The sequence below is a fragment of the Phoca vitulina genome, unplaced genomic scaffold (assembly GCF_004348235.1).
Source record: "Phoca vitulina isolate PV1807 unplaced genomic scaffold, GSC_HSeal_1.0 scaffold6, whole genome shotgun sequence".
Taxonomy (NCBI): Eukaryota; Metazoa; Chordata; class Mammalia; order Carnivora; family Phocidae; genus Phoca; species Phoca vitulina.
Genome location: NW_022589709.1, coordinates 67,081,592 through 67,153,680, shown reverse-complemented (window position 1 = coordinate 67,153,680; position 72,089 = coordinate 67,081,592). Strand labels below are relative to the sequence as shown.

At 37.3% G+C, this 72,089-nt stretch overlaps 1 protein-coding gene across 3 annotated transcripts; it reads right to left on the bottom strand.

The window, feature by feature from the left end:
* Positions 1-15,362: 15,362 nt before the first annotated feature.
* Positions 15,363-65,831, bottom strand: IL6ST (interleukin 6 signal transducer). 3 transcript variants are annotated; one of them, XM_032404402.1, is made up of 18 exons: positions 65,641-65,831; positions 59,569-59,655; positions 52,105-52,192; positions 46,947-47,026; positions 41,551-41,856; positions 40,533-40,653; positions 34,411-34,577; positions 33,716-33,870; positions 31,806-31,965; positions 29,823-29,905; positions 28,955-29,165; positions 28,283-28,465; positions 26,073-26,174; positions 25,751-25,897; positions 25,281-25,421; positions 21,681-21,777; positions 18,719-18,800; positions 15,363-17,952 (listed from the first exon to the last, which is right to left on the bottom strand). In XM_032404402.1, the coding sequence occupies exons 4-18, from the start codon at positions 47,008-47,010 to the stop codon at positions 17,215-17,217; spliced, it is 2,757 nt and encodes a 918-aa protein (XP_032260293.1). In that variant the 5' UTR covers positions 47,011-47,026; positions 52,105-52,192; positions 59,569-59,655; positions 65,641-65,831; the 3' UTR covers positions 15,363-17,214. The 3 variants fall into 3 exon arrangements, with proteins under 3 accessions (XP_032260293.1, XP_032260294.1, XP_032260295.1); XM_032404403.1 differs by lacking the exon at positions 59,569-59,655; XM_032404404.1 differs by lacking the exons at positions 29,823-29,905; positions 33,716-33,870; positions 34,411-34,577; ... (4 more) ...; positions 59,569-59,655; positions 65,641-65,831 and having other exon boundaries at positions 31,806-31,865.
* Between the last annotated feature and the right edge of the window lie 6,258 nt (positions 65,832-72,089).

Below are 72,089 nucleotides of genomic sequence, written 5' to 3'. Positions count from 1 at the left end.
TTGTCTTTTGGTTTTGTTGACTGTTTCTTTTGCTGTGCGAAAGCTTTTTATCTTGATGACGTCCCAATAGTTCATTTTTGCCCTTGCTTCCCTTGCCTTTGGCAATGTTTCTAGGAAGAAGTTGCTGCAGCTGAGGTCAAAGAGGTTGCTGCCTGTGTTTTCCTTTAGGATTTTGATGGACTCCTGTCTCACATTTAGGTCTTTCAACCATTTTGAGTCTATTTTTGTGTGTGGTGTAAGGAAATGGGCCAGTTTCATTCTTCTGCATGTGGCTGTCCAATTTTCCCAACACCATTTGTTGAAGAGACTGTCTTTTTTCCACTGGACATTGTTTCCTGCTTTATCGAAGATTAGTTGACCATAGAGTTGAGGGTCCGTTTCTGGGCTCTCTATTCTGTTCCATTGATCGATGTGTCTGTTTTTGTGCCAGTACCATACTGTCTTGATGATTTCAGCTTTGTAATAGAGTTTGAAGTCCAGAATTGTGATGCCGCCAGCTTTGCTTTTCTTTTTCAACATTCCTCTGGCTATTCAGGGTCTTTTCTGGTTCCATATAAATTTTAGGATTATTTGTTCCATTTCTTTGAGAAAAGTGGATGGTATTTTGATGGGGACAGCATTAAATGTGTAGATTGCTCTAGGTAGCATTGACATCTTCACAATATTTGTTCTTACAATCCATGAGCATGGAACGTTTTTCCATTTCTTTGTGTCTTCCTCAATTTCTTTCATGAGCATTCTATAGTTTTCTGAGTACCGATCCTTTGCCTCTTTGGTTAGATTTATTTCTACGTATCTTATGGTTTTGGGTGCAATTGTAAATGGGACCGACCCCTTAATTTCTCTTACTACTGTCTTGTCGTTGGTGTATAGGAATGCCACTGATTTCTGTACATTGATTTTATATCCTGCCACTTTACTGAATTCCTGTATGAGTTCTAGCAGTTTGGGGGTGGAGTCTTTTGGGTTTTCCACATAAAGTATCATATCATCTGCAAAGAGTGAGAGTTTGACTTCTTCTTTGCCGATTTGGATGCCTTTTCTTTTTGTTGTCTGATTGCTGTGGCTAGGACTTCTAATACTATGTTGAATAGCAGTGGTGATAGTGGATATCCCTGCCGCATTCCTGACCTTAGGGGGATAGCTCTCGGTTTTTCCCCATTGAGAATGATATTCGCTGTGGGTTTTTTCATAGATGGCTTTTATGATATTGAGGTATGTACCCTCTATCCCTATACTCTGAAGAGTTTTGATCAAGAAAGGATGCTGTGCTTTGTCAAATGCTTTTTCTGCATCTATTGAGAGGATCATATGGTTCTTGTTCTTTCTTTTATTAATGTAGTGTATCACATCGATTGATTTGCAGATGTTGAACCAACCTTGCAGCCCAGGGATAAATCCCACGTGGTCGTGGTGAATAATCCTTTTAAAGTACTGTTGGATCCTATTGGCTAGTATTTTGGTGAGAATTTTTGCATGCATGTTCATCAAGGTTATTCGTCTGTAATTCTCCTTTTTGATGGGGTCTTTGTCTGGTTTTGGGATCAAGGTAATGCTGGCCTCATAAAAATGAGTTTGGCAGTTTTCCTTCCATTTCTATTTTTTGGAACAGTTTCAGAAGAATAGGTAGTCATTCTTCTTTAAATGTTTGGTAGAATTCCCCTGGGAAGCCATCTGGCCCTGGGCTTTTGTTTTTTGGGAGATTTTTGATGACTGCTTCAATTTCCTTAAGGGTTATAGGTCTGTTCAGGTTTTCTATTTCTTCCTGGTTCAGTTTTGGTAGTTTATACATCTCTAGGAATGCATCCATTTCTTCCAGATTATCGAATTTGCTGGCATATAGTTGCTCATACTGTGTTCTTATAATTGTTTGTATTTCTTTGGTGTTGGTTGTGATCTCTCCTCTTTCATTCATGATTTTGTTGATTTGGGTCCTTTCTCTTTTCTTTTTGATAAGTCTGGCCAGGGGGTTTATCAATCTTATTAATTCTTTCAGAGAACCAGCTCCTAGTTTCGTTGATCTGTTCTACTGTTCTTTTGGTTTCTATTTCATTGATTTCTTCTCTGATCTTTATTATTTCTCTTCTCCTGCTGGGTTTAGGCTTTATTTGCTATTCTTTCTCCAGCTCCTTTAGGTGTAGGGTTAGGTTGTGTATTTGAGACCTCTCTTGTTTCTTGAGAAAGGCTTGTATTGCTATATACTTTCCTCTTAGGACTGCATTTGCTGCATCCCAAAGATTTTGAAGAGTTGTGTTTTCATTTTCATTTGTTTCCATGAATTTTTTTAATTCTTCTTTAATTTCCTGGTTGACCCATTCATTCTTTAGTAGGATGGTCTTTAGCCTCCATGTATTTGAGTTCTTTCCGACTCTCCTCTTGTGATTCAGTTCTAGTTTCAAAGCATTGTGGTCTGAAAATATGCAGGGAGTGATCCCAGTCTTTTGGTACTGGTTGAGACCTGATTTGTGACCTAGGATGTGATCTATTCTGAAGAATGTTCCATGGGCACTAGAGAAGAATGTGTATTCTGTTGCTTTGGGATGGAATGTTCTGAATATATCTGTGAAGTCCATTTGGTCCAGTGCGTCATTTGAAGTCTTTATTTCCTTGTTGATCTTTTGCTTAGATGATCTGTCCATTTCAGTGAGGGGGGGTGTTAAAGTCCCCCACTATTATTGTATTGTTGTTGATGTGTTTCCTTGCTTTTGTTATTAATTGCCTTATATAATTAGCTGCTCCCCTGTTAGGGGCATAGATATTTACAATTGTTAGATCTTCTAGTTGGATAGACCCTTTAAGTAGGATATAGTGTCCTTCCTCATCTCTTATTACAGTCTTTGGTTTAAAATCTAATTTGTCTGATATAAGGATTGCCACCCCAGCTTTCCTTTGGTGTCCATTTGCATGGTAAATGGTTTTTCACCCCCTCACTTTCAATCTCTTGCAGACAGCATATCGATGGGTCTTGTTTTTTAATCCAATCTGATAGCCTGTGTCTTTTGATTGGGACATTTAGCCCATTTACATTCAGGGTAACTATTGAAAGATATGAATTTAGAGCCATTGTATTGCCTGTAAGGTGACTGTTACTGTATATTGTCTGTGTTCCTTTCTGGTCTATGTTGCTTTTAGGCTCTCTCTTTGCTTAGAGGACCCCTTTCAATATTTCTCGTAGGGCTGGTTTCGTGTTTGCAGATTCCTTTAGTTTTTGTTTGTCCTGGAAGCTTTTTATCTCTCCTTCTATTTTCAATGACAGCCTAGCTGGATATAGTATTCTTGGCTGCATATTTTTCTCATTTAATGCTCTGAATATATCCTGCCAGTCCTTTCTGGCCTGCCAGGACTCTGTGGAGAGGCCTGTTGCCAATCTAAGGTTTCTAGCATTGTAGGTTACAGATGTCTTGTCCCGAGCTGCTTTCAGGACTTTCTCTTTGTCTCTGAGACTCGTAGGTTTAACTATTAGATGTCGGGGTGTTGACCTATTTTTATTGATTTTTGAGGGGGTTTCTCTGTACCTCCTTGATTTTGATGCCTGTTTCCTTTCCCAAATTAGGGAAGTTCTCTGCTATAATTGTTCCAATATACCTTCTGCCCCTCTCTCTTTCTTCTTCTTCTGGGATCCCAATTATTCTAATATTGTTTTGTCTTATGGTATCACTTATCTCTCAAATTCTGCCCTCGTGATCCAGTAGTTGTTTATCTCTCTTTTTCTCAGCTTCTTTATTTTCCATCATTTGGTCTTCTATCTCACTGATTCTTTCTTCTGCCTCATTTATCCTAGCAGTTAGAGCCTCCATTTTTGATTGCACCTCATTAATAGCCTTTTTGATTTTGACTTGGTTAGATTTTAGTTCCTTTATTTCTCCAGAAAGCGTTTCTCTAATATTTTCCATGCTTTTTTCAAGCCCAGCTAGTATCTTTAAAATCGTCATTCTGAACTCTAGTTCCAACATCTTACTAATGTCCATATTGATTAAGTCCCTGGGCAGTCGATACTGCCTCTTGTTGTTCTTTTTGAGGTGATTTTTTCGGTCTTGTCATTTTGTCCAGAGGAGAATAGATGAATGAGAGAACAAAATGCTAACAGGGTAACAATGTCCCCAGAAAAATAGACACTAAACAAATCAGAAGAGACCTTCCAGAAAGTGGTTGCTTTTCTGTTCAGAGTTGCTGCTATTCTTTTCTTTGATCTCCTGTTGAGTTCGTAGGTGTTCAGAATGGTTTGATCCCTATCTAGCTGAATTCCTGGGACCAGACGAAATTTAGGTCTCCTACTTCTCTGCCATCTTGCTCCTCCCCCCTCTCTCTTGCTGATTTTAAGATTCTCTCTCTCTTTTTTTTAATTTCTGCCATGTTCATTACTATGTGTCTTGGTGTGGCTCTCCTTGGGTATATTTTTGGGGGTTCTCAGTGCTTCTTGGATCTGGATATCTGTTTCCTTCCCTAGGTCAGAGAAGTTTTCAGCTATTATTTCTCCAAATAAGTTTTTTGCCCCTTAGTCTTTCTCTTCTCCTTCTGGGACCCCTATAATGTGAATGTTCACATGCTTGATATTGTCCCAGAGTTCCCTTACCCTCTCATCATTTTTTTAAAATTCTTTTTCTTTTTACCATTCAGCTTGGGTGCTTTCCACTACCTCCTATTACATAGCTGATCTGTTCTGCATCCTCTAATCTGCTGTTGATTCCCTTTGGTGTATTTTTCATTTTAGTTATTGTATTCTTTAACACTGGTTGTTTTTTATATTTTCTGTTTCTTTTTTGAAGTTCTCACTGAGTTCATCTACTCTTCTCTCACATTGAGTGAGCATCATTATGACCATACTTTGAACTCTGTATCAGGTAGATTGTTTATCTCCATTTTGTTTAGTTCTTTTTCTGAAGTTTTATGTTGTGTTTTTTGTGACCTAGTCCTCTGCCTTTTCATTTTATTTGACTTTGTTTGTTCCTATGAAATAGGTGAAAACTCTACCTCTCTGTCTTGAAGGAGTGGGCTTGTGTTGGAATTCCCTTGTGTAGACTGCATATGCCTGGCAGCTTTGGCTGATTGTTGCATCTGGGCGGGTGTAGGCCAGGGTCCTGGACCTTTCCATGCTGGGGCCACCCTGCTGGGATGACTAGAGCTTCAGCAAGCATGGGCCAGGGCATTCCTTACAGGGGGTGTCATGTTGGGATGGCTGGAACTGAAGTGGGTATGTCCTGGCAGACCCTCAGGTGCTCCATGCCAGGGCCACCCTGGCAGGATGGCTGGAGCCAGGGCAGACACTGGCCAGCACCCTTTTTGCCGGGACACCTGGTAGGATGGATGGAGTTGTAGTGGGCACAGGCTGAAGATTTCCCAGGGTATGCTGTACCACGGCAACCTTGGTGGGATGGCTGTAGCTCAGGTGGCATGGGTGGGGGTGATGCCTTGAGGTGATGGCTGGGGCTGCTGTGGGCCAGCTAGAGTGCTTGGACCCTGCTTCCATGTCCTTTGTCAAGGTGGAGGGGGAATGCAAACAGTAGCACTCAGCAGCACCGCCAACCCTGAGGAAAGTTGTAGCAGCTCTCCCACCATTTAGGGCATTGTCTAGGGTTAGTTAACAGCTTTCCTTCACTTACAGCTGGGTTTTTTGTTTTGTTTTGTTTTTTTGTGTTTTCTTTTTGCTGTGCTGCTGGTCAGGTGAATCTGTATGTGGGCCCCTCAGTGATATCCCTTCCTACTGAAATTTGTAGCACTGAGGCTGTGGTTTCTGTTATTATTGTGTCTCCATGTTTCCTGCTGTTCTCTTTGTGGTCCCTCCATCCTTTGTTGTGCAGAAGTTGTTCAGTCAGCCATGAGTTCTTCAGGAAGAGTTGCTCTAAATGTAGGTAGATTTGGTGAGTCCACTGGAGGAGGTCAGAATCTTGTTACATTGCCATCTTGGACCCCTCTTAGTATGGACTTTTAAGCAATATTCTTCCAATCCATGAGCACGGAATAGCTTTCCATTTATTTGTGTCTTCATTATCTTTCATGAGTGTCTTATAGTTTTCAGAACACAAGTCTTTCACCTCTTGGGTTAAATTTATTTATGGCACTTGTAAATGGGATTGTTTTCTTAATTTCTCTTCTAGGTTGTTACTAGTGTGTAGGAATGCAAGAGATTTTTTATATTGATTTTTGTATCCTTCAGCTTTACTAAATTTGTTTATTCTAACAGCTTTTTGATAGTCTTTTGGGTTTTTTATATATAGAACTATGTCATCTACAAATAGTGACAGTTCTTCTTCCTGTCTGATTTAGATGCCATTTATTTCTTTTTCTTGCTTAATTGTTCTGGCTAGGACTGCTAATACTTCATTGAATAAAATTGGCAAGTGTAGACATCCTTGTATTATTCCTGAAGAAGAAAAAAGAAGCTTTAAGATTTTCCCTGTGAGTAGGATATTAGCTGGGGGTTTGTCATATATGATCTTAATTATATTGAGGTATGTGTTCTCTGTTCCCACTTGGTTGGGAGTTTCTTATCAGAAGTGGATGTTGACTTCTGTCAAAATGTTGATCCTTTCTGGCATCTCTGTAATAAAGCCCATTCAATCACGGTGTATGATTTTTTAATGTATTGTTGAATTCAATTTGGTAATATTTGAGAATTTTTAAAAAGTTTTTATTTAAATTCCAATTACTTACCCTACAGTGTAATGTTAGTTTCAAGTGCATAATACAGAGATTCAATACTTCTCCTATCCAAGTGCTAACCAGGCCTGACCCTGCTCAGCTTCCAAGATAGACGAGATTGGGCAAGTTCAGGGTGGTATGGCTGTAGACTTATTGAGGATTTTTGCATCTATGTTCATCAGGGATACTGACCTGTAATTTTCTTGTAGTGTCATCATTTGATTTTGGGGTTTCAGGGTAATACTGGCCTAGTGAAATAAATTTGGAAGTGCTCCTTCCTCTTCTATTTTTTTTGGGAGAGTTTGGGAAGGATTGGTATGATTTCTTCTTCGAATGACTGGTAGAACTTACTAGGGAAGTCATTTGGTCCTGAACTTCTGTGTTTAAGGAGATTTTGGATTACTGATTCAATCTTCTTATTAGTAATCAATCTGTTAAGATTTTCTATGCATTATTCAGTCTTGGTAGTTGTGTGTTTCTAGGAATTTATCCGTGTCTTAGAGGCTGTCCAGTTGGTTGCTGTATGCTTCTTGTTGTTGTTATAGATAAGGCAAATGAGGGTCAGAGAAATGGTACCAAGTTAGTGTGCCTCCAAAGCCCGTGCTGATCCTAATGGGTAGTCTTGCATAGTTTGTTGATTTCTGTGTGGGTCTGTGTGGGTCTGTGTGTGTAACTAGGGACAGCTAAATTTGGATGGGTGTGAACCTGGCTGTTACTGAAAACCTGGGGAGCAGCTGGGGCAGGAGTCCCACAGTTTCCTACCCCCCCCCCACCCATCACTACTGTCCTTCTTGATGCTTTCCACAAACAGAACCCCGGGCGAGGCCTGTAGTGTCAGGGCAGTGTTCTCAGAGGCCAGGCAGTTGATGCTGGAACCTCGGAAGGATTGATAAAGGCAGATATTGACTGGGCAGAGGTATTGACTACAATTGTGTTAAAAAAGGAAACGAGCTCTTTCTCAGCTCTTTGCCATTAGTGGTTGCGTGGAGACACCTTTGTGAGATTCCCTATCTAGTCAACACCCAGGAAACCATTCCTTCCTGTTGGCTTCACCCTCCCCAACTGGTGGGCACAGCCAGAGACGTGGCATAGACATGAGCCCCTGAAATCAGTAAAATTGCTTCCCCAAGACAGAAACCTGCCAGTACTAAAGAAGGGACATAGGGCCTGGTCTCATAAGCCAGGGTCCTAGATCCTTAGGCTTCCCTCATTATCTGCAGGATGTCTCTCCTTGGACACATTAGCCACAGCATCAAAAAGCCTGTAATCTGGCTCATTTACCCAGATATACTTCCTTTCCCTCTCTCTTGATGGGCAGTGTGGCTTCTGGGATGTCTGGTGAGCTGTCTTAGCCTTCCTGTTTTCCTCCAGGACTAAGCTCGTATCAGTCTTCATCAGCATCAATGAAACTTTTTGTAACAGTTTGTCATTCCCTACCCCTCCCTCCCCACCCAGTTTACCCTCTTTTGTCCATTCCTCAGTCAAGTGCTAGAATAATCTTCTCATGGTTACCCCACTTGCCCAGTTGGGAGAACCAGGAATACTCCCTGTCTCATGTGATGACAGAAAGCCCAGAGCTCCACCATCTCCAAGCATGACAGGAACAAGGAAGGCACCTGCTTACCCCCAGAGCCATGCACGTGCACCAAGTGCTTCCCTTACTTATATATCCTGAGTGTCAGGATGGCCTCAGCTGCCAGCCTGTCACCAAGTTCCTGTCTGTCCTGCTCACTTTATTTCTGACTACCCCCTTTGTGCTATGGGAGGCCCTAGGGAGGCTGTCCAAAATCATCAAATCCTGACCCTTGGATTGTCATGGGATCAGGGGAGACTCTCACCTGCAGAATTATTTGCACAGAGCCTTGTTCCTTGGAAATGGGGCTGGTTTGCTTTCCATGATTCTTTTGGAGAAGAGAGAATTCTGTTCAAACGTTGACTCAAATTCAGTAAAAAGGTTGCAATTCGATATTTCTCTTAAGCCTTCCTCAATTGATTAGTAGGCCTTCCGATTTCTGTCCTGGGACTAGAAAAAGTGCAGGATAACCTCCCCCTGGCATATGACTGTGGATTGCGGATCAGTCTGATGGTGGCCGGCCTGAGAGTAATGGTGTTAGGACCCCAAGGGTCCTTGATTGCTTGAGAAAAATCACACTTTGGGCTGTGTGCTGGAAGTAGGGCAGGTAATATCTGGGTGTTTCTAAAAAGGACAACAAAATTCCTTTGAAATTTTGATCTCATCTTATGGTTTTGAAATTTAAATCTCCTACTATAAAGAGAATTATAGTTGAATCTGAACCAGAGAAGTGAGGCAGCTTTAACTTGAGAACAGTGTGCACATACTGGTCTCTCTCCTCTGACCCGTCCATGTCCATCACTTCAAAGTTTTATAGAAAGTTCTTTTTTTTTTTTCCAGGAAGGCATTCCTGATGAACAGATTTTTGCCTGAATATCAAATGAGTATTTTCCCTAAAATCATTTCCCAGAAAAGGAGTCCCTTAATAATAAATTCCTTGCAAAGTTTCTCTTACACGCTCTTTCTCAATTACTTTGAAAATGGGAGTGTTTGGGAAAGACCCATTCACAAAAATGACATCAATTAGGCTTAGTTTGGGAGTTGTAGTGGAGATCTCCAGAAGAATTGCCAGAAAAGGAGCCAAAGGCAAAACCCAAAGATTTAGTCATGACTCCCAGGATATGAGCTCACTATGAAATATACATGATTTCATTTTAAACAAGTTTTTTAAAGACCTTTTAAAAAGCAAAATGGGTAAGCAGTTACGTTATGGACATGATACATAGGCACTTCTGAGGTAGTTGATGAAACTGTTAATATTACACAAGTGGGTACTCAGGACTTGGGAGACTGTTTCCAGCGACAGCTTCATCACGCTGTGTCTCCAATAGCTGCATGGAGGCGACAGAGATGAGCTCTGGAAAACTGCTGATGATTCAAAAAGAGGAACTAGTGATGACACGGAAAAATGCGTTGTCCACAAGCACGCTAAGATCTGGATAGAATTATTTCATAAGTAGGAGTGAAAAATCAATATTTTATATTTGTGTATTGGATATGGTCTGATTTAAAATAGCAATGATAGGTAGACATGCAGCTGTTTAATCAACATTTATAAAATGTATACATTCATGTTCAAGAATTTTCTTTAGATCTCATCATTGGAAAATTGGGAGAGGACTGTATTTGGGGCTGCCTTATATTCAAGCCCTGAGATAACTAAGAACCTGATTTCCCTAGTCTGCACTTAATGTGCCTTTTCTGATGTGCTCTTTTTTAAGGCTGAGGCTAATTGTGTTTACTTCATCGTCCTCTCCAGAATATTCCTCAGAATGACATCTGAGGACAGGGCTGTTGTCTTTTTGCTGTAACCCCTCCCAAATGGAGTTTTCCCCTCCTGTGGTGTGGGAACGGTTGCTGGTCTTCTCATGGTCCTTGTCTGTGGGATGAGGAGATGGAATAAGATGATTTATAAGGATCCAGTCTGGCTTTAAAATTTGTTTTTTTTTTTTTTTTTTTTGAGTTTTTGTGTTTTGGCTTACTGAGTGTCTATGTTGCTTTAAAAAAACTTTTAAGCCCTTGGTGTGTAGGGGTGGGTATCAGGAGATGTTTTCATGTTGGAGGTGAAAAAGAGGCCAAATCCCTGACTGCCCATGGCTCTATGCGCCCTTGGGTAAAAAGAAACCTGAGACCAGTGCTAAAAAAAATTTCATTAACATACTTAGAAATCTGTTCTGTCTACTCATGCTTCCATTTCTTCCTCTAAACAAGATCTACCAAGCACCTATATCTACCTGGCATACTAGGTGCCAGGGACTCAGAGATGAAAAAAAACCCAGGAACCTTCCTCCAGGGGATGCGGCTCCTAGGTTAGAGGGAGTCAAACACTGGCCAGCAGTGTGGTCGCAAGACACAGAAGGCCCTTAAGTCTGGGGAGAAAATGAGAGGAGAAGAATGAAAAGTCTCATCCAGGAGGATCGTTTGAGTTTCTCCTTCATTAATAAGTAAGGATTTTCTAGCTAAGCAAGGGACTGGGTCGAGGACTAGGAGAACATATTAGAAGAACAAATCCGGTGCATAGGCTGGGAGGTAAGAGAAAACAGTATGTTCCAGCAACTAGAGATTGTATCTCTGGAAAGATGATGCAGCCAGAAACGCAAATGTTGGCCATGCGGTCAAAGTAGGGGGACAGCGGCAAGCCTTTCATGCTGCTGGTGCTGCCCCCTAGTGGATTGGCAGGAGATGGGCGGGAGCTGCTGGAAGCCACCCTGAAGGAGAGGCCCCAGAGGTGGACAAGCAGGGATGGATCTGTGCACAGGGCAGCAGACGTGGGCATCCTGTGGCAGAACAGCCGGGGACAGGATGTGTGGGATCTCAGTACTCAGGGAAGGTGTTCTGCCCCCAGGCCCTTTGGTCACGAGCTGCCGTGGGCCCGATTCCACCATTAGAGGACCTTTCCTTGGGACAAATGAGACTGTAGGAGTTGTGTTAAAATGCATTCTGAGGAAAGAGGGACACATTTACCTCCCTTTCCTCCCTCCCTCCCTCCCTGTTTTTTTTCTTTCCTTGTTTTTATTTAAATTCCAGTACATTTACCTCCCTTGTAGGTGTTGCTATATGTGCTTAGAGCAAATGCATGAGCTGAGGGGGAAGGCAGGCTTCTGAGCCAACTCAGATGAGGGCCTAAGGGGATCCTGATGAAGAAACACTGTTCTGGGCTCAGGGCTGGGGACGGGGAATCTTGGGGGCAGTAGCTGGTGAGGCGGAGGCTGCGGTGAGGAGGGGGAAACCCTGAAGAGTTAGCAAGGTCTAGGAAACAGAAGTGATTCACTGTGCACGCTGGCCGCAGATGTGCTGATGAGCAAGGTTTTCACTAAAAGCAGCTAGGGACAGATGGTGTACACAGCAAAGGATATGGGCTTTGGGGTCAGGTTAGAGTTGGAACCCCATTGCGCTGTCTAACATATGACCCCGAGCAAGTTGTTAAACCTGAGTCGGCCAATAATTCTTTTTTTTTTTTTTTTTTTTTTTAAAGATTTTATTTATTTATCTGAGAGAGAGAATGGGAGACAGAGAGCATGAGAGGGGAAGGGTCAGAGGGAGAAGCAGACCCCCCGCTGAGCAGGGAGCCCGATGTGGGACTCGATCCCGGGACTCCAGAATCATGACCTGAGCCGAAGGCAGTTGTTTAACCAACTGAGCCACCCAGGCGCCCCTCGGCCAATAATTCTGATGCTTACCTCAGAAGAGTTTTTAAGGATTTACTGACCCAACATGAGTGTTTCACAGATGGTACATACGTGTTCACCTTTAAACGCCCGCACCAGCCTGTGGCCCCCGGTAGGTAATGAGAACTGGCGGGCATGCAGCGAACATGCAGCCCAGCAATGAGCAGCCAACACTTGCCAGTCAAAATTCTGCATGTGGAGCTTCTACTTTCTCAGGGGTCCTTAGCTAGGCTCTAAGGCCGGTTAGGAGTCCAGGTGTTCGTAAGTCTCTATTGAACAAGGGGCCAAATCCACGCTGGCTTGGTCTGAGAGGGAAGAATGGCTGCCTTTCCATTCTTTGCGTGCTCCTGCAGCGTTAGGTTTTCTGTTGTCAGAATCTCAGTGCCTTTGAGTACCTTCTTCCTTAAATATTTTGTGGATTTGACTCACTGCATCTTTTAGATAAATTCACAATGTGAAGATGTGCAGATCTAATAGTTCAGGATTTTCTTCCAGGTGGAATTGTTGCCTTAGTTTCATAGACTAAGTAACCTCGGGGTAGCCGTGGGATGCTGTGTATCAGCGGGCTTCATGCCTCTCTGTTAAGGAGACTTTAGCATTGTGGCTACACACCGGCCACTAGATGGCGCACTACCTCTGTACTTGGCTGGTCTCTTGGCAGCCCAGTAGAAAAAAAAATCCACTGGGAGGTGGTACGGTGCTGGGATTCCAGAACTCATCTTGGCAAGTTCATTTACCAGTTTTCCAGATTTACAATCTCTTGGTCCATTCTATGTTATTAAGACCAAGATAATGTATCGATTTTCTTCTAAAACCTATTCCGTTGTGCTAAATGGACATTTAAAAAGCCACAGAACCCTCTAAAAGCATCTAGTTTACACTAAGACCCAACAGCAGGAGTGACAAATACTGTTAACTCAAGCATTACATGTAATGACATCATACTAGTGATCACACACAGAAAAAAATTTAAACAAGAATTTATTTCTTAAATTTACTTGAAATATTAGAGCTGATACATAAGAACGTTTACAATAATGTTTAGAGTTATGTTAACATAAGACCGATAGCTATGTTAACAATTAGCACATGCAATTCACTACAGAGGTAAAAATACAATAGTCTCTCTAGACAAGCCTTCTATATGAAGTAGACTGGGGGGGGTAAAATAGCAAGTGAACTTCAAAGGATTGCACTTACAAGTAAAAGGTACATAGCTAGGATATAAACAGGATACACACCTAATGCTAATCACTGTACTGTAGTACTAGCAAATTGCACACTTGTTTAGAGTATATTCAGTAACATATATTGAGACTAAAGAATTTTCAAATATCTGCTTTTAAAATATCCCTTTATTTGACATCACATTTTGGTATTCCTGTTACAGCATTTGAAACGTGTAGTTACCATTCAGACAAAGCTTGTCTTTAAGGGATAAAAGATCTAGAACATCTAGCTATCTCCATTGGTCTTCAATGCATTTTCATCATAATCAACAGTAAAGCACTGGGTAATGAAGTTAAATAATCCACTTGAAGGAGCTGCTGACTGCAAAAAGCTCTTAAAAATTTAGGAAAAAACGGACAACAGTAGAGCACACACCAAGTTGCCTTCTTTTTCTTTTGAATGCAATGTATACTAGAATATCACGCTAATGCATACTAGTAGCCCATACGACAAAAAAAAAAAAAAAAAGATTAATCGAAAGGATAGTACATTTGGCTCTGGAAAGTTTGTTTTGACTTATATCTGAATTGTTTGTAAGTATTCTGAAAAGGAACTGCTGACAAAAGACCATTTAAAAGAATTAGGCTGTAAGTTGCTAGTTTATACCATCTTTGAAATCCATGAGAATGACCAAATTTATTTTTATTTTTTAAAATTTATTTTTTTTAGTAGTATCTACACCCAAGGTGGGGCTTGAGCCCATGACCCTGAGAGCAATAGTCATATGCCCTTCCAACTGAGCCAGCCAGGCGCCCCAACAATCACCAATTTTACATTAAACATAAACAGCTTGCCATTTGATGGCTCCATATTCTCAATATATAGAAAAGTGCAATGAATTTTTAAAAGCAATCTTACTTAGGCAATAGAATTGAACATGACCTGCAACAGAAAGGTATCCCAGTAACTTTTAGCAATTGAATTTAAAAAATGTTATATAGCTTATTACATTGACATATTACCCATTTCAACAAAGTAACATTAAGTATATGGTTTAAAAATGTCTTCTTAAAACCAAACATAGGAAAATGATGTAGAATATAACAGAACAGAGGAAGAGCTCTCCTATTTGATTTATACTTGGTCAATACATGCCAATTAACAAATTTTAGAGAATTGTCTGATATGATTATCCTACTTCTACATTATTTGTCATGATTTTAAATAGTTAACCCTGTGGATAGAAAAAAGACATTAAAAATTTTTTTTTGATTTCTACTTATGAAACTATTTAATATGTTCTACTTAAAGGATGAGCTTTCATAAATAAATGTTTTACAAGTACAAGGTTCATGAAGTAGAAATGAACTTCACAGTAAGCTAGGAAGATTAGGTAACTTCATGTGTAAGGTTGCAATTAAATGAACAGCTAGGTAGAGAACTGATACGAACACAGAACGTGTGAATGGTTCTGCTTTTTCCCCTGCTTCTATTTACATGTTGGGTATGTTCCTGAGTGCTGACTGATCCAAGTTTAAAATTTTTTTTTTTTAGATTTTAATGGGTTTTAAGTTTGGGAGTTTTCCCATAGTTGCTCAGCATCATGCCTTTATAAGGGATGAGGGTAGGGTACCAAACACACCAGTAACAGTCAAACTACAATAGCAGTACCTGTGGCACACGTGCTTATTTTTTACTCCTCTGTGAGGCCAAGTGCATCAGAAGCAGTGCATTAGTTTTTGTCCATAGAGAGGCTTTGTCAGCATTACTTTAAAGGAAATTTCTGGATACTCAAGATTTAGTGAGGATCACATCTACTAACTTATATATAGACTAATTTTCATACAAACAAGATTTGTTTCTCTATGTAAAATACAATTTACATGCCTCAAAACAAATTATCTTAAAAACCTGAAGAAAACCCCACAAATTATCCTAAGACATGGCTTAGGAAAGTTAATTTTGTACTTTAAAACAAGTTTCATGAATGCTTCTCTCGTTGGGCAAAGATGTCTATCACATATTAGTAATCAAATCTAGGGCTATTTCTGAATGGATTATTGGTTCAGCAACTATCCATTTAGTATGTCTAAAGTGCTCTTGCACCTGGGAAGGGGGGGCACTCAGGGCACCATGTTCTATACAAGTTTCAGCAGATTTGCTTGTACAGTGTTCTTTCTTCAATAACTTCATTCTCATTCCCTTAGATTGTGAGTTTACATTTTATAACTGCTCCCATGCCCCCAAGTACAAATGTCACACTAGAATTCTTCGTAACACTGCTGTTTAGCCTGAGGAAGGGCAGAGCTGACCATTTTTACAAATAACATGACTACTTACTTGGAGGAAATGAAAAATAAAGCTGATACATATTTCTTGACAGATTCTTAGCAAGATAAATGTAATCCTAGTTTGGATCAGGCTTTGACAAACCTAAATGGTAGTGGTGCCATTATCCTGTAGTGTGACTTTGGGGTCCCTCTGTCCCTATTTGGCTTCTGTGTGTCCAGTCTTCCTCATGTACTTCTCATGCTGTCATTCTGCCTCTCTCATGTGTCTCACAAGCGCTCTGAAACACAGCAGGCAGGAATATAAAGGATAAAGTCTAATAAACAGAAGGTCTAATATGAACAATATTCTGAGAGAGTAGTGAGTAGAATTAGATTTCAACTGTCAATGGATAGCAACTTTTCTTAGCCTTTTATTCTTGAATAACCTCTACAAAATATTTGAAGTTGGCCTGGTTTTGGTGATTTAAATATGACAGAAAACCAAAACATACTTTCTGCAAATGGACCTCCTAGCACTGGTCAACCACTAATGATTTATGAAAATCTCTTCATACATCTTGTTCCTGTCTTTAGCCTAGCCTCCTTGTCAAATGTGCTGGGTAGGGTATGGCAAAAATGCAAAAGTGGGGTTAAGTGCTAAACTCTGGAGCCTGGCTCACTTCTCTCTGGGAAGAACAGAACTTGCAGGGAGAGGTTTAAAACTCTCTCTAAATCACAGTGTGGAACTAAGTTCGTTCCACCTACCTCAGAACTGGCAGATATTAAAATACTATCCCTTCATGAAGTGCCTTTATAACAGGGTATGCGCTGTGACATTTACTAACATCAACATGTACATTTTTGGATGGTGCTTTATTTTGGTAAGTAGTGCCCATGTGCTCTTCGTTTGCTTCAAACACTAGGAAAAAAACCCAAAAACAAACCTTTGAATCTTGGCCTACTTAAAAATAAAAACAAAACATGTATCTTCACCTTAAAATGTGTTTTAATTTAACATTGTATAAAGTGCTTCATCAACCAAATTCTCCAGCATTTTTAACAAAGGGTCAATGTTTATATATATATATATATATATATATATATAGAAAAATGTTAAAAATTCTTCGCCATTTATAAAGACTTAAATTATTAAGATGGCTAACACAGTTTGGCATTCATTCCTAGCTCTTAACTGGGCACTCTGCTGAATTTGTGAATAATGACAGAAAGCAAATTTTGAAAATTTTAGATTACTTATGATTATATAATCCAAGATTTTTTTGTAATTTGCAAAATTCACACTCGAATTCCATTCGTCTAGTGACTGGCAGCATCGTTACCACTGGAAGAGAATGTCTACTACTTCCTGTGGGTGATATTATAATTAAGCCCACTAATTTTTTTGGTTGGTTTTGGTCAGGCAACAAAAACTGGGTTCATGTAATTATGCCACCTGCAGCTCTCTCTATGCTGTCAGCTGAAGTAGAGAGTCTAGATCTCTCATCTAATTGTCTTAACTCTATCTCAGCCACTTTATTTGGTGCCTATTCTCATTAAAATCAGTATAGCTGTACTAAGTATATCACTGCTTATTATTTAAATACCCTCTGTTTTCTAGCTACCAAAACAAAGTTTTACTTTTTCTTCAGTGCAAACATCCTGAAACAGCACAAAATCATTCAGCTATTCAGAGGATGAAGTCAGTTTATGTAGTGCTTGAAAGTAGAATCCCAGATATTCTGGAAGGGAAATAGCCCATGTGGGAGGACAGTTTATTGTTGTCCGCAAGGGCAAATGATCATCTTCAGTGAGTGAAGATTATTTTTATCTGAAATAACAGATAAAATTAGCTTTAGTTTACAGGTACTGCTGAAGTCATAACAGGAACTAGTCTTCACTGAGGCATATAGCCACCTCGTCTGACAGTCTGCGGTAGGTAACTTTTAGGCATTCCTTCATCAACTGCAGCTTCCATCCCAACTGTTTCAAATCTCTCTACCTGTCCCTCAGTACGTGGGCCAAAAGCATCTGCTACAGAAATTTCTTGAAACATTTTCATTTGCCCAGATCCATAGGGCTGTGAAATATCTGAAATCTGCTGTTTGAGTCTCACAAACTCTTCTTCATTGACTGATGAAACTTGCTTTGACCTTTCAAAATGTGAAATATCTGGGCTGGTTTCACGTTGACTGCAGTTTTGTTTGAAATACTGTTGCCTGGGCGGACTGCCAACACTGCTCTCTGTGTTCTCTACCAGCTGTAGCTCCTCCGGCCGCTCCTCAGAATCCAACAAGGGCTGGGTGGACTCGGATCTCGAGAAGACTTGGACCGAGGGCACCTGGTGTCTGTAGCCGCTGTGCACCACCGTGGAGTACTGGACGGTGCCCGAAGTGTTTGGTGCAGACTCATTTTCATCGCTGCTGGAAATGCTTGGCCTAGAGGAGGACATGCACGAAGACCCTCCAATACCACTGCTGTGTCCTTCAGTACTAATTTTTTCCTTCTTGAACAGGTCCAGTGATTTCAGATCTTCTGGAAAAGGCTTCTTGTCATTTGCTGCTTCTATTTCCACAACACTTACATCAGTGAAATTGCCATCTGAATACATTTGATCTTTTGAATTAAAATTATGCTAAGAAAGAAAGAAAAAAATGTATTATTACCTCTGGCATATATTCACTCAAACTCTGAAACATATATGGCAAATTCTAGTTAAAACCACAGAGAAATCCATCTCTGAAACTTCTCAGTAATTCCCATGGTGCAGAGATAATCTGGATCACTGAGCCCTGTCAACTAGCTGAACTGCAGATACTGTGGAAACAATTCTGAGAAGCATGAATCAGACTGTATTTCACCAGAACTCCAAATCAATACTGTTGTTCAATTCTGATAAGCTACTGGTGTACAAAGACTATGGAGCCTACGATTATCAGGATATAAAAACTAGAAAAATCAAACTCAAATGACTTAAGTCTCATAGAAGGTAAGATTAAAATGTGTTCTACATTTTAACATTAAATTCAAGGATTATTAGAAGGTAATAAAGTTCAGTCATTTCACCTTTAAGGAGGTTCAAAGAATTTAGTCTAGGTTTCTAGAAATCATTTCAACAGCATCAAACTGGTATACTGTTAAATTTGATTTTAATATCCTATATAAAATGCTTGCCTTACAACACAGTTACCAAAGAGCAGTATTTACACATTGAACTTGTAAAATAGAAAAGTTAATCAAGTGCTTTTCATGTTCACTGAATAGAATAAGGAGTATCAGAATATGTTGTGATAATACTTTATTATCATTTACTTTTCAATTTGGGCTCATCATCTGGTTCAACTCTGTAAATGTACCCAACATGCCCGTGTATAAACAAGTCAGAAAAACTGCTATCTTACCCTAGGAGGTGTATGAGGTGACCACTGGGCAATAAGACTCTTTGAAGGATCTGGAACATTAGGCCAGATATGTTTTTTAATTCTGGAGAGAAAAGAAATATAATGTCTGTAAAACCACAAGTAATAAACAACGAATAGTCCCTGATTCTAAACATGAGCTTAATTTAGCATAATGAAAAACTGTTAAGTATTCAATTTAAAAAACTGAAATAAAATTCTGCAATAAAAAACAATTAAAAAGTTGAGCCAGGTCACAACACCTTAGAGTACACCCCTTCCCAACAACTTTTAAAGCAAAAATGTTTAATTTCCAACTAAAACCACATAAAAAATTTTCACATAACTACCAGAAAAAAATGATAAATTTCATTTTTTCACAAGTATTTACCTTAATATAGTTCCTAACCCAAAGTTAGAGATCCCTAAGTGTACAGGAAGTGAGTCATCTTTAGAGTAAGTTCAAATATAAAAATAGAGTAATAAGATCCCAACAGACTGACTCTCCTGTGGAAACAACTATAAAATCTGGGTATAATATAAAAAGCAATAAAGTTAACAACCTCAACAAAAATAGCAACCAGTCAATGGATGAATTCCTTGAAAGAGACTGAAAGAAAATTTGAAGTAAACTAACATTCTTCCCACAAGAAAATCTCAGGCTCAAATGGTAAATTCTAGCAAACAAATAATATGAATCCTATGTAAACTCTCCCGGAAGACAGAGAAGGTAACATGTCCCCATTCATTTGATGAGGTAATCACTATTACCCTGATTTCAAAAGTAGGTGAAGACACCACCAAAAAAAAAAAAAAACAAAAACAAAACCCAGTGCCACTCATAAACATAAATGCAAAAATTAACAAACTGAATCCAGAAAAGTCTGAGAAATGCAAGAATGGTTTAATGTGTGAAAAAAAAAATCAATGAATAAAATTCACCATATATGGAGGAAGGAGAAAAATCGTATGATCATCAACAGATGCCTAAAAAGCATTATTCATGACAAAAACTCTCAGCAAAATAGAAATATAAGAGAACATCCTCAACTTAAAACCAACATCACATGTAATGATCAAAAACTGAACGGCTTTCTCCCTTAAAACTGGTGATAATGCAAAGTTTTACTTAACCAGTATAATAAGAAAAATAACTGAAAACAAACATCAGAATAACCATCTTTACTGGTTAGCAGCGAAAATGCTAAATCCAAAAAGGTACTAGAGTAGATGAATGTATCCAGGTCTTAGTATACAAGGGCAATATATTTTTTAAGAAATTGTATTTCTATTTCTAGCAACGGACAATTAGAAAATAAAAATTTCTGAAAATGCCATTTACAACTGTATAGAAAATATTTAGGAATAAATTTAACATAAGATGTGTAAGGTCTATCTAATGGAAACAACATACTGCAAAAGAAAATTAAAACCTAAAGAGATCTTAACATATCCCTGAATTGAAAGACATGTGACTTATGAAGATGTGAACTCATGTTCAGATTGCAGTTTTTCCCAAAATTGACCTGCAGATTCAATAAAATCTCAACAATGTACAAGATTTTTTTTAAAGGAAATTTCCTTTTCACATAAATATTAATATCAGCTTATCAAAGATTCTAGCCAAAATAATTTTGAAAAATAATATATTAGAAGAATTCTAACTGCTCTCAAAACTTATTATAGAATAGTAAAAATTAAAATTAAGACAGTATGGTATTGGGATGAATAGACAAAGATCAATGGAATAGAACTGAGAGTCCATAAATAAATCCAGACTTACGTGGATAATTGATTTTGGCAAAGATAGGTATCTTTAATACAATGGGGAAAAAAGTATTTTCACTAAATAAAGCTGGAACAACTAACTAGGTATCTATGGAAAAAAAATAAATGAACCTTGACCCTGACCTTATACCATGCACAAAAATTCTGAATAGACCACAGACATATGGCTACAATGATTAAAGTTCTAGAGGAAAACAAAGGAGAACAATACTTGTGACTGACTTAGGCAAAGATTTCCTACACAGGACATAAAACACAAGAATCACAAAAAACCTGATAAAATGGACTTCATCAAAATTAAAAACTTTGTTCTTCTAAAGTCACAGTGAAGAAAATGAGAAGGCAAAGCCACAAGACCAGATTGTCCAAAACACATTTGAGAATAATTTTGTAATCAGAATATATAAAGAACTCCTACAGTTCAATATTAAGGCAAACAACCCAATGTAAAAATGGGCAAGATTTCAGAAGATGTATCACAAAAGAATATATAGATTTCAGAAGATGTATCACAAAAGAATATATAGAAATGGCACATGAAAAGATACATTACTAGTTACTAGGGAAATGGAAATTAAAATTACAATGAAATAGCATTACACACTGATAAGGAAGTGGCTAAAATTAAAAACTGTAACTGTACCAAGAGTTGATAATATGGAACAACGGGAAGGCTCACAGAGCTGGTGAGAATACAAGATGGTATATCTGCTTTGAAAAATAGTTTGACAGTTTCTTATAAAGTTAAATATGCACTTACTATCTGACCCAGCAATCCCACTACTAGGTATTTACACAAGATAAATGATAACATGCTCACGCAAAGATCTGTAGGTGAACATTCATGGCAACATTATTCACAATAGCCCCAATTCAAAGAAACAACCTGAACTTCCATAACAGATGTATCAACAAATTTTGATAAATCTGTACCATAGGATACTATTCAATAAATAGGAGAAAAATAGTATATGCAACAGTAAGTCTCAGTAACATGTGAAATGAAAGATGTTATATAAAAACACTACATATTATTTGATTCTATTTATATGAAATCCTAGAAAAGGCAAAACTACAAAGAAAGCAAATCAGTAATTACTTGGGGCCAGAGGTTGAGGGAGAGAATAGAGCATAAATCCAGGGGAAAAACTGCAAAAATAAAATTAGGGGTACTTACAGGTCTCGCTTATTAAAGCAGAACAATACTCCCAAAAGGGTTGTCAATAGGAATGCTAAGCAAACAGGGACAACTATCGCTTCAATTTCTCCTTGAGCTAAAAAACAGAAAGGGGTAAGAAGGAAAATAATGGTCAATGCATATGTTGACACAAACAATAAAACTTCCCAGCCAGAGGATTGTTGAAGAGATGAAATACCATCCTGTTTTTACAGCCTTTTCAAACTTAAATGGCTGTTTTCTCCCCTCTCCCTCTTCTTGGTAAATGATATCCTAGCCCTTTATACCTTACACTGTAACCTGGCCACAGGGTGAAAATAAACTATATGTTGGTTAGGGTAATAAAATGACTAAGTTCATTTTATTGGACAGATAATCTATAAGTTAGAGCTCCCAAACCTAACCATTTATTACATCTATGATCTGCCAGCAGAATCTTAACAAAAGCTTATCTTTGAGATCTGTGAGTACTGGGGAGAAGTGGAAAAGTTGTAAAACAATCTTAATAACTGAAACTACAAATATGATCCTCTATGAGGAATAAAAATAAAATTTTTAGTAGCTATTTACTATTTTCAAAAAGATGGCGTCAGGGCGCCTGGATGGCTCAGTTGGTTAAGTGTCCAACTCTTGATTTTGGCTCAGGTCATGATCTCAGGGCAGTAGGATCGAGCCCCAAGTCAGGCTCTGCATTTCAGCAAGGAGTCTGCTGGAGATTCTCTCTCCCTCTCTCTGCACTCCCCACCCCCACGTTGTGTGCTCTTTCAAATAAATAAATCTTAAAAAAAAAAAAGATGGCATATCTGATAAACGGCTAAGAATTTATAAGAATCTTTTTTTTTTTTTTTTTTTAAAGATCTCAATTAGTTGAGAGAGAGAGAGAGAGGAGAGAGCATGAGCAGTGGGGAGGGGCAGAGGGAGAGAGAGAAAAGCAGATTCCCTGCTGAGCAGGGAGCAGGCAGGGCTCCATCCCAAGACTCTGGGATCATGACCTAAGCCGAAGGCAGACGCTTAACCGACTAAGCCATGCAGGCGCCCCAGAATTTTTAAGATTCTTAAGTACAAGGAGTGGCAGTAGTAGGAATAGTATCACCTAATCAGTAACCATAAGGTTTCTACATAGCAGATGATACCTAATCTGCATTTAAAAGAGGGCTTACTTAACCAAATGAATCATTAATTGGATAGTTTATATTGGAGTTTTTTTTTTTTAAAGATTTTATTTATTTATTTGAGAGAGAATGAGAGACAGAGAGCATGAGAGGGAGGAGGGTCAGAGGGAGAAGCAGACTCCCTGCCGAGCAGGGAGCCCGATGCGGGACTCGATCCTGGGACTCCAGGATCATGACCTGAGCCGAAGGCAGTCGCTTAACCAACTGAGCCACCCAGGCGCCCTATATTGGAGTTTTTAATGATTCACCTTATGGTTGTTTCTGGTTAACTCCTCTAGTCTCCTTCTAATTAGTCTTTTATGGGAAAACTTTATAAAAGTAATATTGCAGTCATATGCTATTCACTTAGTCTAATCTTTGCACCACACACATCCCTTTGCAAGTAACTTTTATTTTCTACAAAGCTTAACACAAATCAGTAAGTCAGATCAATGCTCAGGAATAAAGTGTAGATTGGCAAATACTAACTCTTGTATGCTCAGGTTTCATATACATACCAAATCAAATTCAGGCAGAACATTTTCTTTACTGCTGCTAAACTTACTAGGTTTTTATGTCTTGGGCCTTTGCTCATTCTGTCCTAAGATGCCCTCTTCCTATTTGTTCACAACCTAACCTCAAGGCTCAAGTACTGTTTCCTTTATAAAATCATCTTTGAAGATGAAACTCCCCCCTACTAATTATCTTTAAATTCCCACTCTATTTACAGCCTACATGGCCCAAATGCCTTTCCATTCAATTACTTTATTTATGCTGTATTTCCTCAAATACACTGGTAAGGTCCTTTGGGAGCAAGGACCATGTATATTAAGAAGCCATAATAGTTCCACAAAACAATAAATAGATCAGTGAAAAAAGCAGATGATGAAGTAAATCCTAACAAGTATGCTGTAATTTTTGGAAAAAAAATGTATGCATAGATAATACAAGAAGGATATACAAATATGTTAAGAGATTATTCTAGATGCAGGATTAGGAGTGGATTTTTCTTCTGCTCTATAGAATGTTACTTACATAATCAGGATAGTATTTTAAAAGCTTATTTTTTTTTAAGATCAACTTCAATTATTACTTGTTACATATATATTTTATTAACATGTCACCACAAATCTTATTCCAGAAACTATGTTCATTACTGGCTATCACGGCAAAGCTCAGGATCTTTTATTATCTATTTTATGTAGTTATTCATTCATTCATTTTCTCATTCAGCATTCAATCAATAAGGAATATGTAGTTTCTACTTATCAGTCACGGTGCTGGTACTTGGGGGTGGAGGTTACAAATACAATAAAATAAGGTAATTTCTATACTGATTCAAAATGTAGTAGGAACAAGAAAGAATGCAGCTTCAGTCTGTGTTAGGGAGGCTAAAGGAAGAGCCAAAACAAGGGAAGGTGAGGAGCTAACATAGGGCTACCCATTAGGAAAAGCAGAAAAAGATGGAGAAAATCATGAGAAGCTTAGGGTCAAGGAAAGAGATTATCAAAGGGCATGCAAAAGCAGTAATTAGAAGGCATGATCAATAGGACTTTATACTTGGCTTATGTAAGCAAAAAGAGGAAGAAATTTACTATCATTATCTAAATTTCTGACTTTGGCAAAGACTTGGATGGTTGTGTCAGGGAAAAGAGAAATGTATTTGGGAAGGAGAGAAAGGATGGCTGAAGTCACGGACAGGTAGTGTGACTAGGTAGATAATAAAAGAGGGGTGAGAATAGAGCTCTGGAAAATACAAACCATTTTTAAAAAGAAGAGTGAACAGGAGGCCGAGAAGGAAGTACCAGAGAGGGAGAAGATTCAGGAGAGTGCTATTACAAGAAGAAGTTTAGAAGAACCAAGGGAAGAAGCAGTTTCAAGGATGGAGAAGAGAAGCCAACAGAGTCAAATGCTGAGAAGTACAGAAGAAAGACTAAAAAAGCAGGCCCTGGAGATCGTAACTAAGAGGACTTCTTCCCTGAGTGACATTAGGGGATCTCAGTGGCGTGGTGGGCTGGAGGCCTGGGTTCAGCACGTCAAAGACTCAGCTGGAGGAATGGAAGTAGAGCCTGCAAGTGTGGACTCATCTTTCCAGCAACCTGCCTATAAAAAGGAGGAATAAGAGAAGGAGGAAAGAGACCACACTCGATTTTTGCCAGTGAAAATATGAGCCCATTTAGAAAGATACACAAATTCTTTTGGCATTTATAGAGTATAGATGAAGTCAGTGAGAAGCAGTTAATGAAATAACAGAGGTGAGTTTTGATAGTTTAAAGAAACAACCAAAATCCAATAAATACAAAAACCATAATTTATGAAAAATGCATTTCTATGATCCAAAGATACATTTTTAACAAAATTTTAGCTTATTAACTAAGTCTGTTTTTAGTCTGATTAAATTTTAAAAAGAAAAAAAGAGAAGGAAAGAGCAAACATCATTCTTTCTTACCAAACTTTGGTGTAGTGAAAGTGAATTCTGGGCCATCCTTTCCCCCTTCATCTGTATATGCTGCCATTCGTACCATGTACAAAGTGTCACTGGTCAAAGAAGACAGTGTATATTCTGTGTGGGAAGAATCCACATTCACAGCTAGAAGAAATCAGTAAGTGTGGCTTATTCAACTGCTCAATGTTTCTGCTTGATTTGGCTTTTATTTGACATTGCAAAAGTATTAAAAAGGAAAAAAAATACATTTTTCAGGAAATAACTTTCATATCTCTGACATAATATTCTTCTCCCATAAGCACAACACAGTTATTTCTTTAATGGGACCATGAAAGCAACCATACGGCATATTCTCAGGTGTCTCTTTTCTGATGATAATATACTCTAAGATATATAACTTAAGGAGGTGAGACTTAACATTTAAAAGCTTAAGAAAAACACCAGTAATTCTTAATAACTGATAGTTTTATTACCAGTTTCATTTCCAATGATGGTTCTATAAAATATAGTATAATTCCGGATAAATCCATTCTGAACATCAACAGGAAGTTGGTCCCACTCTAAGACAGCTTCATTTTTCCCCACTTTTTTTGTCCGAACAGTAGGTCCTTTGGAAGGTGCTAGAATAAAGTATTTGATAACTGAAAATCATTATAATTCAGTATATCACTAGAATTTACTAAAATTTAATTATTATATTTGAACACTGTAAGGCATATCCTTATTTAAAAAAGATAAAATGTCTTTGTTAATAGAAAACTCAACACATTTCCAAGAAAATGAATTTGGACTTACGAGCTTGTTTAAGGTATGCTTTTATAGACTCGGGGCTTCCTGGTCCATCAGCATATATTGGAGTAACTGTTATCAAATAACATTTGCTCTCTGCTAGATTCCCTAAAGAAAGAATAGGAGAGTAAGCATTTTTTCCCTGTAACAAAAAAAAAAAGTCTAACTCCATTATTTATTTTTACACTATAATTTCATGGTTATTGAACTTTCTTTTCAAACTGCAGCTTTTAAAGTAAGCGTTGCTTGGGGCGCCTGGGTGGCTCAGTCGTTAAACGTCTGCCTTCGGCTCAGGTCATGATCCCAGGGTCCTGGGATCGAGTCCCACATCAGGCTCCCTGCTCCGCAGGAGGCCTGCTTCTCCCTCTCCCACTCTCCCTGCTTGTGTTCCCGCTCTCGCTATCTCTCTCTGTCAAATAAATAAATAAAATATTTAAAGTAAGCGTTGCTTTTTGTGTACTGGATTCAAGCTTAATAGAGTAAAGCTATTTATGAAAGTAAAAGCTTACTTTTATTGCCAATATGGTGGAAATATTTATCAGTAAAAGTAATTATTATATTTACATCCAGGACTTATAAAACATTGATTTCAAATTATCCTTGGTCTTATAGCTTCAGTGTTTGTACATCTTAACTAATTCTCAGAAAACTGCCTAAAGACCCACTGGTAAGAGCTAGGGAAATGGCCCTGGTTTGTAAGGTAACTGGGAAGAAAAGAATTAGTACTATTTCCCCCAAAGGGTAAAAAAAAAAATTTTAAATAAAGTTATCTTGAATACCTCCTTTATTTATAATCTCTTCAAATTAACAAAGTAATCTATTCCTTTAATACACAATAGTAAAATCTTTTTATATAGAATTCTATCTGTCCACATCAGAAAATAAGGTATTTGTTATACTGAAGTTCATACATTCAACAAGAACTTTTATTTCCTCAACTATTACTCATAAAGTTATATATGCTTCTGTGCTTTCTTAAACAGAGTAATTTTACTTTTTCTTGATGACTCAATATTATCAAGAAGATGAATTAAGTGTTAAACTCTGCTGTAATACAGTGATGTTATCAGAGCTATGAGCTATTGGGGCTCCCTGTGCAACCTGAAGGTCTCTGGAGATTATGCTATGCTTTCTTAAAAACATTTTTTTTTTTTTTTTTAAAGATTTTATTTATTTATTTGAGAGAGAGAGAGAATGAGACAGAGAGAGCACATGAGAGGGGGGAGGGTCAGAGGGAGAAGCAGACTCCCTGCCGAGCAGGGAGCCCGATGCGGGACTCGATCCAGGGACTCCAGGATCATGACCTGAGCCGAAGGCAGTCGCTTAACCAACTGAGCCACCCAGGCGCCCTCTTAAAAACATTTCTATTGTCTAGTTACTACCAACGTGCATCTTCTCTCTAGCTCCACCTTGCTTTTGATAAGGCTGATAAACTGAACAACCAAATTTATTAAAATTGTCTATTAAATAAGAGGTTAACGAGGGCCAAATAGCCTATTTTATAAATAAAACAAACTTTATGGCAGATATGTCCTTGTTTACAGCTTTTCTCTAATTAACCATATTATTCATAGCTGAATTCTAATGGTTCTCCTTCTTGACTAAAACAAAACAAAACAAAAACATACAAGCTGAGTGTTTTCTCTTTAAAGCTGTTTTATCACTTCAAAGCCACAGAGTTAAGTTGTACCTTAAAACGCAGGGCAATCCACCATTTTGGAGCTCTACAACATCATTACTTTCTGTCCATTACAACTTCCAGTTAAAAGACAAGGAAATCTGAGTTCTAATTCTGCTTCCCCTATTCAACAGCTTTAAGGGTTTAACAAGTCATTCAGATGCTACAGGAAAATATTTTCTCATTGCAGGATGAGGAGTTAAATCAGGTATAGAAAAAATGCAACTAATTACAAGCAGAGGTCATATTACCTTATAGTTCTCTTTACAGTTTTTTAAGTGTTCCTTTGAGATCAAAACACTTAACTCTAAAGAGAAGATACTATTAGCCCCACTTTGTCCATAAACAGACCCTGCAAATGAATGAGGTTATATGTGACCTGGTGAGAGTCACACATCTGGCGAACTAGATGTAACTAGTAACTGATAAACTGAAGATCTTTTCAGGGGACCACAACATCTGTAAAGCACACAAAAATATGTGAAAGAAAAATCTGTCTAAAGGATATCAACTTAAAATTTTTTCTAGCCAGGTATACCTCTTAAATAGGTGCGGTGTACAGTCCCATCTTCTTGTTGCCAGTCTGGGATACAGGGCGATTTATCTGATAATACACACCACTCAAGTACGTATTTGTTTACAGATTCATTTGGAGCAGTCCATTCTACCCAAAGCATATTATCTTTGGGAAATGCTTTAAGATCCGTTACAGGGCGAGTAGCTTTAAAACAAAGTTTGAATACCGATATGATAAATGAACATTAAAAAATTTGAAATTTTGATATTTTACATTTCCATAACCAGTTTTTGTAGCTCATATTAATATGTATTTCCATGAATAAAGGCACTTTATTATAATTTACATAGACAATTTATTTTGAAACTAAAATTCTTCCTTTCTCAAAATTCTTCAAATGTTTTCTATGTGTAAATGGCATTTTTTTTCCTCTTTGAAAGCAATGAACAATATATTTAAGTCCTACTCATATATGGTTCCCAGAGCCTTAATATTTAAAAAACCAGGTAAGCAATCAGAAAAGGCTGAAATGAATTAAGCAGTTTACTCCCAAGTTTAAGTGAGCCACATAATAATGGAACAAATTATTTGGTTGTTGACTTAGAATAATTATGTACTACGCCTCAGAATATCTTCTACATTAGGAACCACCTTTTCCCATCCGTAAGTCGACTCCATCTCACAGACACAAACCTTGAAAATCATAAGCAGGAATAGTTAAAACAGCTGCATCTGATTTGCCAACCAGATTTCTTGCTGTGAGAGTTGCTATGTAACGCTCATTTGTGATGTTTACTGTCCATTTTGTGTCATTAACTGTGTAATTCTGTAAACGTGATTTCCATCTTGTGAGAGTCACTTCATAATCCAAAATTTTTCCATTGGCTTCAAAAGGAGGCAATGTCTATAATAAAACAGTTTATTTTAAAAATGTATTTAATAAAAGTTAATCAGTTTTCTCCATGTTCACACATTCTGCTGTTAGGTCAAACCTCTAAATGTTTACCTGAAAGGTACTGGCGACCTCATTTACAATTCCCTACCTTACGTCAAACTACTACATAGTAAATGAAGAGTAAACCCACTGACTTTGACTAGGAGGGAAAGCACCATTTCATTAGCTTTTAGTTCTGTATAGTACCTGCACTGTGGCTATCTGGCCCTAAATTATATTTTATGCCTGAGTATTTTTTTTTTTTTAGTATGATACGCTTGCAGACTTATGGACTTGACAATAATTTTGTATTTCCTATTATTGGCATACATTTTGATTACTCAAAACCTTTAGTAATTATTTACTGTGAGGCACTCAGGGAAGTTCAATGACAGATAAGATCCTTCTCATAGAACTTTTCATAGAATTGTGATGAAGTATTTATGAGATAAAACCTGCACTTTATGGCCCTTTTATGTAGTATATACAAAGCTTTGTGTTTCTATTTATCAAATGTTTTCCTGATATTAAGATGAATAAAAATTTAAGTTAAAAAACTACACTCACAATGCCATATAAAATATATTTATGTAAGTGATAAAAGAACATAAACATGCAATTTTTTACCTTCCATATGAGTTGTACAGATCTATAACCATGAGTATGGGATGGCTCTATCTTATACCAGAAACTTGGTGCCTTGGATGGTCCTAAAGAAATGACATAAACTTTTTAAAATAAAATTTTTCAACAATAAAATATAATCCTGGAAATTATTCTCTTCCTTTGTTCTTAATATTCTTGCCCTTCAGTCACTGTTTAAACTCTCATTTTCCCCACCCTAGCATGCTATGCCTGGGTCTTCCTTTAGTCAGGATGATAGATAGCTTGATAATTTAGATTATATCGGGATACTTTTCTAATCTTTAAATTGTAAAGCTACAAACATATCCTAAAGGTATAACCAAAGATGGATCACCATTTCTTACTGCTAAAAATCAAACTGAAAAATTTTATTTAAATATATACTTAAAACTCCTAAATGTATATATGTAAGAATATAAAACAAAATAAATGGGAGTAAATGTGGGCTAAGTTTATTACCTTATGTTAGGATGACTGTTGATAGGATATAATAAAAATGAATTCACAGTGCTGTTGTCATAATCACCAACAATGTGAAAAATGAAAATCCACTTTATAAAACCAAGTACCAAATGCTATTAGGTTTTAAAAATTCCTATAGAATCAGCTGATTTTTCAAAATTTTTGTAAGTGCAATTATAAGATATGGTTCAATAGAATAAAAAAGGATCTGAATAAAATCTAAGCAGTGATATCATGATTATAAAGAGGTAATTATAGAGGTCAAAAGAGAGAAAAGAGGCAAGACTGGGGACAAGGTGCCAGTACAGGGGGTTCAAACAGATACACATACATGAGTATACAAAATAAAGACCAAGAAACTATAATGAAAATGTTACAGGCCAGAAAGACTTCCTAACATAAGAAGAACCTAGAGGAATCATTCATTGGTGATTAAATTGAAGAAATGCTTAATCTAATGGTTCATAATTTTCCAGGTATCTTTTTGACAAAGGCTATGTACCATCTCCCCAGAAAACGCACACAGGCACTAACCATAATATTTTGCCCACACTTAAGAGTAGTTCAGGAACCACCCTCCTCTCACCTCCCTTCCGCAACTGACCCACCAGCTTTCAAGGCCCCAAGGATCCCAGTTTAAGAATTCCTGGCCCAGACAAAGAAATCCAGTTGAAGACCCCCAAATCAGCAATAGCAGTATTGCTTTCTTTCATGTCATTTATGAGAGCAAGAGAAAATTCTTAGTGGAGAAAGGTAGTTTACTTTTCTGCCTCTCTCATTTCACTATCTAAACCTCTAGTGGAGCTGGAAGTGAAGGGACAGAGGTGGTATAGGAGGTTTTAAAGCCAGAGCTATTGCCATTGACACCTGAAGGGTGAAACTATGGAAGAAAACTGTTCAAAAATAAAATCTGTATGCTACAGGACTATTTCTTGACTGCTACAAAAGAAATTACTGATGTTAACTGCTATGGGCAGGGATCTTACCTTGGACCCCATATACCCTTTTATGACTTTTGGATTCTGTACTGTATGCCCTATATGATCGTGGGGGGAAAAAAAGGAAAATGAAAATAAACCAAAACTCCAGGATTCTTTTCCAGGGCTTTATTAAGTGCTGGCAGAAACAAATAATAGTACAAACATATTTCTGACAGTGAGGGACTATGGTATATTTTGCTAGTATCATTTTAATGAGTCAGGATATGATTCTCTATTTAGGGATATCTCTGAACCACTGTCCTTTAATAAAATGTTCTGGACTTAACTGTTAGGTCAGTGGTTTTCTCATGGTCATTCCATGATAATTTTATTAGGAATCAAATAGATTTATACCATCAATAATGAACACTTTATATCCTGATGTCCTTAAAGAGAATAAAAGTGTAAAATACAAGTTTGAATAAAATGGTCACAAAATAAGAAGCAACGAGGTATTATTAAAACCAGACACAATTCATAGCCATTAATTCCAAAACCTTCCTCATATATCTTAATTACTCACTATCTTCATATGTAATACCGCTTGCTTCTTCACTCCAGTCACTCCAGAATCCTTTACCATCTTCCTTCATACAACGAATCCTAAACACATATTCTGTAAAAGGTTTAAGGTCCTGGACAGTGAATGAAGATCGGGTGGATGCTGTATCTTCAGGAGGAATCTGAAATCAAAGCAGATCAACCAATAAAAAACCCAATGGTATTTATTGTAACTGTCCTAAATTCTCAAAGATTTTAGAAACTGAATTTAATGAAACAAGACTAATAAATTAAACTCAAGCTCTGGAGATATATAAATGCAAATCAAAAAGCAGTCTAAGTTAATGAAGTAAATAGATTTGGGAAGTATGGAAAACATCTATTATTAATCCTTCATTTATTTATTTATTTTTCTTCCATGGGGCCTGTAACACTGAGGGTCTCAGCAGGAAAAAGATGGTATACTCCAAGTAGAATTTAATTCAAGAAGGGTTTACACAAAAGGAAGGATGGGCAGAGTGTAGGGAAACCTCTTTAGATAGTGGTCATTACTCAGGGGCTTGTAGCTGTTATTACTCCTAGGCCAAAAGGGATGAGGGGAGGTACCAGAAACTGGGAGAAGAGGGTCAGATGGGGTTAATTTGAGAGGTGCAGTGATCTTAGGCTGAGAGACATGGGCAGCTCTGGGGAGGAAGGAGGGAAAATAAATATGCTGATCTCACTTGTCTCTTTTGCCAGACCCCGTTCTCCCATTAACCACATTCACTAGGAAACCAGAGAGAATGTGAACCCACAGATGAAATCCATACAGGTCAGCATTCCAAGACAAAGAGTAGAGTAGAGAAGAGCAGAGTGCAGCTCTGGATAGGAAAAAGGAAGATATCCAGCTCAATCAAGAAAAACAAAAGGTATCATTGTATATAAACTTGGTTTTCAGGAAAACAGAGAATATAAATAACTGATTCTACTACTCTGAGATTTTAATACTGAATACAAAGTAGGTGTCAATTTTTTTTGTTATCAATGAATTAAGAGTCTATGATATCAAAAAACTATTTTGAAGTTCAGGTATGTATCGTCTCTGTACAACATGAAGCATTAATCCATTTTCATTTGTTGCTTTTTCTAACTTTATTTTGAGCAGCCCTTCAGATAAGTGGAATGGAGAGTATTAAGATCATGGGCTCAAATCCCTTATGAGCTCATTACTGCAACAAGAGAAAGCAAAAGCATAATGTTTGTGACAAATGAAGTTATAACAAAGAATACTTTGTGGAGCACAAAGCTATGGTGATTGTCTTTTTAAAAGTTCCAAGTACTTCTTTTGGTGACAGCATCATCTCTGGGTACACTGTTCTGTTCCTTTTCAGTCTTATAAGTTCCCCAACAACTCCTTCCTCTACTAAGAAGTTGACATGATTTCTTAAAAGGGCTAGATACTAAATATTTTAGGCTGTGGGCCGGATAGTCTCTGTTCCAACTACTCAACTTGTCCACTGCAACACAAAATAGCCAAAGACAATAAAAAAAAAAATGAGTGTGGCTGTGTTCCAATATAACTTTATTTATACAGACAGATGGCAGGCTGAAATTGGCCTGCAGATTTAGTTTGCCAACTCCTGCTCTACCTTAGCCAAATAATCTCTTCATATACTCCCCACTTAATTTGCTTATTTTTTGTGTTCCTTTCACCTCCCATCAAAAATACTATTCCTTATCACCTGGTATCACTTCCATACTTCACTTAAAAGCTACTGCACTCAGCAAAACTGTATTTTCTATCTGAATGTCTTCCCGTTTGCCCTTGCATGAAATACAGATCAAGAAGATGAGTCAAGCAAAATATTTCATATAACCACAACCTTAGGATATTGAGACTTTTAGGTTAGAGGGTTGTAAGACTATTTGCATAAACAGTAACTTGCAATTTACCTGGCTCCAAATTGAGGCATCTCTGGTCCTATATTGAATGTTGTATTTCAGTCTTATAAAACCCTGAATACTTGAGTTGATCCATGTCAATTTTAAGATACTGGACAGTTCCTCTGAGTTGCTTACGGATAAATTATGTGGCGGATTGGGCTTCACTGAAGAATAAAATAAATCCGAATGTTTATCATGGTTTATTTTTACAACTTCTTACACAAACTCAAACATACTACTTATATTTTATTTCACAATATTTATTTATTCTTACCAAATGAACTAATTTTTTTGAAAACAATGCGATGTCATACTATTATAATGGAGAGGAAAGGTTTCTAAAGAAATTTTAGTTTTCTTTGTCAAGTTATTATATGCTTGTTAATCTTTTTAGGTTATCAAAAGACAAATATTTATGATATATGTAAAGAAAAAGACAATAAAACGTGTACTATAATTGCTATGTTGTAAAATGTTTGATAATTGCATAAATACTAGCAGATAACATTCAAAGTGCAAACCACTGTAGTATAGTTGGATTATTAAGATTTTTCCAGATTATTTTTAATGTTGTTGTTAAAATAAATTTGTAAAAATCACTAAAATAATAAGTGCTTATTTCTATATTAATTAAAATCTAAAAACTAAATTAATAAGCCACTGCATATATCCTAATAAATTCTCAAATTCAGGTTTATAACTACCTTTATCTACAGGATCAAAATTTATATGATCTGATGTAACCTTCCCAAGGGCATTCTCTGCTTCTACCCAGACTTCAATGTTGACAAAATACACAGGAGAATAATCAACAGTACATGAGGTGGGAGTGTCACGTTTTGTTTTACAATCAGCAAACTTCTCTGTTGCCCTAAATACAAAAATGGAAGAATTGGTCATTAAAAACAGATTTTAAAAAATTAAGAGTGAAAAAGGTTACTTGATGAGACCCAGACTGTTACAGCTTAAAATAAAATTTCTCAAAAACTATCATGCTTTCCTTTAAAACTGAGTTTGATCTATATCTTAAAACATATTTTCAAATTTTTACTCCAAGAACATTACATGTAGAATACTATACTCTATCCCCAATGACCCTTCTCCAAAAATAATTTCCTGTGATCTTCTTTCCATTCCTGAAACAGAATCCTTACTGTACCTGCAATGTCCTTCTTTAAGCACAGTATGATTTTTCTAAGCACAATATGTTAGGAGGTGACAGGAGGACAGGGATAAGTATTTCTGTCAACCCCAGAAAATCCCCTTAGCCTCCTTCCAGTCAAACCCAGGCAAACACTTTCTGATTTCTATCACCAAAAAAGTTTCAAAGTGATAATACTATTTACTCACTTATATTTAAATTATGCATCAATTAAAAAGACATATACACACACATACACACATTTTTTTAAAACAAAAGGGTAAGTCAAAACCACAACAAAGCAGGTAACTTTTATGAATTACTATGATGTATACCTGAAACAAACAGGATACTGTATATCAATTATATCTCACTTTAAAAATTCCTAAAACTCAAAAGCAAAATGAAACATATGAACTCTTGTATTGAGTTGGTGCTGTAACACATAGAAAATTATTTTAAGTGTCTTTTTTTGTTTAAAGATTTTATTCATTTACTTGACAGAGAGAGAGAGAGCAGAATCAGGGGGAGCGGGAGAGGGAGAAGCAGACTCCTTGCTGGGCAGGGAGCCTGATTCAGATTCGGAGCCTGGGATCATGAACTGAGCCGAAGGCAGACGATGAACCGACTGCGCCTGGCACAGGCGCCCCTTTAAGTAGCTTTAAAATTTAAGTAGCTTTAAAACAGTAATTTAACTATATCCTTAGTGGAAGAAAACAATCTTAAAATTCTTTTTAGGATTCACATTGTTGGTACTGATACTGGCATTGCTATTCTGCAGCGGCTATGCTTACTGAGATAAAGCAAAGGAGTTATTATATTGGTGCTGCTGGAGACCAAGGTTTTCAGCACAGAAGAAAGATGCAGATGTTAGATGGATGAAATTAAGTAAAAACAGGTAGTCCAGATTTTAAACTGGAAATATCAGTATTAGCGCATGATGTATTTTACCCTAAATATGTTTCCTAGCTGTTTCTGCTGTAAAAGCCTAGAAATAACAAGCTCCCCTAGCACCCAGACTGTAGTCTCTAAACAGTAGTTCCTACTAAATGGAACCATGGCTACATGGGAAATGGTTGATTCTAGGTCTGGGGCAGGACATATATACTAAGGTGAATCTGGAAAATCATGTCATATCAGAAAGGAAGAAAGCTGTCAAAGACTAATGAGTGAAGTCAAAAGGAAGAGCCAACCTGAGTAGTTCCTACTAACCAAGGATGGGACAACATAAGTATAAAGAAAAACAACGGTAATGGACTGAAACACATCAAATATATTTCAATATGAATTCATAATGAAGGGAAAAAACCCCTCATCCTTTGGAGGATGCTAGGGAACTAACTCTTTATAAAATTGGTTAGAAAGTGAAAACATTAATACCATTTTGCTTCTCTATATGAACTGTCCCTCAGGGTAACCAACAGTTGAAAGTTTTAAGTATATCAGGTTTTTAAAAAAAGACAGAATACCACTATTTTGTACCTCAGGTACAAATAATGATCGCTGATGGCTCAAATCTTTAAATGAAAAACTAATGGGATGCAACAACACGGTTAAATCCCCAAAACATTCTGCTGAGTCATAACCTTTCACAGAAGAGTACATACTGTATCATTACATTTACATGACATTCAGAACAAGCAAAAATTTATAGTGAAGAAAATCATTTCAGTAGTTGCCTTGTGGGATGTGGTGAGACAGGGTGGTGGATAGGACTGACCAAGCAGCAGCAGAAGTGAACTTTCTGGGGGTATGAGTAATGTTTTATATCTTAATAAGGGTCTGAGTTACATAACTGTACTAGTCAAAAGTCACTGACTGATACACTTAAGGTATCTAAGTATATTTAAAGATGCACATAAATTCTACCAAAACCCAAACATGTATATGTAACTGTCTAATTACATCTAATTAATAATGTAAACACCGAGGTGTTTAAGGGTGAAGTATACTAATGCCTGCAAGTCACTCTGAAATACATAAATAAAAGATGGACAGGTGGAGAGAAGGATACATAGATAAACATATATGTGATGAAGCAAACACAGTAAAATGTTAATTGTAGGATCTAGGTGATGGGTCTGTATAAGCATTCACTGCAAAGTTCCTTCAGCTTTTATTTGATAAAAACTGCTGGTAAGAACTATTTTAGATCAATTTGTACTAGTGTATGCAGAGTGTGTCAGTCATGTCAAAGCCAAGTCCAATAAACAAAACCTATCTTTGGAAAAAAAAAAAAAAAAGGAAATTTTATAACAAATGTATCAGGCTGACAGCACCTGAAACCACCTCTCAATCTTAGTATCAGAAAAACAAAAGCTCTCAACCAAAAGATTTGTTAGATCTAATGGATGAATTCAGTAAAGTTGCACAATACAAAATTAAAATACAAAAATCAGTAGTGCTTCTATACACTTACAATGAATTTTCTGAAAAGAAAGAAATCTATCCCACTTACAACAGCATCAAGAACTATAAAACAGGGGGGCGCCTGGGTGGCTCAGTTGGTTGAGCGACTGCTTTCAGCTCAGGTCATGATCCTGGAGTCCCGGGATCGAGTCCCACATTGGGCTCCCTGCTCAGCAGGGAGTCTGCTTCTCCCTCTGACCCTCCCCCCTCTCATGTGCTCTCTCTCTCAAATAAATAAAATCTTAAAAAAAAAAAAAAAAAAGAACTATAAAACAGGAATAAATTTAACTAGGAAGTTAAAAGACCTCTACTCTGAAAACTACAAGACACTGATGAAAGAACTCAAAGACACAATAAATGTGCTCACGAATTCAAAGAATGAATACCGTTAAAACGTCACAAAAGCCACCTATAGATTCAATGCAATCCTTATCAAGCTTCCAATCGCAATTTTTTACAAAAGTAGAGAACAACACTCCTAAAATTTATGTGGAAACACATTAATAGTCAAAATATCCTGAGAAAAAAAGAATAAAGCTGGAAACATCACACTTCCTGATTTCAAGCTATACTATGAAGTTTAAGTCATCAAAACAGCATGGTTCTAGCATATAAACAAACATACCAGTGGAAGAGAACTGAAAGCCTGAAAATAACCCAAGCACAATTCAACTAATTATGCCAACTAATATTTGACAAGGGAGCCAGGGGAATTCCTGATGGAATAGTGCTGGGATAATTGGATATTCACCTACAAAAGAATGAAATTATCCCCTATCTTATACCTTTCACAAAAATGAACTCAAAATAGATTAAAGACTTAAATGTATGACTTCAAACCATGAAACTCCTAGAAGAAAATACAGGACTAAAGCTCTGTGACATGGGTCATAGTACAGATTTTTTGGATATGACACTCAAAGCACAAGCAAAAATAAAAAAGAGACAAGTAGAACTACATGAAACTAAAGATGTGGGGCACCTGCCCGGCTCAATCAGTTGAGCATCTGTCTGCCTTTGGCTCAGGTCATGATCCCAGAGTCCTGGGATCGAGCCCCATGTTGGGGTCTCCCTTTGCTACTCCCCCTACTTGTGCTCTCTTGCTCTGTCAAATAAATAAAAAAAATTTAAAATAAAAATAAAAATCTGCATAGAAACCATTAACAAAGTGAAAAGACAACCTACAGAATAGGAAAAAATATTTGGAAGCCATAGATCTGATAAGGGGTTAATATTCATAATATATAAAGAACTCCTACAACTCAACAGCAAAAAAACAACCCAAATAAAAAAATGGTAGAAGACCTGAACAGACATTTCTCCAAAGAAGATATATGAAAGGCAATCGGTACATGAAAAGACACTCAGCATCACCTGTCATGGGAAGAATGTTAATTAAAACCATAATGAGATATCGCCTCATGCCTGTGAGAATGGCCATCATCAAAAAGATAACAAATGTTTGTTTGCATGTGGAGAAAAGGGAACCCTTATGCACTGTTGGTGAAACTGTGAAGTGCTACAGCCACTATGAAAAAGATGGAAGATCCTAAAAAAATTAAACTACCGTATGATCCAGGAATTCCACTTCTGGGAATACATCCAAATGAATCAAAAACACTATCTCAAAAAGGTACCTGCACCTCCTTGTTCACAGCAACATTATTTACAACAGCCAAGACATGGAAACAGGTAAGTGTCCATCAATGGATGAATGGATAAAGAAGTTGTGGTATATACATGCAATGGACTATTATTCAGCCATAAAAAAATGCAGAAATCCTACATTTGCAAGAACATAGGTATACCTTGAAGGCATTATGCTACGTGAAATAAGAGAGATAAAGACAAATACTTATGATTTCACTTATTTGTGGAATCTAAAAGAAACAAACAAAAAGACCAAACTCACACACAAAAAAAGGGATCAGACTTGTGGTTACCAGAGGCAGAGGGTGGGGAGAGGGGAAATTGGAGGAAGGTGGTCAAAGGTACAAACTTCTAGTTATAAAATACTAAGAACTAGGGATGTAATGTACAACATGACTATAGCCAACATTATTGTATGATACACAGGAAAGATGTGGAGAGAGTAAATCCTATGAATTAAGGAGAAAATTTTTTTCCTTCTTTTTTGTTTTATCTATACAAAAAGAAGGATGTTAGATAAACCAATGGTGGAAATCACTTCACAATTTAGGTAAATCAAACCACTACACTATATGCCTTAAACTTATACAGTAATGTGTATCAATGATTTCACAATAAAACTGGAAAAGATAAAAATGACAGAAATAGTAGACATAAATTGTCTAATTGCTTATTACTCCACTTTACATTAAGATAAAATATGGTGTGCACCTAAAAAAAAAGAAAGAAAGAAAAGAAGAAAAAGAATCAAACACTCTGTGGTGGATCCTGATTGGAAGTATATGTCACCCCTACAAATTACTTTTGAAAAAAAAAAAGATCAAACCCAAATCTAATCAAGTGTCTAGATCTAACAGCAATTTCTAGGGGAAAAAAAAAAAAGGGACACATGTTAACTGTTACTTTAACAACTGAATTGCAAAGAAAAAGATGAGAAAACCAGGCAGAATCTATGGTAAAACAAAAACATATCCATTTGCAATGCGTGGAGATTATTTAGATCGTGATTTGATGACTTGTAAAAATATATACAAATATTCATGGCACAGCATAGGAAATACAGTCAATGATAATTTAACAGTGTTATATGATGACAGAAGCTATGCTTGTGGTGAGCATTGCCTAAGATATGGAGAAGTTGAATCACTATGTTGTATGGCTGAAACTATCGTAACACTGTGTGTCAACTATACTCAAAAAAATTTAAAAATATGTATATACATATATTCATAAACACCTGAGGAAACATGAATACTAACTGAAAATGGGGTAACCTATTAAAGTTTCTTCAATGGTATTATAATGCCATGTAGTTATGTGTCTTAAAAAAGTATGCCTATCTTTTAGAGATATGAACTAAAATATTTATGGATGAGGTGATAATGACGTCTGAGATTTTCTTCAAGATAATTTGGGGTGGGGTATATAGAAGACTGGTCATGAGCTGGATAACAAACACATGGGAGTTTATTATACTATTCTTTCCCCTTTTATATGTTTAGATGCTTTAAAATAAAAGCTTAAACAAAAATCTGCATTTAATATTTCCACTTGAAGAAATAAAAACTCCAGCACAAATGACTAAATTCGTAAGTTCAACATACAAAAAACTTAAAAACAACTTGCCATTCAGATTTTAAAGTGAAGTTTGTTTCCAGGTATGTTTCCCTTCCAGGATCCCACTGACACATCATTTTCTTTCCTTCATTCACAATGCAACTCAAATTTTTAGGTTTTTCTGGAGGCACTAAAAGGGAAAAATGAGCCATTTTCAAAAAGCTTTATATCCACAAATAACATGCAGTTTATATACTACCCAAGACATGTGCAATCTAAATTAGATGGGGGAAAAAAAAAACAAACATGAGCAAAATGTATGGACATAATGAAATTCGACTAGTGACTAAAAAAATAATCTTTTCTACTTAAACTCGTACTTTTTAGATTAATATACATTTTCTATAACTGTCACTAACTAGCATATTTCAAATTAATTTTCTACACAAAATCAACTTTCATTTATAACTGGGTAAGAATATTAACTGATTTCTCCATGAAGTGTATTTTAAAAAGTATTACTGCATGTTAGTAAAAGTCAAGTAAATGGAAACAAATGATTCACATATTTCTCTTCCTATTGTTTTTTGTTGAAACTCCACTGGAGGAAAAGCAAATACCAAATTATGGTTTTGGGGATCCATCTTGGATTTGACAATCCACTCTTGGATCATACTAAGTTTATTTACTCTGACACAGAAGGACTTTCTCCAGTATTTATTCACTTTCTTCAGATAGTTTGTTCTGTATGTGCATCTTTTCAGCAATTAAAGGATACTGAAAGTTACTATGAATACACTGACAAATTTCAATTCAACACTGTTTTGCGGGTCTCATGTAAAAACAGTTTTCTAGAAAACTGAGAGATACTTGACTTTCAAGAAAGATACAAATCTTATGTTACTCTTCAAGCTTTTTGTATAGTAGTAATGCAAATGGAGTTCCACTTCAAAACTTTTTTTAAAAACAAGTACGTCCAAAAGTCAATGAGCCAAAAAATAACTGCATTTCATAAAGACCAACAGACATTACGAATGTAATTCAACAGTCATAACAAAGTTTAAAATAAGACAAAAACAAAACTTACAGCCTGAAGTTATTCTGATTCCATAAACATTCTGATCAATCTGTCCAAATGTACGAATGTTGCAAGTGAGCTGAGTATTTAATAAAGATGTATCTGTAAACGTGACACTAGATGCTGTTCTGTTTATGATGGTATACTGTTCTTTAGGAACAGTAAGATGGTTTGTTTTCCAGAAAATATAACTAGCATTTACATGAAAATAATCCATACATTTTTCTTTTAGCACACAAACTGCAGTGAAATTAGAACCAAGTTGTACAACTGGAGATTCAGGTTTGATATAACCACATGGATCTAGAAGTTCACCTGAAAAGGAACAAGAGAAAATATAAAAATGGACTGAATTATTCTAATATAAAATGGTATTTCATATCAATGCAGTTCCTCAATCTTCACTAAAATATCTCTTTAAGACAGGGAAAAAGAATTACGCAGTGAAAAATAATATGGCAAGAATTCAGTGCCTCAATTTGTAAAAAAATATACAAATTACAAGGCTGATGAAAAAAACCTATGCAAGCTTCAGCCCTTTTTATAATATTCTAACTTTGCTTTAGGAAACACAGACTGCCTGCAGCATGATTCACACTTACTCCACCACCAATTCTGTTCCTCTATTCAGACCCAGGGTCTAAATTAAACCCTCCAGCAAACAGGCAGTGGCAGGCTCTATCTCTCTCTAGTCCTGAATGGTGTTGGGGATGTGGATGGGGCCAGGGAAGATAGTATACATTGCTCATTTTATCAAAATTCAGACAACAAAGGAAATAGCAAGAGAGCAACAAAAAACATAAATAGAACAAGATGGTCAAATATTATTAATTTTAACAATAAATGTATGGGATAAAATCCCGTATTAAAAACAAAAAAACAACCTGTATAAACAGTAACTATACCACAGCTGTATGCTTTAACTATCACCTAACTCCATGCTGATGACAACTAAATCCCTATCTCCAGCTCTAACTTCCTACTGTTTTCAATAACTTGCGAGACCTATCCATCTGAGATACTTCCTAAGTACTTTAAGATGAACACATCTAAAGGGCACCAGGGTGGCCCAACTGGTTGAGCGTCTGACTCTTGGTTTTGGCTCAGGTCATCCATCATCTTATGCGTCCTAGGATCGAGCCCCATGTCAGGCTCTGTGCTCAGTGAATCTGCTTGAGATTCTCTCGCTCTGCCCTTCCCCCCAATCACCCACTCTTTCTCTCAAATCTTTAAAAAAAAAGATGAACACATCTAAAACTTTATGCATCACAGTCCCTTTCAAACTTACTTATTTCTCTACTTCTGCTAACAGCACTATTTATATCCAGTTATCTAGGCCAGATACCTTGTAGTCATCTTGAACACCTCTTCCAACTTCACAATACTGCACTGTGTCTTGTTGGCTCTGTATTCTTAATGTCTATCAACCTCTTTCTCACCAGCCCTTTTTGCCTGTTGAAGCTCAGGCCCTTATACTGCAGTCTGACCTCCTTCCAGTTTATCCTTTATGTTGCTATCAGAGTTACTGTTCAAAATGATCAGGCCATTTCCGTATTTTAAATTATTTAATGGCTGCCTACACCATCAAGATAAAATCCTAATTACTTGGCTTGATTTGCTAGCCTCATTGCCCAGAAACATAAGGCAACTTTCCCTAGTGAATCTTTTTGCCAATGGGTTCTTGGGTGGCAACCCATCCTAACTGAAGTTCCGTTTTTTTCACTTGGAAAATGAAGTTAATAAAAGCTATCTTTTTTTTTTTTTTAAGATTTTATTTATTTATTTGACAGAGAGAGAGGAACTACAAGCAGGGGGAATGGCAGGCAGAGGGAGAAGCAGACTCCCCGCTGGACAGGGAACCTGATGTGGGACTCAATCCCGGGACCCTGAGATCATGAACTGAGCCGAAGGCAGACACTTAACCAACTGAGCCACCTAGGCACGCATAATAAAAGCTATCTTGAAGAGTTTTTGAGATTAAAAATTACTTATATAAAGCACCTATTACAATGCCTGGTATCCAGTAGTCCACCAGTAACAAATGGTAGCCTATCATAATTATTATTACTCTCCAAAGACAATCAAGTCACACTGATAGGGTCTGGAAGACAAAGTCAGCAGGAAGAATTAAAAACAGTTTTTTGCAGTCAAAACTATACTCCCAAATGGAATCCTGGAACCTCTCATAAAATCTAATGCCCAGAGTAGGAATGTGTATTTCTTTGTTTCAAAACTTACAAGGTGGGCTCTTTATATGACCTTGCTATTATTTATACATATCTACAGTAAATCCCAGTGCAGATATTACTCTACACTTCCAAATGTATGGAACTTCATCTTGTGGGATACTAATAAGTTATCCTGTGATACTGGGCCAGTCCTTACAACTCCCTAGACCTCACTTTATTTCCTTGGTAAAATCGCTCCTGTTTTACTTACTTTCTCTAAAGTAATAAGGAACAGTAAATATGAAATATATTTTAGAGTACTAAAGAACATAAGACATAACTACAGACTCAGTATTAATAGTTTTTAATCACATAGAGTAAGAGAGATACTAGAAATGAGATGTTCCAAAGTGAAACGTAGGCTCATTAAAATCATCCTATGCCAAATTAATCCCATTTTTACAGGACTACCAAGCTATTTGAGATTAAATTACAGAAAGAGAGCATTTTAATTTTAAAAAGGTATCTGATAAACTTAGTTGGAATCATGTAGACAAGATGAAGAAATACGCATTAGAATATATGGTAACAGATAACAGCTTAACATTACAAAACTGCTGATATCCGGCTGTTCTTGATCTACAAAAACAGAAATTTCATAGGTTCAAAAAAGAGATTCTTAATTGGTTGATTACTTGGGGCGCCTGGGTGGCTCAGTCGTTAAGCGTCTGCCTTTGGCTCAGGTCACGATCCCAGGGTCCTGGGATCGAGCCCCGCATCGGGCTCCCTGCTCTACGGGAAGCCTGCTTCTCCCTCTCCCACTCCCCCTGCTTGTGTTCCCTCTCTCGCTGTGTCTCTCTCTGTCAAATGAATAAAATCTTTAAAAAAAAAAAAAACTGGTTGATTACTCATATAAAAAAATACTATAAAAAAAAGTCAGCAAGAGAGAGGTCTAAGCGTATGCTGAAGTACCTGCTTTCAATCCTTGCAGCAGACTGTATTTTCCAAACATGGTCACACCTATATATTTATCCTACCCCACATGCTTTTCTTACAATGTGACTGATACTCCTTCCACAAAGAAATGGGATCAATATTCCCCTCCTGCCCTCAGATGTGTGTGGTGCTTATGTCTGCCCCAGCCAACAGAGTGTGCTATGTGACTATCTAGACTGTTATAACAATACAACTTTCGACTAGTGTTCTTTTTCTCTTGGGACATTTGTCCTTGGAACCCAGTCACATGTTGCAGGGGAGCCAAGGCGACATGGAGAGCCCACATGTGGTGTTCTGGCCAACAAGCCTAGCAAAGCCCTCAGCCCACAGCCAGCATCAACACCAGACATATAAGTGAATGTGCCTTCAGATGATTCTAGTCCCCAGTCTTTGAATATTCCAGGTAACGCCCCAGACATCACAGTGCAAAGATGAAATAGTCCAGCTATGCCCAACTTTATTCCTGACACACACACAAACCGTAAGAAATAATACTTACTGTCATTTCAAGCCATGAAGTTTTAGAGTAAATTGTGAGGCAGCAATAACATACTTGTTATTTTGAACATTTTTTTCAATAATTTGGCAGAAAACAGACACACACAAACACATACCAAATTAGCAAAGGACAAGACTATGAAGGATTGCCAACACTTTGGATGTTAGTATTAGAATTAAAATTATTTTAAAAGATTAGACCAAAAGGCCAAAACTAATATAATGAAATTTGCCAGAGAAGAAAATATCGCTCTAGGCTGAGATTAAATAAATATAGGGTAAGGCAGAAGTGGATTAAAAGTAATTCATGTGAAAACCTAAGAATTTTCACTGACCAGTAGCTTAACAAGAAACTATGGTCTATCTTAGCTGGCAAAAAACTATGCTGACTGAGTAAGAAAGATGTTCAGATCAAAGTAAGTTAAATAAAATGACTATACTTAGACCATGTCCAGTTCTGGTACATTAATTTCTTTCTTAAGTGCATTTTTATTAGAACCTCAACAATAATTCTATAATTACTATCCTTTTTATAATGTTTACTGTGGGCCAGGCATTGTCCAGATGTCTTGTGTATAGTAACTCATTTAATCCTCACAGTACCCCTAGGAGACAGGAATCATTATTATCTCCATCTTATAGATCAAGAAACAGATCAAGCGACTGGCCTAAGTCCTATAGCTGGTAAGTGCGAGAGGTGTGATGGTCTAGTATTTCAAATGTGCTATGGGCAACCAAGAGAAGACTCAGGAGGGTAATCAGCATGTACAGGGTTAGAAGCCAAGTCCTATAAAGAATAATTAGGACAACTGGGTAAGTTTAGTTTGGGCAAGAGAGGCCTTAGAGACACATGAAAGCAGTCCTTCAGTATTTTCCAAGAGTTGAACAGTGGGAAGAGAAAGTGGGATTACTCTAGAACTAGGGATAATGGGAAAAAGTAACAAGAAGGAAAATTTGGGCTCAAGAATAAGGGAAGATTTTCTAAACAACAGCAATTTCCAGAATAAGTTTTATGTCACTTGAAGTGTTCAAAAAGAAGTCGCATTCCTAGATTTAGAAAGAGGATGATTTACAGCAGTGCTTCTCAATCTGTGGTGAAAGATCAGTTTGGTTTTTTACCCCCAATCTTTCACAGACTTATACTTTTGCTCTATACCATGTTTAATGAGATAAGTCCAGTGATCACATGCTTGGATGTCATGGCTATGTCAAACTGTTAAGAGTTTCTAAACATATATTCTTAATTTCTGTACTTCTCTCATTGTGAATTAATAACAACCAATTCTCAGACAGGCATCAGGCTGTGGACCAGTTTGAGCAGTACTGCTCCAGACCTCTTTATTCTGGTATCACGATCACACTGTTCAGTGACACCTTTGGCTATTAAAAAGTGAAGTGCTAAAAGTTAACAGATTTTCTCCTATGTATTAAAAAAATGCCCAAAAAACCAACAACATATTTTTCCCCCCTCCCACCTTAAAGTTATTGTTAGTATACCTAAACAGCATTTAGGATTACTGGGTGACTGTTTCTACTCAAACTATAATTTATCAGGAGTATTTTTACATTTCAAAATCATTTTTAGGTTAGGACAGCATTATTCTCTCAATAATGAGCCTAGAAAAAATAAAAACATTAACATAATTACATAATTATGAAGCATAAGCTTAATTATATAATTATACAAAAATATATAAACCTGATTTGTGAGATTGGGAGGTAGGGTATTTTCATGAAGCTTACCTACACATTCAGTGGTGAAGAAAATAAACAATGCGTGCACTATCCAAGTCTGCAATGCCAACATCTTGCATTAGATATTTCTGTAAAAGACACATATAGTATTATTTTTATTATTTTTTCTCTTATTATACATAGCAAGTAAAGACACAATTCCTAACGCTTTTGTTTCCACTGGATAGCTGTCTTCTAAAAGGTGGTAAAATTTTATGAGAATGCAGAAAACAAATTTAAGTCTTCAAAATATTTTTCTTTATTCCCACTGGAGTTATGGCTATGTCAAATAGTGATGGAACACAACTTATACTTTAAGGTTAATTAAAAGAGCAATCCTGTTTCTTTATTATGTGAAGACTTACACTATTAGTAAATGCTGTGTGAGACAGTACTTCAGAGAGACAAATTTCTACATGGCAAAACCCACCAAAAGCAACCTCAAAAGATATTTGCAAAATGGAAAAAAAAGTTTGTAATTCATACCATGACCAAAAATATCCCCTACTATATGAAGAATGTCTACAAATCACTAAAAAATTCCAACACCTAGTAGAAAAACTAGCAAGGTGAGCTGAATAGGCAATTTATAGAAAAGAATATACAAATTATTTAAAACATATGAAATGATACTTTCAACCTCACTCATAATGAGAGGTGCAAATTAAACTACCCCAGAGAGGAATGCAAGATGATACAGACACTTTGGAAAACAATTAGGCAGTTCTTTACCAAGTTAAATGTACATAATAATAATCCGTACTTCCACTCCTAAGAATGTATCCAAGAGAACTAAAAATACATGTCTATATGAAGACTTATATTCAAATGTTCATAGCAGCTTTATTCGTAACAGTCCCAAACTAAAAACAACCCAAATGTCTATCAACTGGAGAACGGATAAACAAATACCCAAACAATGGTATATCCATACAATAGAATACCACTCAGCAATAAAAGGGAATGAATTAGTGATATATGCAATAGCATGAATGAGAATGAATCTCAAAAGCATTAGCTGAATAAAGGAAGACACACAAAACAGGCTATGTACTGCTGAATTCCATTTACAGGGTATTTGACAAATGGCACAACCAGGGTGACAGAAAGCAGATCAGGGGGCTGGCTTGGGCTGAAGTGGAAAAGGGGAATAAATGTAAAGAGGCACAAAAGAACTTTCAGGGGTCATAGGAATGTTCCATGACCTGACTGGGGTGGTGATAAAACTCTATATATTTGTCAAAATTCACTAAATTGTGTCAAGAATTATGAAAGCACTGAGATTTTACCCTACTTGCAAGTGAACAAGTTAACCTGCTAGTTCCATGGATACTGGCAGAAGACATGAGACTCCTGTGTCAGAGACAAAGGACCTTACTACTCATACCAGGAGCAGCATTTTCAGAGTTATCAGCATTTTTTTGCGCCAGCTGCCTGGGCCCCAATTCCGACAGAGCACTGTGAAGAGGGGCTGGTAACACCTGTACGCACAGTGGGTCGTGTTACAGGAGGGAAGACGGAGCTTAAGAGACCCAGATCTTTTAAAATGGCAGTAAGCATGCCTGCCTTTTACTCTGGAGAGAGACACTAGCTCTGTTTTCCAAGGCTGTAAACAAACCTTCAAGAGACGTATGGGGAATTGTTTCCTAACAAACTGTACACTAAAAATTGATGAATTTTATTCTTTATAAATTAAACCTCAATTAAAAACCAACAAAATCTACCCAGGCAAGGTATATAGTCAAAAGAAATGAGTGCTTCACTCCTCTAAAAGACATGTACAAGAATGTTCATACAAGTTTTATTTAAGTACTGAAAAGTAGAAGCAACCAAAAACACAAACACAGTAGAACAGAAAAATTCAAGTAACTCAATCACAGCAATGAAAAAAGAATTACAGGTACTCACAACATGACTGAATTTCCTATGTAACAGAGAAGAAATGAGACACAAAAATGTATATGAAGTTCAAAATCAGGCAAATGTAATCTGTGGTGATAGAGAATAGTGGTTATCTTTTTTGGGGGGTGGGGAAGAGGGCAGAAGTGAGCATTCTGGGATGCTGGACATGCTCTATACTTTGAACTAGATGGTGATTAAAAATTTACTGAGCTATAAACTTGTGATCTGTGGACTTTATTGTATGTAAGTTGTACTTAGTAAAAACAGTAAACAAAACAAAATGACCCCCGTATCATTTCCAGTTTTGGCAAAAATATAAAAAATAAAAAATTATCAACACAGTATTTTGAGACTATGACATAAAGGCATTCTCAACTCTGCATTTATAGTGTAAAATGGCATAACCTTCCCAACAAACTGTGGGAATTTAAAACTGAATTTTATTGTTTGTAAATTAGAGCTCAATTATAAATAAAAGAACTATCCCGATAAGGTGTATGCCCAGTTTTGCATTATCGATCAAAATTAAAATATATATACGTTTGAATCTAATGATTCTACTTCTAGTATTTTATCCTATAGATATGAGCAAAACAATACACAAATAAGGTTATTCACTACAGCAGTTTTTAATAATAAAAGGTTGATGCACAAATAGGGGACTAGTTAAATTATGGTACATCCAAATACAGCATACATGTAGCTACAAAAAAGATGAGGAAGCTCTAGATCTCTACCTAGAGATGTGTAAAGATATCTAAAATACATAAATAAATAAAATAAAATATTGTTAAGGTAGAGAACAGTGTATTTGTTATTTGTGGGGAGAAACCAAAAAAAGACAAAACACACACTCATTTCCTTATATACACATAAAACACCTCTAGAAGGATAAAAACTCAAAGACTGGCTGCCACTGGATGAGATACCAGGGTCGGATGGAGATGCTCTATCATATATTCTTTGCACCTTTCCAATGTTGTACCATGTGACTTCAGTACTTAGTCAAAAACTAAATTTAAATTAAAAAATATTTGTGTAAACTCTCTCCCCCAAATAAAACTATGAACTTCTTGATGAGGGCTTCACAGTATTGCATTTGGAATACAGTGTTTTTTAATTAAATATCAATACTAACTTGACTTTATGTACTCCCTACCCATGTAACAGTCACTCTATAATTTGCTCAGGATAAAAGAATGAAGTTGTAGGAACCATTTTCCTCCACCTGTTTTATTTACTTCCTAACTTTAAATAGTCCCATATTAGAAAAATCCACATCATTCAACTGTTCATCAAAAACAAAATGAAGAAAATACCTGAGCATGCTGGGAGAGCAGTATGTGGTCATGCCACCCTGACCACCCACACCAAGTACCTTGTTCACACTGTAGAGAGGATTCTCTATAGTTCCTGGAAACTGGCAATCTTTTTATTGATGCACTATATTCTTAGAACAAAACTCTGACACAAGAGGTCCCATAAAGGTATTTATAGTTACCACAAAGCAATTAGATTTATCTAAGCAGGGCCATGAAACACAGTATGTAAAAGGAAAACAGGCAAAGAAGGTTTCACATTTTAATAGTTAGAAAGTAACGTTTCCTGGGACGCCCCGGTGGCTCCATCGGTTAAGCATCAAGCACCTGCCTTCAGCTCAGGTCATGATCCCAGGGTCCTGGGATTGAGCCCTGAGTCAGGCTCCCTGCTCAGTGGGGAGTCTACTTCTCCCTCTCCCTATGTCCCTCCCCCTGCTTGTGTGCATGCTCTCTCTCTCAAATAAATAAAATCTTAAAAAAAAAAAAAAAGTAACGTTTCCTAATTTTTAAAGGATTGTCATTGAGATGTGATGAAGAAACATCTTTTCAGAGTCCCAACCTAAGAGATGGAAACACAGCAGCACTATCTAAAATACTAAATGCAATATAGTTAACTTCATTTTGGGGCTTATCTTGTTTTAAAATGGACAGAATTGACAGTATACTGCATACTGTTCCTCTCTTTTCATTTTGACAACAGTACACATTATCCTCCCGCATCTCTGGCAGAATTTTCCATGCATATATTATAACCACATATTGCATACAAATGATTTTCCTTGAAATTTGCATCTTATCTTGGAACATTCTACGAAACCAAAACATAACTACTAAGCAGAGATACAGGGAAGGTTTATTCCAAGCACTGAGTGGTCCCTCTAGAGTGGCAATTCCTCAACTATGGTGGTTCAACACGGTAATGTGCTGAAAGGTGCTGTAAGATGCATCACAACTAATTCACTATTGTTAAAGTAATAAAGTTTACAAATGATTTTAAAAAATTAAAACAAATCAAGATTATCCCTGTAGTTGATCATTCTTATTCATTTTCATTCCCATGAACTTTCTTTAGTGGGAGAAAATGCACTGGAGTTATAACTGATAAATATTTAATAGTTTTGCCCTTTATAAATTCTTTTTGCTACTTATAGATTATGATTTTTGAGTCTTTCTTTTTACTTTGATGCAAGGACAAAATGAAAAAGCATGAGTAATATATTTAGATATAGACTTCATGGGAGGAAGAATGTCAATATAAACTTAGTTACTATGGTAACATTACTCCTATAATTGTAGAACTACTAGTAGATGAACTACAATTGCCAAAAAGAAGGCAAAGTAATGTTTGTTGAATAAATAAACTGGGTAGGGATCAGGATGAGGAAAATTTCAATATGGTATCATGTATACACATTACAGTGTTAGTTTGAATAAATTTGCAGAGTCAGTCATACCTACATTATATTAACTATTATTTTAAAAATTATCCAACTCTGCTCTATTCTATTATTACTAATTATTAATTCATAGTAACACTTTGTATACTATTTTACATTACACAAGTGCTTTTATGTAAATTACTTCACCTGATTCTCCTAATATCCTAGAGAAGGAGGCTGGTAGGGCAGGAATCATTATTTTATTATTTTAAGAGTTTATATTTTTAGAACAGCTTCAGGCTTAAAATGAAATTGAGAGGAAGATACAGAGAATTCCCACGTACCCTCTGCCCCCACACATGCACAGCCTCTCCTATTATCAGTATCACTCACCGGAATGGTACATTTTACCAAGGATGAACCTACATTGACACACTTTAACCACTCTAAGTCTGTAGTTTACCTTAGTGTCCACTCATGATGTTGTACATCCAATGGGTTTCGAATGGCAAGGATTAATTACTGGAACTTCACAAAAGAAAAATTCTGCCAGGTTAAGTTACTTACCCAAATCACAAAATTAGGAAGTGAAGAAACAGGGACTTGAAACTAAGTCTTCTGCCTCCAAAAGTCATGCTCTTTTCATTAGGTCTCACTATAAAGAGAGGAGAGCCTTGTTCAGAAAACTGGCTTGGATAATAATATGCATTCTTCTTAAATCCTTGCCTGCTGTAAGCCTTCCTGAAAGTATCCCGTTTTAGATACCTTCTGACCCTCAGTATAAAACAATCCCATAAACACTTGTATAACAATATTTAAACATCCCACTGTTGTTTTGAAAAAATACTTGGAAACATTATCAGCCCCTCCATGCCTACTTCAAACTTCCCTGATGTTCATGTAGTATCACAGAAACATGAAAGGGACATTTTGTTGACTCTGACAAAAGCAGTTAAAGCAAATCTTTAAGAGAATCATACCTTTTACCTTTCCCTAGCAGTTAAGGCTACTGACTCTTCAACTGCCATACTATTTTATGCACACAGACATAAAAATTCAGTTTAAATTTCAGTACTAGGTTAAATTCTAGTGCAAGTAATGGTAGTTCCTCTTTGAAATGTAAATGATAACTTCAAACTCAGGCAAGGAGTTGAATCCTCCATTACTGTTTCACACATATTAAGCCTTTGATATAATTTAATAATATATAAGAAAGAAATTAAATTTACAATGATATATTAAAATGCAAAAGAAATAATTAAGTTTTCAAATGAAGAGAAGTTGAAAATATATCATGTAGAAGTCCCCTATAATCCCACCACGGTAACTAATGTGAATAATTTGGTGGATACTTTTGCAAAATTTTCTATTTATATATTACAACATTATATTGTATAAATATATACTTTTACAAAAATGGGATCACAAAAATGTGCTATAACTTGCTTTTTCCACTTACTACATTTGGATATACTTCTAAGTCAATACATAAAAATTAATTCTACTTATAGCATTTGTTCAAATTCACCTTCTCATATAGGTCTTCCCTGACCACCCAGTATTGCTTATCCCCCTTTCCTATTTTTTCTCAATGGCACTTACCACTTTCTAAAATGACTTGGCAAACATTTCCTGTAAAGGGCCAGATAATAAATATTTTAAGTTTTGTGGCTATTAAGGTCTCTGTTGCAACTAGTCGACTTTGTTACAGACAGTACGTAAACAAATGGGCATGGCTGAATTCTAATAAAACTATTTATTAAAGTATTTATTAAAATAGCATGGTCTGCAGACCATAGTTTGCCAACCCCTGCTCTAAAATAGTTTACTTATTTTATTGGCTGTCATGGGTTGAATTGGGTTCTCCTCCCTAAAGATATGCTGATGTCCTAACCCTCAGCATCTCATAATGTGACCCTGTTTGGAAATAGGGCTGTGGCTGAGGTAATTAGTTAGGATGTCATAAAGGAGCAGAGTGGGGCCTTAACACAGTATGACTGGTTGTTGTTATGAAACAGAAACAAACAGGCACAATGCTGTGTGACAACACAAGCAGGTACTGGAGTGATGTAGCTATAAGCTAAGAAATGCCAAGGACTAACTAAGGGCTACCACCAGGAGCTATGAAAAGGCAAGGAATGATTCTATCCAGAGTTTCAGAAGGACTTCTGGCCTCCAGAACCTTAAGAGAATAAACTCCTGTTATTTTAAATCACCCAGTTTGTGGCACTTTGTTACAGCAGCCCTGGGAAACTAATACATTATCTGTGCACCTAAAATAGAATGTTAGCAAATTAGGCAAGAAATTTTGTCTGTTTTGTTCCCTCCTATCTTCCAACCATCAAGAATCACACCCAGCATAGTAAGCACCTCAGTATCTTTGCTGGACAGATAAAATGACTTTCTTGCTGTAAGCAGGTGCATAATATATTAGTGGAATAAATATACTGTAATATAACTAGTCCCAAGTCTTTGTATGGGCATAAGCTTTCATTTCTCTTGGGAAAATATCTAGTAGACTAGCTAGGTCATATCTATGGTAGGTATATATTCATATTCTTCTTTGGTGATGTGTCTGTTCAAATATTTTGCTCGTTTTTAGACTGGGTGTGTTGTTTTCTCAGTATTATGTTTAGAAAGTTTTAAAAAATAAAATTCTAGATACAAGGTCTTTATTAGAAAATCCTTTTTTAAGTATTTTCTCCCAATCTGTGGCTTATCTTCCCATTCTTTTACCGTGCTTTTTTTTTTAAACGAAATTTATGACTTTATTTTTTTTTATTTATTTTTTTTTAGATTTTATTTATTTATTTGAGAGAGAGAATGAGAGAGAGAGAGAGCACATGAGAGGGGGGAGGGTCAGAGGGAGAAGCAGACTCCCTGCTGAGCAGGGAGCCTGATGCGGGACTCGATCCTGGAACTCCAGGATCATGACCTGAGCCGAAGGCAGTCGCTTAACCAACTGAGCCACCCAGGCGCCCTTTTACTGTGCTTTTTAAAGAGCAGAAATTTTCATTTTAATCGAGTCCAATTTATTAACTAGTACTTCTGGTATTGTATCTAAGAAATCCTTGCCTAACCCAAAGTCTCAAAGGTCTTCTATATTTTCTAGCTAAAAGTTTTATAGTTTTAGGTTTTATTAGGTCTATCAACTATTTTGAGGTAATTTTTATATATGGTGTAAATCAGGTATTCAAGTTCATTTTGTTACATATGGGTAGCGAATTGTTTCTGAACTATTTGTAGAAAAACTACCCTTTCTCAAGTGAATTGCCTTTACACTTTCATCAAAAATCAGTTATCCATACATGTGTGGGTCTATTTAAATACTCTCTATTCCATGGTCGGGCAAACTTTTTATGTAAAGGGCCAGAGAATAAATGTTTTAGGCTTTGTAGACCACAATGCTTCTGTTGGAACTACACCATCTGCTGTTGTAGCACAAAAGCAGCCGCAGATAATATATAAACAAATGGGTGTCGCTGTGTTCTAACAATACTTTCCAAAAATAGGAGGCACCCTGGAGTTTACCTGTGAGTTCTAATTACCCAATTTCTGCTCTGTTCTGTTCCATTGATCTATTTGGTTTTAAGTACTGAAATCAATGTTCTGTGTGTAGTTAAAAACCATGGCTACTGCTGGATGGAGTGTTATATAAATGTCAATCAGACCAATCTGGTTGATAGTGTTATTCAAATCTTCTATATCTTTAGTCATTTTCTGTCTATTTCCTCTATCAATTATTGAAAAGGGGGTTTGATATCCCCAAATATAACTGTAGCTTTATTTATTTCTTCTTTCAGTTCTTTCAGATTTTGCCCTATTTTGAAGCTACATTATTAGGCACATAAATGTAAGGTCTTGAGGAAGCGACTCTTGTTATCATTGTGCAATGACTTTCTTTACCAATGGTCATATTCTTGGCTCTGAAATCTACTTTGACATCATTATAGACATCTAATCTTCTCTTCCATTAGAGTTATCATGGTATATCTTTCCCCGTTCTTTATATTTTACCTATTTCTTTCTTCATATTTAAAGAGCTTTGTTTTTTATGTTTTGTTTTGGTAGGTAGCGTACAGTTGTACCTAATCTGACAACCTCTGCTTTCAGGCCACTTATATTTAATATCATTATTGATATAGTTAGGTTTAAAGCTATCATCTTTAAATTTTTTTTTTTTAAGATTTTATTTATTTGCGAGAGAATGAGAGACAGAGAGCATGAGAGGGAGGAGGGTCAGAGGGAGAAGCAGACTCCATGCTGAGCAGGGAGCCCGATGTGGGACTCGATCCTGAGACTCCAGGATCACGACCTGAGCCGAAGGCAGCCGCTTAACCAACTGAGCCACCCAGGCGCCCTAAAGCTATCATCTTTATATTTGTTTTCTACCTATTTGATCTCTGTTCTCCCTCTTCTTCTATTTCTGTCATTTGTGTTAAGTGACTATTTTTTATGATCTCCATTTTGTCTTTCTTTTTGGCTTATAAGCTATTAATTCTTTGTTTTGTTATCTTAGTGATTACTCTAAGATTCATAGTATACATCTTAAACTTATCAGTCTACAGCACCTCACGCACAGTAAAGTATACTAGAGTATACATCCATTTCTCCCCTCTGGATCTTTACGCTATTTTTGGCATACAACTTACTTTTACATATTTTATAAACTTCAGATGTACTTTATATATGTTGTAAACCATACTGTCATTGTTTTTGTTTAAATAATTATCTTAAAAGAGATTTCAATAATACAAATATCTTGTGTATACATCCACGTCTACTACCATTTCTAGAGCTTCTCACCCTTTGTCTAAGGTCTACATTTTCATCTAATATTTTCCTTCTGTCTGAAGGAAATTATTTTATTATTATTTGTAATGTGGGTCTGCTGGTGATGGATTCTTTAAGTTTCTATATACCTAAAAATATTTCATTATTATTTTTCATAGATATTTTCACTGGGTATAGATTCTCAATTAATTTTTCTTTCAGTACTTTAAAAATGTAGCTATTAAGTTCTTGCATGCACTGTTTCTAATGAGAAATCTACTATCATCCTTATCTTTCTTCTTTTGTATGAAAAGTCTCTTTTCTCCTCTGGATGCATATAAGTTTTTTTACAACTAGTTTATCACTAATTTTGAGCAATCTGACTGTAATGCACCTTGGTAAAGTTTTCGTCATGTTTCTGGTGCTTAAGAGTTTGTTGAACTTCTAGGAGCTGCTGGTTTAAATAGTTCTCATCAAATCTAGAAAAATTGTGGCCATTATTTCTTTGAATATATTTATCTGTGACCCTCCTGCTCCCACCCTTGAGGATTCTAATAACATGTATTATTAGGATGCTTGAAGTAGTCCCCCAGCTCACTGCTCAATCCACTTTTTCCTTTTTTTCTATGTTTTATGATAATTTCTACTGCTGTGTCTTTAGGTTTACTGATCTTTTTGTCTGCAATGTCTAATCTACCATGAATCCTAACTTGTGTATTTTTCATTTCACACATCATATTTATCATCTCTAGAGGTTTAATTGGGTCTTTTTCACATATTCTATAATTCTACCTAACTTTTTGAACATATAGGACGCAGTTATAATAACTTTTAATTTCTCTGGTAATTCTAACATCTATGTCAGCTCTGGGTTAGTTTTAATTAATTCTTCTCATTATACATTGTACTTTCAAGCCTCTTACATGCCTGATAATTTCTGATTGGATGTTGCACACTGAATTTCACCTTATTTGCTATTGGATCTGTATTGGATTTTTTTATATTTCTATAATCTTTTCTTTTTAAAGATCAATTGGGCCACCCAAACGCTCCTGTATTTCTATATTCTTGAACTTTGTTCCAGGACACAGTTAAGTTACTTGGAAAAGTATGGTCCTTTCATGTCTTGCTTTTAAGATACACTGGTAACTAGGTATTTACCTGAAGAATACAAAAATATTAATATAAAGGGATACATGCACCCCGATGTTTACAGTAGCATTATCTTTAACAGCCAAATCATGGAAATAGCCCAAGTGTCCACTGACTGATGAATGGATGAAGGAGATGTCTGTGTGTGTACATACACATATGTATATATGTATACACACACACACAATGGAGTATTACTCAGCCATCAAAAAGAATGAAATCTTGCCATTTTCAATGACGTGGATGGAACTGGAGAATATTATGCTAAGTGAAATAAGTCGGAGAAGACAAATACCACATGATTTCACTCATATATGGAATTTAAGAAACAAAACAAAGGGGAAAAAAAGAAAGGCAAAGAAACAAACTTTAAAAAAAAAGATCTATTTATTTGAGAGGGAGGCAGAGGGAGAGGGAGCAGACCCCTTGCTGAGCAGGGAGCCTGATGGAGAGCTTGATCCTGGGACCCGGAGATCATGACCTGAGCCGAAGGCAGATGCTTAACTGACTGAGCCACCCTGGCACCCCCCAGACTGTTAACTATAGAAAACAAACTAATGGTTACCAGAGGAGAGATGTGTGGGGGGATGGGTGAAATAGGTGATGGGGATTAAGGAGTGCACTTGTGACGAGCACTGGGTGTAGTATGGAAGTGCTGAATCACTATATTGTAAACCTGAAATTAATATCATGTTCAAATCCCAGGAATTTAAACAAAAACTTAAAATATACTGGGTGGGATTGGAGCAGTGCTTATTCTAGGGTGATTTATTTCCTACTACTGAGACAGGATCCTTCTTTGTCTCTATCCAATATCCCATGAGTCAAATGGTTTCCAACCTGGCTGGTGAGGACAGGAACCTTTCCTGACCCAATGGAAGCACCAAGTGCTGTTATCTTTACCACCTCCAGGAGGTTCTTTCCCTGATCTGTAGTAATTTCTTTACATGCATGCACTGGTCAGCACTCAGGTGAATAGCTGAATAGGACCTCTGAAGCTTTCAAGAGTCCTCTAGTATTCTGCTTTGTGAACTCTAGCTCCTTTGGTATTCCCAGCCATTTCCACAGGTCAAAGAGAATCCACAGAGCTTACCCTGGATTCCCCCGACCTGTGCCATGGCCTGGAAACTTTCTCAAGGTAGTAGGCTAGTGCAATCATAGGGTCCATCTTATTTGTTTCCCATCTATCAAGACCACTGCCTTTCATTATCCAGTGTCAAGTGTCTTGATTATCACTGTTTCATGTTTTTTGGTTTTATGGTTGTTTCAGGCAGAAGGGTAAATCTTATCCTCCTCATCCCATTTTGGCCCTAAGTGCAAGTTGCCTAGTCATTTGGATACCAAATCAAGCAAGGATTACATGATAAAACTATTGTCAAACTATTACGCATATTGGTGTGACAAATCCTAATTAAAGCATTTGCAAATTAATTTTAGCAACATACATGAAAACAAAAAACCCCATAAATACTAACAAGTATTAAGCCTAAAAACAGGGGCGCCTGGGTGGGTCAGTCAGTTATGCATCTGCCTTGGGCTCAGGTTATAATCCCAGGGTCCTGGGATGGCGCCCCAAGTCAGGCTCCTTGCTCAGCGGGGAGTCTGCTTCTCCCTCACCCTCTACCCCTCCCCCCATCCTGCTCGTGCTCTCTCTCTCCCTCGAATAAATTAATTTAAAAAATCTTAAAAAAAGCCTAAAAGTATAAGTACGGTCCATTAAGCAAAAAGATAAAATATTACCCACTGTATTAAGAAAACTATACAATCATTCCAATAGATGTTTGAAAATCATCTGATAATATTCAACAGCTGTTCACTTAAAATTTAAAAATAACAACAAAGTGTCAAAAAAAACAAAGACTGAAAGAGACCATCCTTATCTTGATGAAGTGTAACAAAGAAGAGGATAGATTCTGGAATCAGACTGCCTTTGTTCAAATCCCAACTCTTTATTTTTTGTAAAACATCTTAGCCAAGTTATTTGATATCCCTCACTTTCATTTTCCTTATCTGTAAAATGAAGATAACACCACCACCTACCCACATACCACCTAGGACTTTTGTGAAGATTAAATAGTCAATAAACATAAAGCACTTATAATTTACCTGGCTCATAGTATGTACTCAATAAATGGTAATCTGTTGTTATCAGTGCAGCTCTTGCTGTTGCTGCCACAATCCGTTATCAGAAACCTAGAGCAAACATCATATTCAAAAATAAAAATTAGAAGCATTTCTATCAAAGTCAAAATTCAAACAAGATGCTTGGAGTCATCACTTATTCAACACTGTTCTAGATGGCTTAACCAAAAATAGAACAAATGATGATATAAAAATGGAAAAAGAAAAGCTTGTAGATTATCTATTAAGAAAAAGAATGAGAATCAAATGACAAACTACCACAACTACTGAGCATTTAACATAATAGTCAAACAAAAGATCATCAAAAAACGTAGCTCTCCTATATACCAGCAATAACCAATTAAAATGTAAAAGAAAAAATCCTATTCACAACAGCATCAAAAACTGTAATAACTAAGAAAAAATCTAATCAGAACTATGTAATAACTTTATACAGAAAACTATAAACCCTTACTAAACAGCTCATCAGTTAAGACTTAAATACCATGGAATGGAAAACAAAATATACATAGTACAGACATTGGTTCTTCACAAATTACTATCTTCATGTAACACAATTTTAATCTAAATTACAAAGTAGTTTATTATAGAACTTTACAAACCAATTTAAAATGTCATATAAGACATTAGATAATAACCAAAAGCCCATTTTCAAAAGGAAGAATAAAAAAATACTTGCCCTATCATTTATTAAGGCACACCGCAACATTATAATAATTAAGACAGGGCACTGCATGTGAATAATTTGATCAGTGGTATAAAACAAAAAATCCAGAAACAGACCCATATATATTTAAGAATTTAATCATCTGATAAAAAAAAAAAAGCACCTCGTATCACTGGGGAAATAAAGGACCATTTAATAAATAGTACTGGGACAACTGGCTCCACAAGCAAAAAGATGAAGAGTTCTACTTCATTACACATACATACACTCCAGATTAAGGATCTTTAGATTTCAAGTATGGGAAGAAAATACAGAGTTATGTTTATGACCTTAAGAGTCAGGCAAGTCCCCCTACACATTATCACTGACTGTTTTAGACATACGAAAAGGTTTAAAGAGTATTTTGATGACGATTTACGTTCTCACTACAGCTTAAGAAATAAAACATAACACATATAGTTGAAGCCAAATAAACAGGTCTTGCTCTTCAGAAGTTTAAAATTTAGAGAGATAGAATATGCACAGAATGCTACAGAAGCATAGAGAATAACCCAATTCACAAAGGGTCCAGGAAGGCCCAGAAATGAAATACAAGTAAAGATTTTCCTAAACAGAGAAAATAGCATGCATACACATGAGCTATGTCATCTTTGACTCTAAATGTCAAATGAAGATTATCAATGGCAAAATTCCAGCACATGCCAGTGTACAAACCAGAGCTGTGCTATCTGAAACCCAGCTCTGATGAGTTTACTTTGTGTTAGGGAATGGAGGTGAGGGTATATACACAACAGAACATCCAAACAAAAACAGATTGTGTAGACAACCAATATGAAAGGCACTCTTCAGAAGTAATGATGAAACCAATCTACCTCAGAGCACAGGATGAAACGGATGAGTCTGAGTAAAGAGAAAATGAAAATTTGGAGGCAGAACATCCAAATTTTAACAGTGCAACAGATTTACTGCGCTGAAAGGAATAAAGCTCCTGCTCTGAATATGTAAACATAAAGCTTTAAAATAATAACCTATGCTACAGCCACATTTCAACACATATAGCTCTCTTAGTCATGATCCATTAGGTAACTAATTCCTCATTAAGTCTCATTAAGATATACTAGACAGACACAGAATGAAAAAGAGACTGTAGACATTGTAACAAGGAGTGTTTCTGAACATTGTTGACCGGTTGTTTCTTGAATTTCTCTTATCTCCTGATTTCTTTTTTTTTTTTTTTTTTGTCTTATCTCCTGATTTCTACATAATGGTATCATGTGGTTGAATTCTTTCATTTAGCTTCTTTATGTCTCCTTCACTGAATTCTCTGCTAGGGTTTACCTCCTGGCTATGAAAGTACACCAGTATTTGGAATCTACTATTTTTTAAAAATACCAACATATGAAGACATAGGACTTGAAGTATCACTATCTGAAACAAAATAATTTCAAGAATTCTGGCTGGGATCTTTGATTCCAGTTATGTATCATTGTCTTGGATATTCCGCCTCTGACTCAAATAGAAAGGTCTAAAAACAATACACAAATACACACATGCTGGTGCACACATATAGATACAAATGCACCGACTTCTAAGAAAAATCGTATCTTTTTCCCCCATCTAAGATCACCCTTCTTGAACTGCCTAAGTCAATGGGGTCAATTGTTGCCTCTTACCTATCCATTAAATTATAGCTTATCTAATCTTCTTTCATGATGTCTCTCCCATTTGTCTCTTCTTTTCTACCCTCTACCATGACTAACATAATTTAGGCACCGATCACCTTACTATTTATCTGCCTTCCTGCTTCCAGTCTCTTTCCATCCTCCAAATCATTCTGACGTTATAGGTAGATGAATCTATCTAAAACACTACTTTAAACTCGTCACTCTTATCTTCAGAAGCTTTTTAAAGGGTCAATAATAATGCCAAATATTTTAGCTATTTAAGAACCTAAAAATTTGGCTTCATGTGCCTGTGTAACCTATCTTCTCCATTATTTAAAATCTATTCCAGAGGGGGCCGACTGGCTCAGCTGGTAGAGCAAGTGGCTCTTGATCTTGGGGTTGTTGAGTTCAAGCCCCACGTTGGGTGTAGAGATTACTTAAAATAAACAAACAAATAAATAATAAAGTCTACTCTAAAAACCCCCTCTACTCAGACTGTTCCCTCAAGCTACCCCACCACTGTACATCTAAAGAGAATAGCAAACAATCTGCTGAAATTATTTATGTAGTTTCCCATATGCAAAGCAAATATTTAAGTTCTTCATTTTCCTTGACCTCATCATGCCACTCACATCTTGGTCTACTTTTTATCATTCCCTACTCCTATAGACTAAGCTCACTTCTACTGACTAAGCTCACTCCTACAGACTAAGCTCAAGCCACAGTAAACTACTAGACTTTCTCTAACACACTTTGTTATTTCAGAGTTTGTGCTTCTACATAAGCTATCCCCTGACTCTACAGTGTCTTTTCCCAGACTCTGCTTTGCACCATGTATAACTTCGATGAAACATCATCTCTCCTGTGAAATTTCCCTGTTCCCACAAACATCTTTGCTCCCAATGCACTTGTGTACAGTTCTGTAATAGGACTGATAACACTGTACTGTAATTATTTGTTTCTATGTCTTGATATCCTCAGAATCTAAGATACTTTGAGGCACATAGAGGACAATCAAGAGTGGGTTTTAAAAGACCTCCTCGAATGGACATATTATTCTAGTCACTGCCAGTCAAGTATACTATATGAAGAGGGAATATATGCGTCAGAGTTAAGAGCTCAGATTCTGAAGCCAAGCTATCTATGTATGAATTCTAGATCTACCCCTTATTAACTGTGTGGCACTGGACAAATTAAACCTCTCTTTGCTTTGGTTTCCTTCTTTGTAAAAGGAAGATAGTAACATTTACCTCCTAAGGTTATGAGGATTAAAAGAATACGGACAAAGTGCTCAGAACAGTGACTGGCACAAAATAAGTATTACATATGTATCGCCTATTATAATTAATATACCTTGGTTATTTCTGACTCTTTCTACATAGATCTTTATTTGGAATGGGTTTCCTTCATTTTTCTCTTTATCCAAATCTCATAAAGGTTTCAAGTCTGACCTCTGCTCAATCCTTTGATCATTCCAACCGTTAAATAATCACTCCCTAATTTAAATATAGCAGTTTCCCTATCATTCTACATTTAATTGAAACTGCCTTGCATCCTTGCAATTTTTCATACATCTGTCAGCCCATATTTCTTTTTTTTTTTTTAAAGATTTTATTTATTTATTTGACAGAGAGAGACATAGCGAGAGCAGGAACACAAGCAGGGGGAGTGGGAGAGGGAGAAGCAGGCTTCCTGCCGAGCAGGGAGCCCGATGTGGGACTCGATCCCAGGACCCTGGGATCATGACCTGAGCCGAAGGCAGACGCTTAACGACTGAGCCACCCAGGGGCCCTGTCAGCCCAATTTCTGTAAACTCTATAAAGGTCCTAAGAAAACCTCATGCATCTTTGTGAATTCCTATAGCCAGCAGTAAGTGTTTAGTATTTGTTGTGTAAAATAATAAGAGTAGAAACTTCAACTCTGATCATGCGACCTTTGCAATCAAAGAAATGGAGAAGGCTGTTGAGAACATTCCACGCTTCTCTGGGAGCCAGGCTGCTAATGTATTAGGGCCAGGGAGTCTGGACTCCTGTTAAAATGAGAAGCTCTCGCTTCTGTGGGGGGAAAAACCTTCCTTGCAGATCAGTTATGGGGAGTAGGCAAGTTCCCAAACCAAACTGTAGTAGTGGATCCTTTAGGAGAAATGTGTCAGCATGAAAAAATGACCAACTGAGAGTACAGGATTTGGAATTACACAGATCTAGGTTACAAAGCGACCCTAACCCTCAGTTTCCTTCTCTATAAAGGATATCACAACACTTTACTTCATAGGTATATAATAATCGACATTCACCCTAACATTTAACTGCAGTGCAAATTCCCTTGGGAAAATTTTTAAATAAACTGAAAACACTGCAACTCATAAATAAAAATGAGAACACTGTGCACGGTTTTCATTACTAAGAAAATATATTAACTTAGCTGGCAGCAGTATTTATAATATTCTAAATTACCTATGAGAAAATTAAACATGTATAGCAATGTCAATTATACAGACTTGAGGGAAAAATTCCACTACAAAACTTACTCTCCTTTTCTCACACTTTCTCCATCCTGTAATTTTTTTCTTCCACGTGATTAAAAACAAGTGTTCAAAATAATCTCCCAAAACAAATAGCTGGAAAACATGATTTAACTTAATATCAAGTTGGTCCTATAAACGTAGAATTCCATTTACAGTTCAAAAATACTTCCAAATGGGAATTATCGTGAATTTAAGAAATTAAGATAATGGCGAACAGCTAGCTCATATGATGATCTGAGTCAGGAATTTCAAATTAAGAGTTGTTCCAACTTGAAGCTGGCAGTCACACAGTCTAAAGGGTTTGTTTACAGCACTGACTTAACCAAAGGCTTCAATCTTTTATAAGAGTCATCCTGGCATTCTAATCACTAATTATTTTTAAAGCAGTGTAACTGTTGAAAATGCCAATACTACACAAATTAAACCGAAATGGCTGTTCTTCTTAAGGGAGGAAAAACCCAAAAAACAAAAGTGGCAAGTCTTAGTTCTAACCTGTGATTTTTTTTCAGTTGGAGTTATGAATAAAATGCTGTTCATCTACTGAAAAACAGAACCTCGCCGCTTGGAATAACCTTTAAGCTTGGGGGAGGGGTGAACTTTTAAAGATGGATTCGGTGCTTCTCAGATACAGTGTTATGTGGGATTCGTTAGGACGGGTACACGTAAGAGGTAAAAAGAAGAAAAAAGACGTTAGTTTAAAATGTTTTAATTAAGGTGAACTTTCAACCCTGTGAAACATTACAACTTCAGGATGAAAAGATGGCTTTGGTGAAGAGATACTAATCTCCGGGTAGAAAATGAAGAGTCAAGTGCGGGGCTAGTAGAAATTAAGGGGAGATGGAAAAGGGCAAAAAGTGGGGATCTGGGGGCGTGGGCCTAAGAAGGGTGTGTGGGTGGATGTGTGTGTGTGTGCTGGAGATAAGGTCTGCGCTTACGTTTGAGAAATATAGGCGACAAAGTTGTAGAAATCAAATTCAGAGGTGTGTGAACACGGAAAGGAAGGAGGAATGTGGGGATTTCCAGGCTGGAACTAACAAGTTTGGGACGGACACGGTATTAGGGCGCCTCTCTCCCGGGGAAGGGTGGCCCCCTCGAGTGCCAGGTCTCCAGGCCCGAACTCCCCGACCTAGCCCTCACCCTCCCGCTACACGGCCCTTCACTCGGCCACGGCACCTCCTCACCTCAAGCCGCGGCGCCTCTCTCATCCGCGTCTGTAGAGCGCACGACTCCCTCCGCGCCAGGCCGGGCCGGGCCCGTCGGCCGCGCAGCCGCGGCCTCCGGCTCAGCTGCGCCCGGGCGTTCCCCGCGCCGCTCCGCGGGCCTGTCGGCTCCCCGCTTCTGCTCCGGCTCGCTCAGTGTTCCTTCCCGCAGACGCGGCACGCGGCCCTCCTCCCACGGTGCGGCGTTGCGCCCCCCGACCCCGCCCCGCAGCGCCCTCGCCGCGCCCCGCCTCCGGACTTAGGGAGTCTATGCTGATTGGCTCCAGAGAGACCCGGCGCGCCAGGGTATTGGCCGGGCGGTAGCCCGACGGCGAGGGGGCGGGACTCCAGGCAGCTACGATTCCCGTAACGCGGATCCTGGCGTCCGGGATTCCGGCGGCTGCGCCAGCGTCGCTTTTCCTAGACCAGATCGAAGGGTTCCCCCCACCTCCCCTCTGCGGGCGGAAGGAGCGGAATGTTCCATTTTTTCGTGGAGTAACAGAGTCGTGAATTGCAGCCCGGGTGCTTTGTACGCCTGCCGCTCTCCCTTCTCGTTGCGGTCCCGCGGCCTTCCTTCGCGTCCTTCCCCGAGGGACTCAGAGCCGCGAGGGACCGCCGGGCTCCCTTGGGGACAGGGGAGGCGTGGGAGTTTCTCAGGGAAAGTGAAGGACTAGATGGTCGTGACTCCACACGAGATTACCGCAGATCGTGGTGGCGGCGGCCTCGGTCCAAGTCTTACATAAATGAACCTTGCCACGATATGTATTTTTAAGTTGCTAAATGAGTTTGGCTGTGATTGATCAGTGAACCCGGAGCTGGTGTGACACGCCAAGAAGCTAGTTCTTTGCGGTTTGTACTCCCAGTCTGTGATTTAAATACCTAGCAAAAACTAATTCCATTATATTCCTCCCCCGCCTGGAAATGGACCTTCAGGCTGTGGATTTCATGGACCTTCAGGCTGTGATTTCTTTATTCCCCCCAAAAGCACGATGAGACACTTCTAAGAAGCCAGGGCTTTGGGAGAATGGCGGGGGGCGGGGTGTGTGTGTGTGTGTCTTTGGAAGAATGGCGGGTGTGTGTGTGTGTGTGTGTGTGTCTTTGGAAGAATGGCGGGTGTGTGTGTGTGTAAAATTACAAAGTTTTTCATTATATTGAGGATTCAGACAGAGGAAAACACAGAACAAAATCTCTTGTTGATCAGATAATTCTGAAAAGACACGGAAAAGCAGCTCTAGTGCTAAGGGAGTTCCAAGCAAACCCGGGGATGTAAGAGAGACAAAGCTCCACTATGTTCAGCTCTTGCTGCTCCCTGTCATGCTACAGCTAACCTACAGAGTATGGCTGGATTGTATTCTAGTTCTGCCATTTATAGGGATGTTTAAAACAAACGTATAAAATTTAAATGAAAATTTTTATTTAGATCTAGCAAACATTTATTTAGAGGCAATGTATAGTGGCTAAGTGTACTTTTCTGGTTGCAAATTGCCTGATTTTGCATCCTGGCGCTGCCACTTCTATGTCTGTGATGGTGGGCAGGTCATCTCAGTTTCTTTATCGCAAAATGAGAATAATGGTATCAACCTAATGGGATTGCTACAAAGGTTAAATGAGTTAAAATATATGAGGTGCTTGGTATGTAGTAGGTGCTCAATAAATGTCAGCTGTTATTGAATGTCTGCTATGTCAGGGCTTCCCAAACCTTTTGCATCAAAGCATATATTGAAAATGATGGTATTTTACTGGTACAGGGAATAAAGATGGAGGGAATCAATATCTCACAGCACACTAGTCTGCCTTGCACACTGGTCAAGAGAGCAAAAGACTGAGTCAGTCCTTTCATGGGTATCTCTGTATTGGCTTAACCCAGTTCTAACCTCTAAGAACTCACATTTTGTGGGGATGGTTAAAGTCCTGGGCTAAAAAATGAATCAATACTGAAGAAAGAGTTTTCAGAAGAGAAAGAGCCCTTCCCCCCTGGGCTGGAATTGCATGACTTTGCAGACACCTCTTTAGGGTACTGGCCCTAAAATGACCACTTTTCAGTTAAGGATTTGTCATGAGAAAACCCTGTCAAGATGCAACAGTAAGTGGGAAAAGTGATTGATATAATCAAGAACTTGCCATGTATGCCTTAGGGTCATTTGGGATTTCACATATATCAAAAGCATAGGGTGGGTAAGTGTACAGTGAGAGAGCAACGTGGAGGACAATGAGGTTACTCAGAGTAGGTGAACAAAGCCAGGAAAAAAATGGTACATAATAAAGATAATCTATGCCGAAGACCAATATTGCCTGCTTGCTATTTGCATACAGTTGGCCATGACCAAGATAGCCATTTACTTCCTTGCCTGTGCCCAGTTGTTTTTCTGAAACTCTGTGTCAGCCTTGGAACGATCTGCATGCCCTGCCCCAGCCTAATGATTTCAGCATCCATGATAATGACTCAGTTAGAACCCTGACCTCATGGTTTCTCATCTTTCTCTTTTCCAATCATCTTCAACTTCATCTCTATCAGAAACCCACAGATGTAGTTACTCCCTGAATCCAGTCATCAGATGAAATCACCCCACCTGCAAAATTTTCAATTGTTAAGTTTCTCTCTACCCACAGCTACCTACTCTTGTTATCTCTTTTACTCGCTCTTTCCCATTGAGTCTACGGTTTGCCCTCAGCGTGACCTCCAGTCTTTGTTCTCAAAGTTTATCAGTTATTTCCTACCTTTGCTTATCTCCCTAAATTGTGGGAACCCTTTTATCGACTTTTTTTAAATTGCACTCTCACTAGTATTTTCAATTCCCTTGACCTTCAGCCATGTTTACCTTATCAATGCTATTTCCTAACTATTTCCCTTGTCCTTGAACTATCAGCCCCACCCCAACATCTATTCCTAGTACAGAACCTTGTTTCATCATTCCCTGGAAAAAACCAATACCATCATTTGTGAGCAATCTTCACTTTTCTCCAATTTAGGAGGCAAGTGTATATACCCCTATCCTCTTTTCCCACTGCCTTACTCTTTTAAAAAGGTTTCCTCCTCTGTGTTCTTGGTCCCACTCCTTACCAATTTCAGTCCCCTAGTTTTACATTTATCATTATTAGCATAAAATACCTCAGAAAAATTTAAAAATTAAATATTTGATCAATGGTGAGTTGGAGCTAGTGTCTCTCTGTTGTGAGTTGGGGCCACATGTGGTGGCCTCGATACAGTGTTTCTGTATGTATTAAAATTTTTGTAATAACCTAATAGCATCTAATTCACCAAGCAGAATGAAAAGTAATTCAAAATAAATTTAAAAATGAAGCAGTTTCAGCCACACTGTAATCTACTTAATAAGTTTAGCATGAAATAGGAACTTAAATCAAGTTGTAACTACATTTCCAAGCTCAAAAACATGACAAATTCATTTCTCAGCAACAAAACTAAGCAATAATGTAACTCCATTTCAAAAATTTCACATAATCACTGGGCATACTGTAAGAACACAACTTGAAAGTTTTCCACAAACCGAACAAAGCCATATAATGAGCATTTAGATCAAGAAAAAGAACATGACCAACACACTCCAAAGACCCCCCCTGCTTCCTTCTAGTTATTGCAAAGCCACTGGTGACCACTATTCTGACTTCTAACACCATAGTTTTATGGCTATCATTTTAAAATTGAGAATTTAGCAGAAACTTCTTAATCTTACTAGAATTTGCTTATTTTATTTCATTGTAATGGATAAGTATAGTAGAGCAAGAGAGTTAGAAATGAAATAAATACCACTGTATAAAGGTTAAACACAGATGCAAATTGAAGCAGAGGGCGTTTAGCTTCTTGTCACTAGACCTCTGGGGAACCCTGTCAAATAGCCCTGGGCTTTCAGGGAGCAGGAAAGGCCAGTGCAGAAGTGTGAGCAGCAGTGAGGGAGAATCGTTTTCCCAGACACATACACAGGATAAGGAAGTCAGGTATTGGGACCGTAACTTTGCAATAGCCCAGACTAGCTTCAGAATATCATCCTGAGGATTTTCACCACACTTCGCTTTTGTTAACTCTGACATAACTCTTGGAGAAGCCAAGGTACTTCCTTTGTTGACCCTCATATGCAAGAATACTTTTCAGTTACAAAATAGATTCCTTGGCTTCAAGTCTGATACTTATACTAAAACCAGACAAATAAGAAAGTACCAACATGAACTTTTTTAAAAAAATATTTTGTTTTATGGGCTTGTAGGGCCAAGAATTCCCAGCCCTTTGCCTAGAATTTGGATAGTGATTTGGTACTAATTGTATTAAATAATGGCTTAGGCAAATGTGTGTCTGTCTCCTCAAGGGTAGCTGGCAGTACCCACTGAAAAGGCAAAAATTAAATGAATATACTTCTTGACATAGCTGGAATTTCTTGAAAATTGTCCTTTCTGATTTTTCTTTAGAATTTTAGGGTCTGATCATTTTCCAGGATCAACAAATAATAAACGGAATTTAGTGTCAGAGTCAAATGAAACTGGGAACAAAGCTAATCTAGCTCATATTTCAAATTATGAGAATCATTAGTTTGCTGTAAGTGGGCATGACAGACAGACTCTTAGTGTAAATTCTATGACCTCTGGCTTCTCGGTGTTCTTTGTGTGATTTCTTCTCCATGAGAGAAGGGATGCACAGCACTATGTTATGTAAGATTGCAGTGCCCATCTTGCTAGTGTCTCTCTGTTGTAGCTTTGAGAAATCAAATTGCCATGTGGTGGCCTCGATGTTATATGAAATCGTAATACTTATCTTGTGAGGAGACTCACTCTTCCTTGCTAGCTTTGATGAAGCAAACTGCCATACTATGAGCTGTCATATGGAAAGATCTATGTATCAAGAAATGAAGGGTGGCCTCTGGCCAACAGCTAGTAAGAAACTGAAGCCTTCAGTCTTACAACTGAGGGAGGTGAATTCCGCCAACAAAAGCAGATCCTGCTCAAGTCAAGCCTCGGATAAGACAGCATCCTCAGCCAACAAAATGATTGTAGCCTTGTGAGACCCAAAGCAGAGAACCCAGTCAAGCTGTGCTCAGACACTTGACCCACAGGAACTGTGAGATAATAAATGTGTGTTGTTTTAAGATGCTACGTTTGTAGTAATTTGTTGTGCAGCAATAGAAAACCAACACAGGAGGCAAAAGTTGAAAGCTATTTACATATATGTTCATACTGAATGTTATTTTTACACATTTAAATCCAGCATTTCTTAAGTCAGTAAGAAGATCTGGATCTGGAGAAGGGAATTATATCAAATAGGAGCTTGCTCTGGTATTCCAAAGACCCAGGAATTAAGGGGATTTATTTATTGTCCCAATAAATGGTCCAATTTATTCAGTTCATTTGTCCCATAAACAATCCACTATGTGCCAGGCACTTAGATATGGATCTGAGTAAGACACATGTGTTGGTCTTGAGAATCTCAAAGTCTAATGAGAGAGAGAGGTAAATAAGCCAGTAATTACAGCCATGTCCTGGTGCCATGAGAAAGGTATTAAGAGAACATTTGGAAGTGCTCGCACAGGAATACTTAAGGAACTGGGGATTATAAGAACTCTTGTACTTCTCTCTACCTCCGATCTCACATCCTCTCACTCTGTGGTGGGTTATAGATGGCCAGAAATTCTTTGATACCTCTCTGTGGAGGGGTGAAGTCTATTTCCCTTCCTAGTGAATTTAGCTAAGCTTGAGGATGGCACTGATCAATACAGGACAGAAAAAACCAGTTCAGGGGCTAACCTTTAAGAGAAGCTTTCACCTTGGTCTCTGGAAGTCCTGAGCCACCACGAAGAAGTCCAACTTCCTTGTGAGACCATATGGAGAGGGCTGAGATGACATGGAGAGGGGCAGGGGCCCAGCTGCCCAGTTACCAGGGATGAGTATAAAGCCATCTTGTAACGTCCATACCAGATCAACTGCCAGATGGATACTACTGTGGTGTCAATCAGTGCCACATAGAGTGGAAGAATTGCTTACCTGAGCCCTGCCCAAACTCCAGAGCTCCAAAACTCTAACACATAATAAAATGTTAATCGCTAAGTTATGTCAGGGAGGAATAAACAACCAGAATGAAACCCTCAAATCCATCCTGCACAATGCTGAAAATCTGACCATTTCTTTCAGTGCCTTTCTATCACCTAAGCCACTTTTGTGTGTCATAAAAGTCCTCCATTACCTGACCTCTACTTACTTCTCCAACCTTATCTTTATCATAACCTCCAACTCCAGGCTGTCATAGTACCAATTTGCTAATGGTTCCTGGCCTAGCTTCCAATATACTGTTTCTTGCTTCTATGCCAAGAAAAGAGAGCTTTACGCTGTTCCCTTGCCCTATCATTGCCTTCTTTACTTTTGTTGCCTAACTTGATTACCATCTTTCAATATTCATCTTAGAAGTTATCTCCACCCCAGAAATAGAACTG

Bases quoted from the DNA above. Each gene is read 5' to 3' on its own strand.
- IL6ST (XM_032404402.1), bottom strand. From the start codon at position 47,010: ATGTTGGCATTGCAGACTTGGATAGTGCACGCATTGTTTATTTTCTTC. The intron at 31,966-33,715 runs GTAAATTGCAAG...CTTTGATTTCAG, and splicing joins ATGCCTCAATTTGGAGCCAG to ATTCCTCCTGAAGATACAGC. The intron at 25,422-25,750 runs GTAATAAAACTA...GATTTCTTCTAG, and splicing joins CATCATTGGAAATGAAACTG to CTGTGAATGTGGATTCTTCC.